Source organism: Lissotriton vulgaris, chromosome 5 (genome assembly GCF_964263255.1).
Source record: "Lissotriton vulgaris chromosome 5, aLisVul1.2, whole genome shotgun sequence".
Taxonomy (NCBI): domain Eukaryota; kingdom Metazoa; phylum Chordata; class Amphibia; order Caudata; family Salamandridae; genus Lissotriton; species Lissotriton vulgaris.
The window spans coordinates 1,583,235,100-1,583,307,188 of record NC_141693.1 but is presented as its reverse complement, the minus strand read 5'-3'; positions in this window follow the sequence as shown (position 1 = coordinate 1,583,307,188).

Here is a 72,089-nt window from a genome sequence, read left to right as displayed (position 1 = left end):
TCACAATCCCAGGGTGACCCTCATGGCAAAGTTCAATGATTCCTTCACGCAAACCACTAGGAGGAACGATCTTCTCACCCCTTAATAAAGTCTCATGAGCAACTGAGAGTTCAGACCTAACTTCCCAAAAAGGTCTTAAAACAACATCCAACACATCTTTTTTATCTGGCCAACCCTCAACTGTGTAGGAAATTACTTTCTGTAAACATTCATCAGCCAAGTACTCACTACTCCATTCTTCCCTGCTGAAGGCTGAAAGACCTTCATCATGAACATAGGCTATTTGTAATTCATTCCAATCGTTATTATCAACTTCCTCTAACATTACAGGCACCCTTGACAGAAAATCGGCAAGAACGTTGCTTTTACATGGCACATAAACAATCTTGTAAATGAAGTTCTGTAACCTCATAGAAATTCTAGCCAGGCGAGCAGAAGCATTGATAACCCCTTCTGTAGTCAAAATCTTAAATGGCTTGTGGTTGCTGCGTAATAAACACATTTTACCCCAAACGAAAGACTTGAAATGATCTAACGCCCAAGCACAAGCTAAAGCCTCCCTTTCTATTATAGGGTACTTTTCTTCACAAGGAGAAAGAGATCTTGAAGCATAGGCTATTACATTTTCCTTCCCTTTCTCATCTATTTGCACCAAAACAGCTCCAAGACCCTTGTTACTAGCATCAGTAGTAATTACGTTCTCCAAGGATGGATCGAAACTGTGTAGAGCAGTGGCCTGAGCAATAGCGTTCTTAATATTCTTGAAATCTTCATTACAAGATTTAGACCATTCAAACTTCACACCCTTCTTTAAAAGTTGTCGAATATTATATGTAACACTCGCAAAATTAGGAACATACTTAGAGCAAAACTCAGCCATTTCTAAGAATGACTTAATGTCGTCTTTACTTGTAGGAACAGGAGCTTTACTTGTAGGAACTGACTCTTACAAAGGATGCACATCAACATGACATGTATAACATTCCACATTCAGTAATGACATAACTAGAATGTGTATGATTAAAGGAACAGTACAATAAGTAAGCAACACAACAGCTGCTAGGTCATAAGATCGATTTATCCCCTACGCTAGTATTAATGGGTACAGATTCAAAATTGGCTCTGGAAGAGGATGAGGAAGCCCTTGTTTTTATGTCAGTAGCTGTGCTGCGAATACTGATTTCAGCCGGTTGGAAAGAAGCAAATGCACCCTCCTTTCAGATGTGGCTCTCGAGACTCCTGGGTATTCATAATATCGAGTCCTGTTTATATGAACTCAAAGGAGTTAAAAAGCGGGAGATGGGAAAACGCCTTTGCGCTCCTGTTTTGAAATGGAGGGAGGCTAGAACCAGATTATGATCTGAAGTCAGTATTTTTTATCTGTATATTATTCTCCTTAAAGAATTTATTCCCACATCATGAATTGTACATCTGCTTATATCTGTTCTTATTTATCTTGAATTATTTTTACCTTTGTCATCATATCTTAGTATCAAATATTATTGCTCTATATGTGTCTATTTAATTGTATAATCCTTGTATTGCACTTTAACCCTCAATAAAAATAAATAACAAAAAAAAGGTCAGTGGGTTACTGCTTTTGTCAGAGAGATTCTTTTGTTAAAGTGCAGTTCATAAGTGACAATCGTAGCACAGTGACCTATAAACTGTCATCAACCAGCTGCTTGCAAACTGCAAGGTACAAGTTTGTGACATGTTTCATTATCCTGATGCTGCTAAAAATGTTTAATTGGGTGGGAATACATTTTTATTGTTAAAGTCAATGCTAACCACATGTTCTGAATCCTGAGTTTGTGCTTCTCCAGACCAAGCACTCTTTAAAAATGCCTACCAGTATGAATGATATGTGAGTTCTACACCTTGTAGTCCCCTTTGCCTTATGTAACATTTTCTATACACTGATTTACACGTATGATTCATTGTCTCTATATGTGTGTGATGTAAATTGCTCTGACATCCTGCAATGGTATGAGAGATGCCATAAAAAATGAAATACACGTGACAGAGGGGCTATGGAGATAAGAAGCACTGTTGGAGGGTGATAGTGGGGAATCATTGAAGAACCCCCAGAAAGATGTTCGTATTCTGGTGCATAGTCAGGTCTTCATTTACTATTCTTTAAAAGCTAATACAATTCATTATATAATGATAAATGTGTTGTAGACTGCACCATTGTTTCCTAAATTTCTTATGGGGAGAGGGTCCCAAAGCCCCCTTTGTAGTGGTCAGGCTCACTCACTGCACTTGGTGTGCACCGTATGGGGACTGGTCTGAAATCATTTGCCAGGGCTGCTTTGGGTTTCCAGTCTGGCCCTGGCAGGAGCCTCATACTGCGAAATTAAACCAACCATTGAAAAGTTAGTCACAGAGATGCAGCACCAACCTTCCCATTACCCTTTTTTGTTTTCTTGCAAATTCTGTCAATATAAAATACAACAGAAGTGGCGGAGAGTGTCGTTAGCCTCCTTGGCTTAACAACATGCTCCGCCACTTCAGAAACGCAGGGCTGCACCATATTTACAAGAATATGGTGCAGCCCTGCATTTCCCCTGCGCTGGCAATACACTTAACAGGGGAAGATTGTTTATGTACAGGAAGGGCCCCCTTCCTGCACATAAACAATCTTGAAATGTCGTTCTGTCACTTCTATGTGTGCTGCTTAATGCAGCACACATGGAAGTTACAAAATGGCTTAAAGTTGCCTTGTAAATAAGGCGAAGCCCCTATCGCCACTGGAATGTCTCAAAAAGTGATGTTCCCATGATGATAGGGGCTTGCAAATAAATCATTAGTAATTTGAGTAATTGTTTTGTGTGCACACGTATGTTAATTTTTTTTTAATTACCGTTTTAATGTTTGAAATTTAAATCCTATAAATTGCTTGGGGGTCCCTGGCTTCAGTGGTGACTCAATGGTGGTCCTCAGGAGTCAAAAGTTTGGGAACCACTGCACTAGGGAACACTATGCATTGGGTTCTCCCTGTGATTAGCATGACCTCCTCTGTAAGCCTCTTGTATATATTAGAGCAGGGGGATTAAAATTACCTCTTAAAATGCACCACAGGGAGTATTTGCACACATCACCTCAGGCCCTGTCCCCTCCCTTTCCCACTGTGTAAACGCGCCCTGTGGCAGTTTTAAGTTGGAAGATTAAGTCCCCTTTAATCCTGGGGGTCCCTAGGGTCCAACTATCCCACTAGGTACCTCCAGTAAGCGCTACATAGCTGCGTTGCAGAGAGGTGTAAAAAGAGGCACGGCCTCTGGCCACCTCTCTTCAATGCAGTACAATGGTGCTTACTGGAAGCTCCTAGTGAGCTAGTTGGCCCCCAGAGCCCTCAGGATTGAAGGGGAATTATTTCCCAAACGTAAAACTCGCCACAGGGCGTCTTTGTACATGTCACCTCAGGCCCCGTCCCCTCCCTTTACCACTGTGTAAAGACGTCCTGTGGCCATTTTAAGTTGGGATATGAGGTTCATTTGAATCCTGAGGGTCCCTAGGGTCCAACTAGCCCACTAGGTACCTCCAATAAGTGCCACAGAGCTGTGTTGCAGAGAGATGTAAAAAGTGGAACGTCCTGGATCAACTCTCTGCAACGCAGCGAAGTGGCGATTACTGGAAGCACCTGGTGGGCTAGTTAACCCCCAGGGTCTCTTTGGATTGAAGGGGAATTATTTCCCCAACTTCAAACACGCCATAGGGCGTGTTTGCACAAGTCACCTCAGAACCCGACCCCTCCCGGCCCCACTGTGTAAACATGCCCTATGGCCGTTTTAAGTTAGGAGGTTAAGTCCTCTTGAATTCTGAGGGTCCCTAGGGGCAAATTAGCCCACTCGGTACATCCAGTAAGCATCATTGCAGAGAGGTGTGAAAAAGGGGCATGGCCTGCACCACCTCCCTGCAACGCAGAGTGCAGTGGCGCTTACTGGAAGCACCTGGTGGGCTAGTTGGCCCCGAGGGTCCCTCAGGATTGAAGTGGAATTATTTCCCCAACTTAAAACGCGCCACAGGGCGTGTTTGCACACGTCACCTCAGGACCCGTCCCCTCCCTTCACCACTGTGTAAACACGTCCTGTGGCCATTTTAAGGTGGGAGATTAAGTTCATTTGAATCCTGACGGTCCCTAGGGTCCTGAACTAGCCCACTAGGTACCTCCAGTAAGGGCCACAGAGCTGCGTTGCAGAGAGGTGTAAAAAGTGGAACGGCTGGACCAGCTCTCTGCAACGCAGCACAGTGGCGCTTACTGGAAGCACCTGGTGGGCTAGTTAGCCCCCAGGGTCCCTCGGGATTGAAGGGGAATTATTTCCCCAACTTAAAACGCGCCATAAGGCGTGTTTGCACACGTCACCTCAGGCCCCTTCCCCACTATGTAAACACGCCCTGTGGCCATTTTAAATTGGGAGGTTAAGTCCCCTTGAATCCTGAGGGTCCCTAGGGGCAAATTAGCCCACTAGATACGTCCAGTAAGCGCCATTGCAGAGAGGTGTAAAAAGGGGCACGGCCTGCAGCACCTCTCTTCAACGCAGCGCAGTGGCGCTTACTGGAAGCGCCTGGTGGGCTAGTTGGCCCCCAGGGTCCCTCAGGTTTGAAGGGGAATTATTTCCCCAACTTAGAACGCGCCACAGGGAGTGTTTGCACACATCACCTCAAGCCCCGTCCCCTCCCTTCACCACTGTGTAAACACGCCCTGTGCCCTTTCTAAGTTGAGAGATTAAGTCCTCTTGAATCCTAAGGGTACCTAGGGTCAAACTAGCCCACTCGGTACCTCCAGTAATCCCCACAGAGCTGCGCTGCAGAGAGGTGTAAAAAGGGCCATGGCCTCTGAACACCTTTCTGCAATGCAGCTCCCTGGTGCATACTGGAGATACCTGTAGGGCAAGTTGGCCCTCAGGGACCCTCAGTATTGAAAGAGAATTAATTCCCCAACTTACAACTCGCCACGGGGCGCATTTGCACAATGGTGAAGGAATGGGGCATGGCCTGAGGTGACATGTCTGCAAACATGCCTTGTGGAGTGTTTTATCCTCCTCAATCCTGAGGGCCCCTGGGGGCCAACTAGCCCACCAGGTACCTCCAATAAGCGCCAGAGAGCTGCGTTGCAGAGATGTGTTCTGAGGCCACGCTTCTTTTTACAACACTCTGCAACGCAGCTCTGTGGTGCTTTCTGGAGGTACCTAGTGGGCTAGTTGGCCCCGGGACCCTCAGGATTGAAGAGGAATTAATTCCCCAACTTAAACCATGCCAAAGGGTGTGGTTGCACACATGCCAACTGAGGCCCGTCCCCTCCCTTCACCACTGTGCAAACGTGCCCAGTGGCGCATTTTGAGTTGGAGGTTTAACTCTACTTGAATACTGAGGGTCCCTGGGGTGCGACTAGCCCACCAGCTACCTCCATTAAGTGCCACAGAGCTCCGTTGCAGAGAGGTGTAAAATGGGGCATGGCCTCAGAACACCTCTCTGCAACGCAGCCCCCTGGGGCATACTGGAGGGTCCTGGTGGGCTAGTTGGCCCCCAGGGACTCCCAGTATTCCAGGGGAATGTGTTCCCCATCTGCAAACGCGCCAGGGGTACTGCAGAGAGGGGGCGTGGCCTCCGGCGCAATGCCAGTATTTTTTTTTTTTTAAGAAGGGGGCCCTCCTTCTTTTCCTAATATTCTTGGCCCTGGGGACCCCATCCCCCAAGGTGTGGCCCCCAAATTTTTTTTCAATCAAAAAATTGGGAAGGGGGCCACAAGGCCCCCGTCCCAAGGCCATAATCTGCCCCGGGGACCCCATCCCCCAGGGCATGGCCATTTTTAAAATTCTTTTTGTTTTTTGGAGGCCATAATCTGCCCCGGGGACCCGTCCCCCAGGGCATGGCCATTTTTTAAATTATTTTTGTTTTTGCCTTGACCCTGCCTCTAGGCTAGGTCGCCCCCACGCGCTGCTGTCTCCCAGCCTGCCTCCTCACTCAGCTGATCCCGACGCGGCTGTCCCCTTGGACGACCCAGCCGCCGCTGAGCCGCCCACCACCTGATTTTTCCGCCGCTGCCTCCCTGCGGCCCGCCCCCCTCTAGCCCATGCGCCGCCCCGCTCCCGTCACCCAGCTGCTCCTCCCTCCCGGCTCCTTACTTATGGAGACCACAAAGCGACCGCGCGCAGCGAGCGCGCCGATTGTGCGCCAAAGGCAAGCCCGTCTGCCCCTGTTCGCGCCTGGCCTGCGCCCTGCGACAGGACCCCTGGCCCTCAACGATGCCAACGCACCCATCGAACTTACGACACCGCCACCCTCAACGCACTCAACGCCAGCCGGAACCCCGCCTGCTACCGAGCCACCCCGAAACGTACCCATGGACCCTTCACCTGCCAAGCCTGCAAATTCACCTGCCTCCAAACCTGCACCGCACCCGCCAAGCCGAGCTCCAGCAACAACCACCTTAAGTGCATCCTGCTCAACACCCGCTCCATCCACAGGCACGCCGTCGAACTCTGGAACCTCCTCGACACAACATCACCAGACGTCGCCTTCCTCACAGAAACATGGATGAACACCTCCTCAGCCCCCGACATCGCCATAGCCATCCCAGATGGCTACAAGATCACCCGGAGGGACCGTGTCAACCAAACCGGAGGAGGCATCGCCATCGTCCACAGAAAAAACATTCGCATCACGACCAACTCTGATGACACCCTCACCGCCGCCGAGCACCTTCACGTCCAGATTCACACCAACCCCAAGACCACCCTCAGAGGCACCCTCATCTACAGACCCCCGGGACCACGCACACAATTCAGCGAAGCCATCGCAGACTTTGTTAGTCCGCATGCCCTCACCTCCACAGACTTCATCCTCCTAGGGGACCTCAACGTCCACCTGGAGAACAACAAGGACTGCAACACCGCCACCCTGCTGGACAACCTCACCAACCTCGGACTCAAGCAACTGGTGAACACTCCCACCCACTACGCCGGCCACAGGCTCGACCCCATCTTCTCCTCCAGCAAGCACATCTCCTTCAGCCACTCAACCGGACTACACTGGACAGACCACAGCTGCGTCCACTTCAACTTCAGGAGAACCACGACCCACCACCACCCGCAACAGGTTCCCCGCAGAAGCTGGAGCAAGATCACTGCCGACCAGCTCACCACCGCCCTAAGCCAGAACGCTCCCACCAACACGACGGACCCCAACGAAGCAGCCCGTAACCTCACACAGTGGCTCACCAACTGCGCCGACGAACTCGCACCACTGAAGAATCCTCCCAGCAGACCTGGCAGCAGGAAAGCCTCGTGGTTTACCAACGACCTCAAAAACTCCAAGAAAACCTGCCGCACCCTCGAGAAAGCCTGGCGCCACAACCAGACATCAGAACACATGACCGCCCTCAAGAACGCCACCCACAAACACCACCAGCTGATCCGCACCACCAAGAAGACAACATTCAAAGAACGACTGGACAACAACATCCACAACAGCAAGGAATTCTTCAGCATCGTTAAAGAGCTCTCCAACCCCAGCGCCTGCAACAACTACATCACACCCTCGCAAGACCTCTGCGACTCACTCGCCTCGTTCTTCCACCGCAAGATCGCAGACATACACAACAGCTTTGGTACGCGGACCACGCACCCAACCACCGAACCAGCGCCCCCCACTACCACCCTTTGCACCTGGACCCCTGTCAGCACCGAAGACACCACCCGCCTGATGAACACCATCCACTCCGGCTCCCCTACCGACCCCTGCCCACACCACATCGTCAACAAAGCCGACTCCATCATCGCACCCCAACTCCAGAACATCATCAACAGCTCCTTCGCATCCACCACCTTCCCGGAGAGTTGGAAACATGCCGAGCTGAGCGCCCTCCTGAAGAAACCCACCGCGGAACCCCACGGACCTGAAGAACTTCCGCCCCATCTTGCTCCTCCCCTTTCCAGCAAAAGTCATCGAATAGACCGTCAACAGACAACTCTCCGCCTTCCTCGAGACCAACGGATCCCTCGACCCCTCACAGTCCGGTTTCCGAGCAAACCACAGCACCGAGACCACCCTCATCGCAGCCACCGACGACATCAGGTCCCTGCTTGACAACGGGAAAACTGCTGCCCTCATCCTCCTGGATCTCTAAGCAGCCTTCGACACCGTATGCCACCGCACCCTGATACAGCGCCTCAGCAACACTGGAATCCAAGGAGCGGCCCTGGAGTGGATCATCTCGTTCCTCGACGGAAGAACCCAAAGAGTCCGCCTCCCCCTGTTCCGATCCGCGGCCACCAAAGTCATCTGCGGCGTTCCGCAAGGATCCTCACTCAGCCCCACCCTCTTCAATGTCTACATGAGCCCTCTGGCAGCCATCGCACGCCAACACAACCTCAACATCATCTCCTACGCCGACAAAACCCAGCTGATCCTCTCCCTCACCAACGACCCCGCCACCGCCAAAGCCAACCTCCAGGAAGGTATGAAAGACGTCGCGGAATGGATGAAGATCAGCCGTCTGAAACTGAACTCAGACAAGACGGAAGTCCTCATCCTTGGACCATCTCCCTCCGCCTGGGATGACTCCTGGTGGCCCCCTGCCCTGGGCACCGAACCCAAGCCAACGGACAACGCACGCAACCTGGGCTTCATCCTGGAATCCACCCTCAGGATGACCAAGCAAGTCAACACCGTCTTGTCATCCTGCTTCAACACCCTGCGCATGCTCCGAAAGATCTTCCGATGGATCCCCACCAAAACCAGGAAGGCGGTCACCCAGGCCCTCGTCACCAGCCGTCTGGACTACGGAAACACCCTTTACGCTGGAACCACAGCCAAACTCCAGAAAAGACTCCAGCTCATTCAGAAGCCCTCAGCACGACTCATCTTGGACATCCCTCACCACAGCCTCATCTCTGCATACCTGAAAGACCTGCACTGGCTCCCCGTCAACAAGAGGATCACGTTCAGACTCCTCACCCACGCACACAAGGCTCTCCACGACACGGGCCCGCAGTACTTCAACAACCGCCTCACATTCTACACACCCACCCACCAGCTCCGATCCGCCAGCCTCGCCTTCGCCTCCGTCCCACGAATCTGCAAATCCACCGTCGGAGGAAGATCCTTCTCCTACCTGGCAGCCAAGACTTGGAACTCCCTCCCCACTCACCAACGGTTGACCCTGGACCATCTTTCCTTCAGGAAACAACTCAAGACCTGGCTGTTCGAGCAGTAACGCCCCCCCCCTCAGCGCCTTGAGACCCCACGGGTGAGAAGCGCGCTATACAAATTCTGTTGATTGATTGATTGATCAAGGGCTCCAGGAGGGGGGCTGCGTGGCCCCCCTCCCAACATTTTCAAAGCCCCGGGGGTGGTGGTCCCCGGGGCTTGGGGGTCCATAACGGACCCCCAACTTAAAAAATGTAGAGCCCCGGGGAGGTAGCAGTCCCCTGGGCGTGTGGGGGGCTCAAGCCCCCCCACAGGTTTATTTATTCATAAAAAAAGCCCCGGGAGTGGCAGTTCCCGGGGCAGCGGAGGGCCTTTTTTTTTTATTAAAGCCCCGGGGGTGGCGGACCCCGGGGCTTAGGGGGGCTTGGAAAATGTAAAGCCCCAGGGGGTGGTGGTCCCTGGGGATGCGGGGGGCTGTTAGCCCCCTGCATATATTGTCTTAAAGCCCCGGGTGGCAGTCCCCGGGGCTTGGGGGGCCTTTGAGCCCCCACCCATGTATTTAGAAGCCCCCGGGGTGGCGGTCGCCGGGGCTGGGGGGGCTGAGAGCCCCCCATAATTAAGAAATGCCCAGTGGGTGTGGCGGTCCCCAGGGCTGGGTGGCCCCACTGGACCCCCCATTACATTAAACACATTGCCCCCTGGACTTGGCTCCCCGGGGGCTAATTAGCAACGAAGCACGGGAGCCTGCGCTTTGTTATTTTTTCCGCGTCTCGATGCGTGGATCCTAAGCGCGTCCCGCACATTTTTTTGTGCTCTAGGTGTCCTTGTGGGACCCCCTAAGTAGGCCTAGAGGGCCAGGGTGTTTTGCGTTTTGCGCACTTTTTTGAGTGATTTCTTGTGTGTCAGTTCTACAGAGGCACAAGATGGGTGCCAACACTTCCTGGTTTGGAGTGTTGACAGCCAATTAGCATAAAGCTTGTGCTCGGGAGGGTCCGCAGATCCACTGCGGCCATAGGTATCACTATCTTTATTCCTTCATTTCACAAAAGCTACTGAACGGATTTGCACCATTTTTAAAAAGTTTACTTTCTGAGCCGAGCAGAAAGTTTATGCCAAATTTGGTGTAATTCCGTTTAGAAGTTTTTGCTATAACACTGTCTAAAGTTTCCTATGAGAAAATGATTTTATCAACGCTATTTTTTTAATTTCTCAGGAACTACTGAACACATTTACACAATTTAAAATAAGGGCACTTTCTGAACCAAGAGCGACCTTTTTGCAAAATTTGGTGTAATTCCATTCAGCAGTTCGGACTGTAGCCGTTTCTAAAATTTCCTTCGGGAAATAACATAGGGAAAACATGTTTTGAGACTCCCCTTATTTCTCAGCCCCCCGCTTGATGAATCACCCCCAAACTTTCAGGATAGGAGCAGACCGGGGGGGCCCCACGAGTTTTGAAAATTTCCCAAAGATTTGTCAATTGGCGCCAAAGATATTGGGAATAGAATGTTGCGGATTTCCTATGGAAAATAGGTCCTAACTATAACTACCTACTGGCGACCTCCAGTAGGTCATATATATATATATATATATATATATATATATAGCAACTGCAGTCCTCCACAACGCCGCCACCAGGAAAGCAGGGACAGGAAAGACCACGCAAATCCAAACGTTATAATCGGCGAAGATTTATTTAAATATATATATATATGATGCACTTTTTTTTTGCACTTGGTGTGTAAATAAAAACCGCGAAGAAATCACCTGTTGCTGTGCCGTGTCTTTGGTCTACTAACCGTAGGAAGAAGAAGCTGTGGCAATATATATATATATATATAGATATACCAAGACCACGGACGTGGTCGAAACGCGTCGTCTTTTCTACCAGGAATAAACGTACCTGCTGCATCTATCTTGTGGGCTTGCCTTTCCTGATCTCTGCTCTGAAAGACATATATATATATATATATATATATATATATATATATATATATATATATATATATATATATGTACCTCAAAAACTCTTGTGCACAAGATCAAAGGTGGGCACTCCAGGCAAGTCAAAAAATCTTTTATTTTCTTAACTCTCACTCTCCTTCACCATGTCCGTCCTTGAGTATTTCGCTGGTCCCAGCCTTTGTTAAAGTCACATTGCATTACAAGTCAATCATTTTTAATGGCACGGTCCTCAGTTACCCTCTATGTCATAATCCTCTAAGACTGTGTTTTATTGGATGGCTATTGCATATTCATACATGTTCCTGTTTTTTTAAATCATTTTTATATCTATACTCTTTTTTTATAACATTTATAAAAATTATTTTATTTAAAAAAGCCAGCTTATTTCATTACATCTTATACATCATGCTTGGACATTGGAATCTTGGAGGTTAGTGAAGTGAACTCTTGGGCCTGTACCCTAATTAATATGAACACATCATATGGTCAAGGAAATCGTGCTGACAGCTTATTCTGGAGAGCCTTGACTAAGACAGAGCATTCAGATCACCCCAAATGCATTTCATATATTATAAATTGTAAAAGCTATTACACAAAAAGGTTATAGTTACTAATTTCCTAATGAATCTGACACACTATAATAAAAGTCAATCCCTATATAATATTTCTTCTAAAATTCATATTTAGGTACGTCCATATCAAATACATAATAAATAATAATCCTTATATATATATAAAATACAACAACTAGCTATATATATTACAAAATACGTGAAACATCTAAGGTGTCTGAGTGCAACAATTCGCCCAGATATAGCAGCTCAGTTTGACATTAGAATCATAACTGCCTAAGGTGCCTAAGTGCACGTGTAGCATTTCATCCTAGACTTGTAAACCCCTTGGGGAAGATCGAACAGCAAAGACCGAGGCGAGGAGAATCAATGATACAAGATCATCCCAAATATACCTCTAACTCCTCATATCGGTTCAACCCATTTGGGAATTTAGTATTTAAATCCAGACTATACCTTGATTCTAGGAGTCTCGGATTCATGGCTCTATTGCCTCTTCTTATATTGGGTGAGATTCTGCCCATGGCAAAGAATATCAACAGCCCAGGATCGTTTTCGTGCTTATCATAGAAGTTTTAAGCTACAGAGTATGTAAAATCATGATTCCTGTTCGCCCGCTGATGTTCCAGTATGCCCTTTTTAAGTGGGAAGATAGTACTCCTCACGTACATAAGGGGACAGGGACAGGGACAGCTGAGTACATAGAAACAATGGTCCATATTGCAATTGTAAAACCCATTCACCTCCCTTTTATGCCCATCCGCGGACTTGAAGGTCGGAATATTTCTCACCATCCTACAGGCTTTACAGGGCTAACATTGGAAAAACCTCTTCATAGTGGAGAAGCGCGTATCAGGTTTGCGGCTCCTTGGAAAATAACTGTGTGTGAGGCTAATCCCCAATGTCCTACCTTTTCTGTATGTTTATGGTGGTGCCATAGGTAAATCTTTTCCACTTATTGTATCATTCCTTACTACCTGACAATGTTTTCTCATAATCTGATTTACTTTAAAGGACATGTGATTGAAACATGTGATGAATCTAGCTAGATTCATGTGATGAATCTAGAAAGAGACCGTCCGCCCCCTGGTACTCCGAATCTCTTAGGCTTCTTAGGCAAGAAGTGAGGAGAAAGGAGAGGTTATGGCACGCTAGTTGGGACTTCAAAAACAAGGAAGCTCATCGACTTCTTGTTAAAAAATACAAGGCTGAAATTTTGCAGGCCAAACAAGAATACTTTGTGACCGCGACTTCCTCGCTCTCCTCCCCGAAGGAACTTTTTAAAACTGTAGACTCCCTGGTCAGATTGCAAGTCCCTGACCCTGTCATCCCTTCGCAGGATCTCTGTAATAAGATCGCCTCCTTTTTCCATTCTAAAATACAGAACATTCACCTAGCCCTTGAGGAACAAAGAGTTGTCCTTAGTGCATCTATACCCAGTGTGGAGACGAGTTTGACCATCAATGAACTCTGCCCTTCTTGCACTCTGGACACCTTTCCCCCGCTGGCCTTGCAAGACCTTGAGCTTTTGTTAGCCAAGACTAAGTCTGGTTCACCTTTGGATACCTGCCCACTGAAGGTCATCAAACTGTGTAGGGAGACCCTTTTACCACCGCTGCTAGAGATAACGAATCTAGCTATTAGAGATGGCGTTTTCCCTGCAGAGTGGAAGAAGGCGGTAGTGAAACCCCTGCTGAAAAAGGCCTCTTTGGATCCGGGGGTCCTAAAAAACTTCCGGCCTATTTCCCTGCTCCCTGCTCCTGCTAAGATGCTTGAAACACATCTTAACAAGCATCTTGCTGCCTTTGTCGAAAGTTCGGGATGCTTAGACTCCTCCCAGCATGGATTCAGAAAAGAATTTAGCACCAAGTCAGCCCTCACCATCGTGCTTGACAAGATCCGCACTTCAGTAGATGAGGGCCAGACCTCTCTCCTGGTCCTGCTAGATCTAACTGCGGCTTTCGACACCCTCTCCCCTTCAGTACTTACATCTCGGCTGAGGGAGGTGGGGGTGAAGAACGCAGCTCTGGATCTCTTGACCTCCTTCCTCACGGGGAGGGAACAAAGAGTCAAGCTTGGGGAGTTTCTATCTCCATCCCATCCTTTGCTATGTGGGGTTCCTCAAGGGTCGGCACTTAGCCCGACCCTCTTTAATATCTATGTTACCCCACTAGCCAAATTAATAAGATCATTCGGGATGGAGGTAGTCTCGTACGCAGACGACACTCAAATCCTCGTCTCTCTTCCCCGTTCAGATGACCTAATCGCCTCCAAGTTTAGATCCTGCATGGAGGCGGTTGGTCAATGGATGATCCGGAACTCTCTGAAACTGAATGGGGAGAAGACAGAGGTGATGGTGTTTGGGGGGAAAGAAAACATCTGGTCAGCCAATTGGTGGCCTGACTCCCTTGGAACTTGCCCTTCCCCCACATCCTCTGCTAAAAATCTCGGGGTGTTAATAGATCCCGCCCTTGACTTAGGCAACCAGGTGAGCAGAACTGTTTCCACCTGTTGGGGCTTGATCCACACTCTGCGCAGGGTCAGGAAATATCTCTCTCTCCAGGCAAGAAAACAAATAGCTGTTGCTCTTATCGGCTCGCGTTTGGACTATTGTAATGCGCTGTATGCTGGACTCAATAAAGGTCAGCTGCAGCGCTTACAGGTAGTCCAAAACGCCATAGCTAGATTTGTCCTGGACTTACCCAGACGCTCTTCGGCCACTGCAGCCAGGAAAACACTGCACTGGCTGCCGATGGAATATCGAATCCGGTTCAAGGTCCTTTGTATGACCTATAGAGCCATTGCTAAAAAGAGTGATACTGGAATAGGATCCATCATCTTCCATTATGTCCCCCGAAGGAACTTGCGCTCCTCTGGTAAACTGCTTCTGACAGTCCCCCGTGTACGAAGAGCCAAGTGGGGAGGCAGAGCCTTCTCCACCCTTGCTCCTAAATGGTGGAACGAACTCCCTTTGGACTTGAGATCCCTCCCGTCCCTTCAGAACTTCCGCACTGCCTTAAAAACCCTTCTCTTCAAGCAAGCCTACGTCTAGGGTCCTAAGCTTTCTTGATCATTCTCTGATCTTCTGTTAGGCGCCTTGATACCTGCGGGTTATTGTTCTGCGCACTATAAATTATTTTTCAATTCAATTCAATTAGCTGGTTTTGTTTCCTTTTGCGTTCTATCATTGGGGTAAAGAAGATGGTTTCTAGTGATGTTTTAGGATTTCAGTTTTGCCGTATTTAATGTTTTTGGTAAATATCCCCGCTTGCAAAATCTCTCATTCATTTTTTGCACTGTCCTTGGAACTCATGTTCCTGCCTGCAAATCGGTTTGCCTAAATGTTTCCCCATAGGGGATGCTTTCTTCCAAATTAGTCGGATGCTGGCTTTTAAAATGCAGAATGCTATTCCCAGCTGTCATCTTGCATAGCACTGTAGTGTTGATTTTACCCTCCTTCACTTGTACCAAAATATCAGAAAGGTTATCTCGCTGGCACTCATGTGTGAAGTGAAATGCATTTTAAAAGAATTCTCATTAAGAATTCTAACACGTTTGTCTGCCTCCGATCTGGACCCGTTCCATAACAAGAATACATTGTCTGCATTCTCATCTGCCTAGGCCACCTGATTTTCCCACCACCCCATAACCGGGTTGGCAAAGCTGGGGCCAAAGCAGGTGCCCATAGCAGGGGCCATCATTTGCCTATAGAGACTCCTGTCATGCATGAATATATTGTCCTTCAAGCAGACACGGATCATCTCCAAAAACATTCAAGTTTGTTCCAGAAAACATGCTGGTCTTTTTTTCAGATAGTACTCACAAGCATGCACCTCAAAATCATGATCAATGGAGGTCGGTGACATCAAGTGTAATTATGATATAGTAATCACTCCGAATGAGATCATTCATTTTAGTGATGAAATCTCCACTGTCTTTGCAATATGAGGGAAGTGTTTTTACAAAAGGGAAAATTAATGAGTATATGGCTGTGCTTTCCAAGAAACTTTCATTTGATGAGACACTAGGTCTCCCAGGGGGTTGTGTAATTTGTTGTGGACCTTTGGCAACATATAAAATGAGGGGATCTTCAGATGTTCAGATCTTAAAAAACTTAAATGCATCTTGATCTAAAATAGAAACATCATACCAATTCCTGAACTGTGTTTGAAATCTATTCACACACGTCCGGTACTCATCATGTGCGATGTCCTCATAGGACCTACCATCCTCCAGTTGCCTCAAACCTTCTTGGTTGTATTTATCTGAGTTCATAATTACAACATTCCCTCCCTGGTCACTATTCTTGATTACAATTGAGGTATCTTCTTTCAGGGATGGCAATGCCTTCCTCAGTTCTGGTGTTAAATTGTTAGTATGCCCCACAGTCTTAGTTCTTAATGTAACTAAATCTTTGAGGACCATTTTGTGGAAAACATCTATATTGTCATGAGCTGTGATGGGGATAGTACGGGACCTAGGTTTAAAGCCACTCAGGCTGTCAGATCTTATATCAATCCCCAGACCCTGCATTAGGTGTTCCATGTCTAAATGGGATTCCATGCCCTCGCTCTCTAGAGCCAGGAGTCCCGCTGCTTCTCCAATAGCTAAATCACATGATGTGTAGCAATAATGAGACATGACTGACGTTTTGATTCATGAATTTTGTTCAATTGTAATTTTCTGATAAACAAAAGCTAATCAATTCTGGCTTGAGCATAATCAACCCCTGAGGTCGGGCAGGAAAAGAGTCCAAACTCCAACAGTGTTGTTTCATCTTTAGTAAATTCCCTTTATGGTAGATTAAGCACAGTCAGTTTTTCTTCTATGTTTTCTTTTTCTGACGTAAGTTGCGTTTGCCCTGTATTCCTTCTCCACTTGCTTCATAGGATTTGTTTGTCGTCGCCTTTTCCTCTTCCTCTTCCTCTCCCCTTCCCTCTTCCCCAGAGGGGTTTGTCCTTTTTTGGTTTTTCCACCTGTCTCATTAGGCGACACACATTGTGAATACCAGAGTCCCCAGCCCTGAATCCAGGGTTATCACCATCATCTATACTGATATCCGAGCTTGACCTAGAGGAAATGATATCCTATTTTCTCTGTGTATCCTCTTGAAGCAATTTCTTTCTATAAGTGTCATATTTTTGGGCAAATGTTAGAATCCGTCCCTCCATGTAAGAATTATATGCGTTCCTGTAGTTTATCCGCGTTTGAATCTTTCCTGTCAATGCTGCTTTAACTCTTTATCTTTTTTTCAAGCCTATACCTTCAGAATTCAAATTGATCTTGTATTGGTACATGTATCAGCCTAGGCCAACAATGTTGATAAATGCATTCAGTCTAATCAAATGGGTCATGATGAATCAACAGGACATTTATGCTGTTAATTAAAATGGTTTTTATGGTCCATGACAGCTGTAATAAGCTTCCACAGCTTAATACCAGGTGTCATTTGAAGCCTCAGAAGAAGGAATCATAAATTAGAGAATAACCATGTATTTGATATGACCATTGATCATTTAAGCAATTGCACTTTAGCAGATACCATCAAGCTTTTTCTGAGGGTGTGTTGAGAAGTCCAAGACTTGCAGGAGTTTGTTAATAATTAATGCATTCAATCAATGAATGAATTTTTCTGTTTTCACCAATGATAAGCATTCAGGGTACAGAAATTGTAAATACGAATAAACTTAAGTAACAGCTTGGAAATCAGTTGAAAATGCCTTTATAATTTCTTTTTTATAAACTTTGAATGTTTATTTAGTCATTGATTTTTTTTATTTGTATTTCAAGCTGAGCTCTATACAATTAATGTCAAAGTACAATGTAAACAGCAGAGTCTTTTGGGCAATGACTTGTAAAGCTATTTAAAATGCCTCTAAAATGCAGCGCGTCGTGTGAGAAAGGTCACTGTGTTGACCGAAACACATAATGGCAGAAATGGCAAAAACAATTCATTTTGAAAGGAGCGTGGTGGTCACCAGTAGGTAGTTATAGTTAGGACCATGTTTCCATAGGAAAAAGTTTTTTTGACTTGTGTACAACTTTGGCGCCATTTGACGAATCTTCATGATTTTTTTTAAGTGTGCCGGTGATTCTTATTGTGCATGGGAAGTTTCGGGGTTATCCATCAAGCGGTGGCCGAGCTTTGAGCTTTGAACATGACTACAGCCCGAACCACTGGACGGAATGATACCGAATTTGGTTACACAGATCACGCTTACACTTATTTGGTGTAAATCCGTTTAGTAGTTCTTGAGAAATTTAAGGAAATCAAAATTAGAATATCTGCGATCACGACAAATTCATGAATAATAAACAGCTTGCACAGAGAACTGCAGAGCTCTGATTGGCTGTCAATACTTCAACCAGGAAGTGTTGGCAGCCATCTTGGGACCCGGCTACAGCCGAGTCCCAAAAAATAAAACATAAAAAAAAGAAAAGGGTGCAGGGTAGGAACACTCTAACCCCCAAGCCTTGGTCTTGTGGTCCCAAATGGATCCCAGCAGGGCAAAAAAGCATATTTAAAAAAAAAAAGTAGCAAATATGTGAACCATATCATGAGTGATGTAATATGTGAGGTCACAATAAGTTATAGTTAGCTCAGGTAACTGTAACTGCTGAATTTCGCTGGTATTGTATTAGTGAAATCTGAGCCTAACTATAATGCCCCTGTAACTGTTGTTATTTTTCAGTGAAAAAAAAAAATAATATATATATATATATATATATATATATTTTTTTTTTTTTTTTGAACAAAGGGGGGGCGGCACAACTGGATACTTAAGTTCAGGTTTTATTCACACAAACACTCCACCAACGCGTTTCAGTGAGAAAAGCCGTGAGGCTGAAACGCGTTGGTGGAGTGTTTGTGTGAATAAAAGCTGAACTTAAGTATCCAGTTGTGCCGCCCCCCTTTGTTCAAAATTAATTCCGGGGCTTGGATCCAGCTCTTGGGTAGTGCACACGCTGTCGAGCGCTCTCTGGCGTTGAAGGATCACTTTGGATTAATATATATATATATATATATATATATATATATATATATATATATATATATATATATATATATATTATATATATATATATCCCAACACTTCAGGTTAGCACAAAAAGGAGAGCCCCAGGAAGCTTCGAATTTCGTTCTTTATTTGTGCGCAGAAGAACTTGCCAGCAGTCTCTACACAAGTCCCAGTCTTCACTTTCAATGCTGTGCTGTATAAGACGCGTTGCCGGATCGAAATCCCTTCTTCAGTGACAGCCCAAACAGGAATGAAGACATCGCATTGAAATTGCACTATTTCAAACACCTGACCAAGTGGCGTGGCATCTTCGCAATGCCTCATGGTGTCTGTAGTCTCATAGAACCCCAGTGGGTGCGATGCTTTATCCTGGTAATTAAAAGCACCAAGTCAGTTTCCAAGTGGGTTGAAGCGCTGGGCTCTGTATGCCGACTGCCCTGCTCTGCAGTTTTCCACGATGAACGTGTGATCTGTAGCCCTGAAAATGCAACTCACACCGCTTCCGTCTCAAGCGCCTTGACTTCAGTCTGGGTCAAGGACCGACCCGCTGCCGCGGTTGGCTCATCCTCGAGGCGTGCAAAGCCCCACATATCCCAACACTTCAGGTTAGCACAAAAAGGAGAGCCCCAGGAAGCTTCGAATTTCGTTCTTTATTTGTGCGCAGAAGAACTTGCCAGCAGTCTCTACACGAGTCCTAGTCTTCACTTTCAATGCTGTGCTGTATCAGACTTGCGTGCGGAAAGCTGATTGACTCTCGGGTGTCTGTAAACATTCCAAACAGTCCGGAGCGGCCGCCATCTTGTGTCTCGGTAGGATCGAGACACAAGAGGTGGCAAAAACAAAGGGGGAATTGACCATAAGGGGGCAGAGTAGAACCCCCCCGACCCCCTAGGTTCAATGTGGGGCCATAAAAGGGCCCGCGGGGCCAAAAGAATTTTTTTTCCTGATTTTCGCGGGGGGAGCGCCCGGTACGTGCAGCGGTGAGCGCACTGGTGAGCGTACCATGGGGAAAAAGAATGACAGTTTTTAAAAAAGTAGCTGTTTCAAAAAAAAATGTTCTTTTTGTTGTTTTTAATTTTATTTAAGTACCTACATGTAGGTACCAATGCAGAGTCTTAAATTTAATGTACACCGTCTCCTCTGTAGATATCTTGCATGTTGTTATAGAAGTTATTGTGGTATATGGAATTCATACCATAGTGTGTCAGGAAAGCAGAAACAGATATTTTAAGCAATCCCTGAGAAGTCCTAGGGGATCATGGGTAATCTGTCCTGTTCCCTTATGATGAAAAAGAGATGTCAAATACACATTGGAGATAATATAGTGGGAGAAAGTAACTATGAGCAAACTTATTATGCAACACAAAAAATTGCACAGTATACTATATGTCTCACTTTATATTATAATCATTTTGGTACTACTTCATGAATTACATATAATAATGAATAATGTCTCAAACAATTTTTAATTATTAAATATACATTTATTGTTGTGATTTTTCAAAATGTAAAAGAACTTCTAACATTAGATCATCTGGAATGTCCTCATTTTGATTCAATGATTCTATTGTTTCAACACTGTCAAGTAATTGTTGGTCCAGAGATTGATCCATAAAGTCCTTGTCATCCACATCTTCCTCAGGATTGTTTTCAACAACAACTTCGAAAGAAATATTAATTTTGTCTTGTTTTCCTTCCATTTTCTAGCTGTAAATTGCATTCAAAATAACTATATCAGTAGAGTTAGGGCACTGTTGGGTTTAAGTTCAGACAGGTACTTTTGAGTTTTTAACAGTGAAGTTATCTTTGGGCAGTGTATGGTTTCAGGCAGGAAGTAGAATTATTAAAAAGTGCATGTGATGAAGCCTAAGTAAATTCATAATTATACCAGAGAAGCCTAACTCAATCCATAACTATAACAGAGAAGCCTATCTCAATCTATACCTATTACAGAGGGACAGTATATAACTATCAGAAAACGTTTTCCCAAATTAACTTAAAGTGCACAACATAGTTCCCCTTCCAAATTAACAACTTACCTTTGTGAAAGCAGTTGAAGTTTTCACTGAAAATCCTTTTAAAATGTACCTCAGGTAGTACTAGTCAAAATGTCAAGTAGTCAAGTAGTCAAGAAAGTAATTTATATAGCGCTCTACATACCCAGAGGGTCTCAATGCGCTTGAGGAAGGGTGGAGAATTACTTGTGGAATATCCAGGTTTTAAGCTGTTTTCTGAAGGCTAGGTGGTTTTGAGTAAGGCGGAGGTGAATGGGAATGGAGTTCCAGGCTTTAGCCGCTAAGTAGGAGAAGCATCTACCCCCCATGGTGGTTTTGTTGATGCGTGGAACAGCAGCGAGGGCTTGGTTGGAAGAACATAGTTGGCGGGAGGGGGTGTAGAAGGATAGTTGCGTGTTGAGGCATTCGGGTCCAAGTTCGTAGAGGGCTTTGTGTGCGTGGGTGAGGAGGCGGAACGTTATCCTCTTATTGACGGGGAGCCAGTGGAGGTCTTTTAGGTGACCGAAAATGTGGTCTTTGCGAGGGATGTCTAGTATGAGTCTGGCTGAAGCGTTTTGGATGCGTTGGAGTTTTTTCTGATGTTTTGCGGTGGTACCGGCGTACAGGGTGTTTCCGTAGTCCAGGCGGCTTGTAACCAGTGCGTGTGTGACCGTTTTTCTAGTTTCGTTGGGTATCCAGCGGAATGTATTTTTGAGCATGTGAAGAATGTTCAAACATGATGATGAAACGGCGTTGACTTGTCTGGTCATCGAGAGTGAGGAGTCCAGGATGGCTGTGTTTCCCTCTCATTTTTCATATATATTCATGTACTTAACCAATCAAATGTCAGCACATAAAAGTACAAAATGTAAGTAACATTTTAATTGGTTGAAAATTCTAACAGTTTCATATGTGTTTTTGTCATGTAATTAATTTACCTCAGGATATTTAGACAGGGCTACAGCCCAAATGGCTCAATGGAATTCCACCAAATTTGGGTAAATGGTAGGGACTGCTATGTAGTAGGGCCTATTCTATATTTGGTGTAAGTGTCTCCAGTGGTTTTTAAGAAAATTACTTTCCCACATTTTTTTAGGGAGCGCTTACCGGTGCGCGCCCCGGTACGCGTACCGGGAGCGCTACGAGAGTCCGCCATTTTGTGTTTCGGTCGAATGGAGACACAAGATGGAGGACAAACAACGTTGGGAATGGGTAAAAAGGGGCACAGTAGACACCCCCTGACCCTCTAGGTTTTCTGAGGGGAGTTTAGGTGGGGCATATATGGCCCAAAATTTTTTTTTTAATTTCGCAGGGGGACCGCCCGGTACGCGCACCGGGGAGTGTACCGGGGAGCGTACTCTGGTGAAAAATAGTGAAAAAAGTTAGAGAAAGATAATCATTTTGAGTGATCAGAGGTAGGGTAGCTCTGAAAAGAGCTTTTGGGTTCTGTGGCTGATTTAGGTACCTACAAGTAGGTTCCAATGCACAGTCTTAAATTCAGGAGGAATATTCTATTCCCCTCATCTGAGAAGTGCACACCATCTCCTCTGTAGATATCTTTCATGTTGAAATGCAAGTTATTGTTGTATATTGAACCCATTCCATAGTCTCTCATTTAAGCAGAAACAGATGTATTCACATGTTTCCGTGCTTTCTCAAATTGTGGACAAAATTGGTTGGACAAGTTCCATTTCTGTCTTTGGCATATATTGGAATATACCAAGGCAGTTTGTGGAAAAAGTGTCATCAATTGATCAAAGGTGTCCTTTAAAAGCATTTCCAGACCAACCCCAGTCATAGTGCCCAAATCATTTCCACCACAGTGCACTATTAAGAGGTCAGGGTTTGGCAGATGCAAAAAGGTTTTCACCAATGGTATCAATTGGTGACATCTCAATCCTCTCTGGCCAATCCACTTGATTTCCACATTTGACAAATCAAGGTTGTGAAAATTTCTGCTAGCTTCATACCTTTGAGCCCAGTGGATGTAGCTATGTCCAATAATCCACACAGAATACACGATGAGAGAAGGTTCTGGTGCAGTCAGATGAAGTGTGGGAATGAAATGGCAGTTGGAATAGTAGGAGTTTACAAAAAAATAATTGTGGAGTTTCACTGCTCTACAAGCAATGATTGGTGGATTCAGATAGTTGAAAACCAAAAGTTAGGGTGCATGGTTGTGTTTTGTGAAAGAAGCAATTTCAATGGTTAAGAAAAAGTCAATTAAAAAAATATTTCATCGGATAAGCTGGTGTATTGAGAGGTCAAACATCCTTGCTTAGTTCATTTGCAACATTGTAGAATAAACTTTTGAACCTGAGAGTTCAGTAAGGAGGGAGTTGCTATGGTAACAGATAGAAAGGGCTGAGGGGGGGAAGGGTGTTGGTTTGAAAATAGTGAGGGAAGAGTTTTGATTGGTTGAAATGAGGCATATCTGTGTAGAATTAGAGATTTTCTGTGCCATTCATGGTTGCAATGTCTGGAGTGCATACCTTTTGCTCTGCTAAAGAAAAATTGGTGTGTGTGTCTGACATTGTTCTCTATCTCCCAAAGCATTTGTAAAGGTAAGAGATGATTCATTTAATTTAGATAGAGACTTGTATGCTCTATGGAGAAGATTTGGAAGCCAACTGTTTTTTTTAATGTTGTTCTGTGTCATGTTTTTTGATAATGCTTGGTTAAAACATTTTAATGCATAGAGGAATTGTATTTTGGGAAATAATGAATTTTCCGTAGTGAAATTGAATGCTTGTACATAGGACCTGTGCTGTGTTTCTAAAATGTTATTTAAAAAACGATTTAGGGGTAAATGCATGCTTTTTATATTTTTGAGAATGACTTATTAGTGCTTGCCTGAATAAATAAATATATTTGAACCTTTTACAATGATGTCACCTGCACTACCTCAGATTAGGATGCAGATTGAGTTTCTTTCTGGTTGGTTTGTGTCATGTTTTTGGATAATGCTTGGTAAATAGGTTTTGCAGCATAGGGGAATTGCATTATGTTAAATTGAGAAGTTTCTCTAGTGACATGGAATGCTTGCACATCGGACCTGCGCTGTGTTTCTAAAATGTTATTCAAAAAACGATTTTGGGGGCAAATCAATGGTAAATAGGTTTTGCAGCATAGGGGAATTGCATTATGTAAAATTGAGAAGTTTCTCTAGTGACATGGAATGCTTGTACATAGGACCTGTGCTGTGTTTCTAAAATGTTATTTTAAAAACGATTTTGGTGTAATTGAATGCCTTTTATATTTTTGAGAAAGAATTATTAGTGTTTGCCTCATTAAATAAATATATTTCAACCTTTTACAATGATGTCACCTGCACTACCTCAGATTAGGATGCAGATTGAGTTTCGTTCTGCTTGGTTTGTGTCATGTTTTTGGATTATGCTTGGTAAATAGGTTTTGCAGCATAGGGGAATTGCATTATGTTAAATTGATAAGTTTCTCTAGTGACATGGAATGCTTGTACATCGGACCTGCGCTGTGTTTCTAAAATGTTATTCAAAAAACGATGTTGGGGGCAAATCAATGGTATTTACATTTGGGCCCTATTTATGATTGCTTTGTGCCGCCGGTGCGTCCCTTTTAACATGGGAAAACAGTGACGCACCGGTGGCGCAAGGCCTTCATAAAAAAGGCCCTGAGTTTCTTTGCTGTTGGTTTGTGTCTTGCTTTTTGATAATGCTTGCTATCAACATTTGCAAGACAGAGGATTTGTATTTTGTGAAACAGTGAGGTTTCAGTAGTGACATGGAATGCTTGTACATAGGACCTGCGCTGTGTTTCTAAAATGTTAATCCAAAAACGATTTTGGGGGCAAATCAATGGTATTTACATTTGGGCCTTATTCATGATTGCCTTTTGCCGCCAGTGCGTCACTTTTAACATGGGAAAAAAGTGACGCACCGGTGGCAAAAGGGCTTCATAAATAAGGCTCTGAGTTTCTTTGCTGTTGGTTTGTGTCTTGCTTTTTGATAATGCTTGCTATCAACATTTGCAAGATAGAGGATTTGTATTTTGTGAAACAGTGAGGTTTCAGTAGTGACATGGAATGCTTGTACATAGGACCTGCGCTGTGTTTCTAAAATGTTAATCCAAAAACGATTTTGGAGGCAAATCAATGGTATTTACATTTGGGCCTTATTTATGATTGCCTTTTGCCGCCGATGCGTCACTTTTAACATGGGAAAAAAGTGACGCACCGGTGGCGCAAGGCCTTCATAAATAAGGCCCTGAGTTTCTTTGCTGTTGGTTTGTGTCTTGCTTTTTGATAATGCTTGCTATCAACATTTGCAAGATAGAGGATTTGTATTTTGTGAAACAGTGAGGTTTCAGTAGTGAAATTGAATGCTTGTACATAGGACCTGCGCTGTGTTTCTAAAATGTTATTCAAAAAACGATTTTGGGGGCAAATCAATGGTATTTACATTTGGGCCTTATTTATGATTGCTTTGTGCCGCCGGTGCGTCACTTTTAACATGGGAAAAAAGTGACGCACCGGTGGCGGAAGGCCTTCATAAATAAGGCCCTGAGTTTCTTTGCTGTAGGTTTGTGTCTTGCTTTTTGATAATGCTTGCTATCAACATTTGCATGATAGAGGATTTTTCAAACACTTCACAGGTCGTATGTACAAGCATTCCAAGTCACTAGTGAAACTTCTCAATTTTACATAATACAATTCCTCTATGCAGCAAAATCTTTTTACCAAGCATTATCAAAAACATGACACAAACCAACAAGAAAGAAGCTCAATCTGTTTCCTAATCTGAGGTAATGCAGATTACATTATTGTAAAAGGTTCAAATATATTTATTTAATGAGGAAGACACTATTAATTCCTTATGAAAAATATAAAAGCCATTCAATTACCCCAAAGTCGTTTTTAAAATTACATTTTAGAAACACAGCACAGGTCCTATGTAAAAGCATTCAATTTCACTACTGAAAATTCACTATTTCACAAAAGGCAATTTCTCTATGCAACAAAATGTTTAAAGCAAGAATTATCCAAAAATATGACTAATCTGAGGAAACATAGATGACATGATTGTGAAATGTGCTAATATATTTTTTGAATCATGCAGATACTATCTAATCAACCTTTTTCTTTGTAATATTCTAGCATTGAGTTACTCCCCATTACACCTTTTGTCTGTTTTATACTGTCTCTCTTTCTCTTTCTGACTTTTTTTTTCTCTCTTCCTGTTACACCCTCTGTCTGACCTACTTCTTGTAACATCCTGTCTCTGATTTACTTCCTCTTACACCCTCTCTCAAACGTACTCTCTGTCTCTTCCTTTACAGGCTTTCTTTGTTTTAGTCTCTTTTACAACCTTTTCTCTTCTAACACCCTCTCTCTTTGTTACTTCCTGTTACATCCTCTCTCTGTTTTACACCCTGTTACATCCTTTTTCTGACTTACTCCCTTTTTTTACTTACTCCCTCTCCCTATTACATCCTTTTTCTATCTTTCAACATATTATACACTCTCTTTGTCTTAGTCCTTTTGTATGTTTTACTTCCTCTACCTGTTTCTTTGTCTGAGTCTCTGTGTTTTCGTGTTACTCCCTCTAGCTGTTTTTCTTTGTCTTACTCCTAGTTATATAGTTGCTGTGGTATAAACTTAGATATGTTGCAAATTAGTGTTTATATCGTTTGCTTATTGTCATTGCTTTGTTGTTTGCTAATAGTGGTCTATAATGTGTTACTTTTTTTCTTTACCACAGATTGAAATCAACATTTGAAAAGTAAGCAAAAATGCCGTCAAGGCAAAGGAGAAGAAAAAATACCATACGGAATACAACAAAATCAGCAACAGAATTAAAGGAATCCTCTACAACCAGTACTTAAAAAAACACCAAAAAAGCTCCTGGTAAGACAACTAAGTCTTTTTTTCGCAACATATGTAGAACAAAAACAAATGTTAACGGTAATGTGAAGATCCAGAAGGAGAGAGCAAATTTGAAAAGGAAGGAGAGGCCCTCAAAAATGTCTCTACTGGAGCAGGAGAGACGAGTATGGATAGCAATAGAAGGCAAAATGTATTTAGGGACATTTGTAGACGAATGTTTCGCAATAGGGTAGTTTTAAATTTGCTAAAAAATGAAAGGAAAGGATAAACAGAGAGCTGCTTTTTACAAGAAAAAGAAAAGTGTAGAGAAGATTGTTGATCAGGCTTTTGAAGTTAAGAAAAATTTATTTATTTTAGTAATTAATAGAATTAGGATACTTAACAAGGCAATTGATGTTTTCAAATCGAACAGTAGATGTAAAAGAATAATCAGACAAATTTTTGTGAAGTATTTTCTGGAGAATGGATGCATAGTTCAAGTTCTGAGCCATTTTTTAATGAGGAGAGTTACTTTCAGGAAAATGATTTGGTGCATGCAGTTGACACCAGTGGTCGAGCATATGAGGTGAAAGATGGTTGTCCGATGGAAAAAGAGAAACTTGTGTCTAAAGATGCAGAAGAGGTGTTAGCAGATGAAGTTTTAGGGAGACGTACTAAGGGTCCAGTGTATACATGGAAGTGCAGTAGTATTTGTAGTGTGCGACAGGATTCAATCGATTTGCTTCGACATTTCTTACGTACATATAGTAAGAAAAGTAGAAAAGTGTAAAGCAGAAAGTGAAGATCTTGCAAGAGTTAGATCCTTGCAGAGTGAGAGAAAACACAGGTTTGCATGGGCATTCACTGACTTGTCTTTCTAGAAAAGTATGTCAGAGTGTTTTTCACCATTTTAGAATGTTAGCAGTGCATCATAATAAGGTGAGGAAATTAGTGAGAAGGTTGTAGTATGCAAAAAGTCCAGCACTTAAGCTTAAACAGTTAATCAGTGCTCTTTTGCATGGATCTGAAGTAGATGTGAAGACTATTTGTGAAGAAATTGAGTTTTGTTATTTTGGGAACAAAGAGGATAGTGTAGAAATGGATATAGTAATGGATGGTAATGTGGAAGACAATGTACAGATTTCAAGTATAGAAAAGTTTGACGAGGAAAGTACCAAGTTTAAGGTGAAATCAAGTGAAAGGCCTAATTTAACTTGTGTGTGTTGTCGACGGACTCATTATAAGATTCAGACTAGGTTAGTTGATTTATATGCAAAATGTGAATTGGAAAATAACAGTGAATGGAAGGATTGTGGAGAATTCTTTCGATTTGAGTTTTGATCAACGTATTTGTACTTATTGTTTGAAAAAATTAAATGAAAATAGAATGCCTGCTAGAGCTATTCATAATAATCTTCAGTTGATAGATATTCCTACTGAATTGATGGATTTAAATACTTATGAATCAATTTTGATTCAATGTGTCCATCCTTTTCAAGCTATTGTTCGCATGGAGCCTAAGATAGGGAAATTACCTCCTACAGATTTACAAAGAGGATTAAAGGGAAGAGTTGTTTATTTGACTCTAGATGTCAAGAAAAATATTGATACAATTGGTGTAGAAAGAGTAGAAGAGGATCCTCTGGTTATTCTAGTTAATGGGGTTCCGACAATGAGTAAGAAAATCTGGCAAGATTTAGTGGATGTTAGGAAAGTCAAAAAGGCAATGTTGTATTTGGTCAAAAACAATGAGTACTATAGAGATGTAAGTGTTGGAGCAGAGGAAACAGCTACAGAAGAAGACAGTGATTGTTGTTCAGTTGGCCAAATTGAAAAAGTTGATGTGTTTAGAAGTGAATAAATATATGAACATTATACTGTTCATCCTTTGCATTCCAAAGAAGTAATGGGGAATGCAATTGATTTGTTTCAAATGAAAGCAGCAAAAGGAAGTCCTATTAGTGTATGGGAAGAAAGTTTGGAAGCTCGTTGTTTTCCACAGTTATTTCCAACAGGTCGAGGTGGACGATATGATGATCGACCAGTTCAAATTCCTGCAGCTGAATACCGGACTTTAAGATTATATGCTGAAGATCCAAGGTTTCGTCAATGCATTCCGTATTTGTTTCATCTACTGTATGAAAGTGATTTGTCTGGGCTTTCTTATGCAGTTAATCATATACTGAAAAGTGGAGCTCATCTGCAAAATGTTTCGGCGAGGGACTTTATGGAGAAAGTCAATCTGCAAGACAGTATTTTGGAATCTCAGCTAATCAATCTCATGGCATGTCAGCGTGGAACAAACGAGTATTGGTTCCGTCGTCATGGGGAATTGAAATGTATGCTAAGAAACTTAGGAACTCCTACATGGTTCCTCACTCTTAGCTGTGCTGAGTATGCATGGGATGACTTACTTCAATTTCAACGAGAGGCAAATGGAAACATACAAAATATAGAATTGAAAACACCTGGAGAACTGTGTTCTTTGGATCCAGTGAATGTTTGCAGATATTTTAATCATAGATTTGAAGCTATGATGTCTTTTATTACCAACAAAAAAAATCCTCCCCTTGGAGAGTTTTGGGATTTCTTTTGGAGGAAGGAATATCAAGCGAGAGGTGCTCCTCACATACATATGTTGTTATTGAATAAAGATGCACCCAAATTTGGAACTGATTCGGATGACACAGTGATGAGTTTCATTGAAGAATATTCAACATGTGCTGTTCCAAAAACTAATGAAGAAAACAGTTTAAGGCAACAAGTTTTACGTTTTCAATCTCATCGTTGTGGAAAGTACTGTCATCGAAAATTTAAAAACAAGAAGAAATTCTACACGAAATGTCGTTTCGTGTTTCCACGACCAGTGATTTCTAAAGGAAGAGTAAATAATTTGATGTCTTCTCTGCGACATACTGTGACAAGGAAATCACCAAAAAATACATACAATTTAAAAAGAAACGAAGAGTCCAAGTACATCAACGACTACAACCCAGTGATTTTATCCTTGTGGAATGCTAACATGGATATTCAGTTTGTTGCTGACAACTCTATTGCTGTGGCTCGATATGTGACGTCTTACATCACAAAAAAAGAAAAGACTGAACTGAAGGAAATGTGGGAAGACATTTCACATGAAAAGAGTATAAGTAAAAAAGTATACAGTTTCAGTCTGAAGATGTTGTCGCATCGAGAAATTGGAGCATATGAATGTTCTGATCGGTTATCATCAGCAAGTCTCTATGCCAAATCAAGAACAATCATTTGGGTGAGTCTAGGTCTTGCTTCAACACGAAACCGAGTTTTGAAATCTGTACAAGAAATTGAATATTTGGCGGAAAAAGAACCAAACAGTGCAGATATTTTGAAGACAAACATGTTGGATACATACTATCCAAATAGAAGTACTCACCTTGAGAACACTTGTTTGTATGAAGTTCTGCAAAACTACAGTTATTAGAGGAACATCACAGAAGATATCAATAATGGAAAATATGCTGTCATTGGGTATGAAGGATGTCTAGTGAAGCAGAGAAAAGGCCATTTGATTAATCATCGAAAATTGAGTTGCGAATCTCCAGACAAAAGAGAATTTTACTATTTAGCTCTTTTGCAACTCTTTAAGCCATGGCGTACAGAGGAGGAACTACTTGAAGATTTTCTCTGTTATGAAGACTCTTTTAATGCAACCAAGGATACCATAGAATGTCCTGTTTCTCCAAATTATCTGCAAATGTTGAACGAAGAAATAGAGCAAGAAACCACAATTGCTGAAGAGATTGCTAGAGACAGTTCTCAAGACAATCAGAGTTCTACTTCATTGAGTCAGGATCCACTAGGAGGACCAATTATTCAAAATGAAACTGCAACTGCCATGGATGAGGTGGAAAGAGCTATGGAACAAGCTCAAGAGGATGTAGTTAACTTAGAAGATTTGGTAAAGCAACTAAACGTTGAGCAGCAAATGATATATGACGAAGTCACAGAACAGATAGAACATGGATTCAGACATGAGAAAAAAGAGTGCTCATGTACATCATTTAAGCCTGTCCGACTGTTTGTAAGTGGAGAAGTGGGAACAGGAAAAAGTTTTCTGATTAAAGCCATTGCAACTTATTTGCAGAAAAGGACTGAATCACCGCTGTCTTGTGTTGTAACCGCTCCAACTGGACTGGCAGCACATAATATTAAAGGGTTTACTCTACATCGTTTACTGATGCTGCCAGTTGAGCATGATAATAAATTGCATTACAACAAGCTATCTGGAGATGCGTGTTCTGAAGTTTCCAGAGTCCTGAAGAAAATGAAACTTCTTATCATTGATGAAGTAAGCATGGTCTCAAATCTAATGCTTGCTTTTGTGCATTTGAGAATGCAAGAAATTCTTAGAACAGAGTATGATGTGTTATTTGGAGGAAAACACATTATTGGTTTTTTTGGAGATCTACTGCAGTTGACTCCAGTAAAAGGACAACCAGTGTTTAAAATACTCACGCATGAAGATACCAGGAAGCTGTTTGGAAGCATTGGAAACGTTAATATATGGTTAAATTTTAAATATGCAGAACTGCTTCAAAATATGCGACAGGCAAAGGATGAAGATTATAAAAATATTCTACAAGATGTAAGAATCGGAAAAGTAAGTGAGCTTGGGAAAGAAGCTTTACATGCTCGATTAATTTCAAATTTGTATCCAAATGAAAAAATTCTTCCAGAGAATATTTTTAAAAAAATTACTGAGAAGAAATCTGGAATATGTTTGATGCCAACTCTGCAAGAATGTTCCATCTTCAACAACAAAATGTTAAAGTTAGAAAATGAAGAGATTGTGAAACTGGAAGCAATAGATAAAATAGAGCATATGGGTGCAACAATTGTTTTGTCAGAAAATTTGAAAACAAAATTGGATTCATTAGAGAAGATTATATCTAAAACAGCTGGTTTTGAAAAGACTCTCAATGTGTTTTTAAATTGTCGTATCATTTTGAGAAGGAATTTAAATGTTGAAAGAGGTCTGCTAAATGGAGCAATGGGTCATGTTGTTGATTTTGTGAATTATAGAAGTAGAAATGGAATTGAATTTTTATAAACAAAATTTGATGGCATTGAGCAAGTACAACAAATCAGTCGTTGTTCTGCTAGATTTTTGCTTGTAAAAGACGTATATGTTCGCCGAAAACAGTTTCCTGTTTGTTTGGCGTATGCGGTGACAATTCATAAATCTCAAGGTTTAAGTGTAGATAGTGCTTTGGTGAACATTGGAAGTTCTGTGTTTAAAGAGGGTATGGCATATGTGGCATTATCACGAGTCAGAACTTTATCAGGATTGTACTTGATTGAGTGTGATGAGACAAAGATTTGTGCAGATCTAGATTGTGTTAAAGAATACAATAGGTTAAGAAGAGAGTATGCTCCACATTTGCCTCAATATCCTCTGTTTGAAAAACGTGTGGTAGGCCGAAAAAGAAGAAATGAAAATAATTGCAGTGAGGTAGTAGCAAAAAGACAAAAAGTAGATGAAACTGTAATTGTAAGCAGAAAGAAAAAGCATTCTGTTCAAGATGTTGTTGGATTCCAATTTGAAAACAGTTCTGGTGTCAACTGCTATGCTAATGTAGTGGTTAATGTTGTTTTTTTTCTTAAAACTTTACAAGAACAGATTGTTGAAAATCGGGATCAAAGATTCTGCGGGTTATTGAATTCTGTGTTTCAGAAATGTAGTAGTGATAGAGCAAAAATAGAAACTGTAACAGAAATTCTAAATATTTTAGACATGTGTTCTGGTCAAGATATATTTTCACAGAACATTCAGCAGGATTGTCAGGAATTTTTAATGTATATGTTTGGTGTTTTGGAAGATGAAGGAGTAGATGTAGAAAATCTTTTTAGCCTTTCTTATCAATGGCAGCATGATTGCCCCAATTGTAGTTTATCAAGTACTACAAGAATAGACACTAAAAGATTTATATATTTGACTTTACCAGACTGCAAATCAGTGTCATTTAATAGTCTAGTTAAAGCAGCTGATCATAATATGGTGTGTACCCAATGTAAGTGTCCAATGCTGTCCACATTGTTTATACAAACTTAAGGTCAGTATGTCATTTTAGTTTTCCAACGATGTAGACCTGATGGAACTAAATTGACAACTTGTATCAAAAATGTTGGGGCTTCTCAGTTATCAATTTCAGGAAGAACATTTAGAACTGTAGCTATTATTTATCATGACGGTCCTTCGACAACATCAGGACATTATACATGCTACTTAAAATGTCAAAAAGGTTGGAGTTACTGCAATGATTCTTATTTGACTTATAAAGAACGTTTGCCTTGTGACTTAAAAAATTCTTACCTAGTGTTTTTAGAACCAAAGTTTTAGTAAAGGTAATTGGCCTTTGAAGACGGGAGCAGTTAATAAAAGGTAATTAGTTAATTAGTCTAATGTTTAAAATGATTTATCTCATATAGGTACTGTAAGTGGATCTCATAGTAAGTGATATCAGTTTTATAGGAAATGTTGAACATGAGTGATCAAAAAAGAGAATATGAATTTTTAAACATTGTGAAAATGTCATATGAGCTTTTCTTTGAAAACTTCGGGTAAACGGTAATTTCAGAGTTTAATTAGAGAAAATTCAAAATATACTCATATATCTGACACTATTTGGCCGTAAGGAAAGTTCAAGGTATGAGTAATAAGTCATAACTTAACACAAGGAGGAAAATGAAAACGTTGAGAATTATTTCAGATGTTCTTAGATCTTTTTTCATAGAAAGTCGATGAAATGGAAGTTTTAGAGAACAGCAGAGTATTTTCCTACGAAAAGGACCTTCACTATCTACTATTTGGCCTCAAGGAAAAGTAAGTGAGTCAAAGATTAGTGTACATATATGATTTGTAAGTTTATATGGTTTTTTTAAACACAATCTTTTAGATTGTGTTTTTTTTCCAGCTGTTATATGATGAAGAGTTTGAACTCACTGTTTTAAGTGAAATTCAATATATTCTGAGAACAGCAAAAATAAACAATGTAACATATTGTATGTCATTCTATAGTTTGCATTGTGTAATTTATATTGTATTACCATTGTCTCACACTCATTTTCCTTTTCCACCCTTATTCAGCTCTCTTTACTCACTTACACTGTCTTTCTTTCACTTTGTTTGATCGCTGTTCCTTTACTCCACTTTTTCACAACTCCTCAATCCAATTTCAACTGTCTGCATTTCCTCTCTCCCTTGCACCACTTTTCAGCTTTCTCACATTCTCTCAGTACCACTGCTTTAGTTCTCTTCCCCTCTCTTTCCTTCTTTTGCTCCTTTACTCTTTTTCCTTTCTTCACTCATTGTACTGCACTTTACTCAGTCCTTCTCTTTGTCTTTCTGTGTACTTACTTCCTCACTCATTTTTCCTCTATCGTTCTATATCACCCTCATTCCTTTCATCCCTTCACTCTGTGACTCCCCTTCACTCACTCTCAGTCATCTTCAATTCCTCTTTCTTGTAAATAGATCCTCATTTAGACTCCTTTCCCTTTCACTCATTTTCCTTTTGCTTACTTCTCTTTCCTGATTTCGTTTTGGTATGTCACATTCTTTTAGTATCTTACTTACCTTCAGTAATTTGTTCTCCTTCTATTTCTTTTTCCCTCTTTTTTGTCTTTCAACATTACTTTATTTACGTTTCTGTATCCTTCACTCTTGCTTTATTTCTTAGTACAATGTTTTTGATTTTTTACCTCTTGACCTGTTTCTTCTATTTTAAAATATATATTTTACTAATTATAATGTTTTTTTCTTTTGTCTTTAACAGATATAAAGTGTAGGTTAAACATGCAAGTAAGTTTTCATTAAATATATGGTAAGTGTGAGTACAAAATGTAGTTTGTCTTCACCCTTTGCTTTAACCTCACTACTTTTCTCATACCCTACCTCACCTCTGTTTCCTTAATCTGCTTCCCTCACTTATTCTTATCCTCCATGTTTATTTCCCTTTTCCTTACTTTCCTAACACATTCAACTTCTTTCAGTCTTCCTGCTCACCCAATCTCCCTAACTTTCCTTTCTTTTTTGGTTCACTCAGTCCCTTTCTATCCGCCCTTCCTTTACTCTCTCTGTTCTTTCTCTCTGTCATTCCCCATATCTTACCCTTATTCACTTTTATCCACTCTCTTTCACTTCTCTTTACTTACACTCACTGCTCTTTTCTTTCCCTCCATTACCGCTGTTCCTTTTCTCTGGTTCCGTCACTAGCCGTCATTCCCCATCCTTTACTTTCCTTCCTTTTACTTTCATCACCCATTCACATTCTCCCAGAACCTCTGCTTTAGTCTTCTTCTTCTTTCTTCTCTTTTTTTTGCTCCCTTATTCATTTTCCTTTTCTCAGTTACTTCCACTTATACCTTTTCTCTGTTTTACTATCTATTACACAGTCCCTCTGTGTTCTTCCTTCTAGCTCTCTTTCTCTTTACACCACTATCTCTGTCCCCTTTGCTCATGCTCACTCCTTCATTACTTTTTTTTTTCTTTTTTTTTTGGTACGCTCCCGGGACGCGCCCCGGTACGCGCACCGGGCTGCGCACCGGGAGCGCTCCAGGATGAAACATAAAAAAAATGAATATACTTTAAAAAAAAGGTATTATATTAATATACATATATATTCACTGAAAAAACATAGGTTTCGCACTAGTTATAGTGAGGGATTAGCATTTAAAAAACCTTTGAAATTCACTGAAAAAACCATAGGTTTCACACCAGTTATAGTTAGGAATTAGCATTTAAAAAACCTATTAAATTCACTGAAAAAACCATAGGTTTGACACCAGTTATAGTTAGCTGGAAATTTTACTGACATAAAACCATTGAAATTCCACGTTATAGTTAGTTGGACTCACTATAACTTGTGCGTGTAATACACTGCTGATGACGTCACATATTACATCACTCATGACATGGTCAGTGACATCACTCATGACATCACTGATGACACCATCCTTGTGACAGAGTGACAGACCTCCTTTCACTGTAACCCTTGAAACACATATTCAAAAATAGAAACTAAAATTTTCAAAAAAGTGGAGATACCCATACCAGTTACAACAACCAATTCAGTAATTCCACCATTTATATACACATCCACTAATTCACCAACAGTTCTATATAGTCACTCATACATATACTCACTCATCATATGTAGTGATACACCTATACATCCTGTAACACACCGACAGTCATCCAAAAGTTACTCACACACATAATCACCCATGCAAATAAACTATTGATCATCCATGTATTTGCATATACAGCTATACACACACTACCACCTCACTTCTAAGGAAACTTACACATACTTACTCTCTTAAACAATCACTTATAGAAACACATACTAATTTAAACAAGAACTCTTTCAATCTCTCACTCTCACATATACTCACTTATATACATCAATACTCACATATACTAGATTAAAACATATGTAGTTACTGATAAAGACACTAGTGAGACAGTCATTCACTCACTAACACACACATATACACACTCATCCACCCATACAGTCTTGAATATATGCTGTCTTCAAAACACATACAAACAGTGAGTCAGTCATTGATGCATCTATGTGCTAAGTAACACCCCCCACCAAACCATACAGACACTCATACTGATACTAAAAAAATCTAATAACCCATATACACAAACATGTAGCTACTCACCAACCCATGCAGCCACTTATACACAAAGTGAAACACTGATACAAACATTTAAATATTTAAACAATACTCGGTAATATATGGATTCCCTAAGATACACTTAATAAGCCAGTTAACCAATCAATTTATTTTTTTTAAAACATCCATTAAGACACTTATTTAAACATTTATTCTTCCATCGACTTTTACATATACATATATAAAACATATTTATTTTTCAGAAAGGCACACATTCACTGGATGGTGTCATCAGTGATGGTATGAGTGATGTCACAGACCATGTCATGAGTGATGTAATATGTGACGTCATCAGCAGTGCATTACATGCGCAAGTTATAGTGAGTCCAACTAACTATAACGTGGAATTTCAATGGTTTTATGTCAGTAAAATTTCCAGCTAACTATAACTGGTGTCAAACCTATGGTTTTTTTCAGTGAATATATATATATATATATATATATATATATATATATATATATATATATATATATATATATATATATTCCACAGATCAGCAAATAATAGTGCGCTCTCAGATAAAGTTTGGAAAGCAGTGTTGACTAATTACCTCAAAATGTTACAGGTTTCGAAAGTTACACTTCCTTGATCACACACTGAGCGTTGTTACGAGGTGCTATACATACATGCTAAAGGTACTTGGCATAGAAATGGGACTTGGAGTGAAAGTCACCCTGGGCTGCAATCCAACTTTGGCGGCCATATTGGAACATTTTACATATACATTTATACATATTTACATTTTCGGCAATGTTAATGTCACATGTATCTGCTTGAAAAAGGAGCGTGTTTCAAGTCTTGTTTTTACATGAACAAATATATTTGCATTTCCATAGGAAAGCCATAAAGGAAAAGAAACAAAAACAGAAAAGGAAAGCTAAATACAGGTTCCTTCGGGTTACACCACTCGCCACTCACAAATACAGTGGTGCCATCTGATACCATGGTTACAGCATCTTCCACGACATCGACTTGACATGAATCTGTATGAACTATGACAGAAACTGGTATTATGAAAGTAGTTGAGTAACACTTTCTTTTTTTTATTTCAAACGATTTTATGAGAAGAATTTTGTAAATACACTACAGATATAGTGAAGGCAATACTGGTGTCAGTGTACGCCTGTGAGGTTACAGTAGGCGTCTCAATGGCATGATTAGTCACATGAACATTAGCGAGACAATCACGAGCTTGGCGTATTCTGCCATTGATGGTCTTGTATATTGCCCTCGAAGGGGGGGGGACGCAAGTGGAGAAAGAGAGAAGGAATAGAGGACAGGATGGATAGCACTGTAGTTAGATGCCATACATCCAGAGTCTGCTATGTGGGGAGGCTGTGTGTGAGGTTTGCGTCACCCTCCGACTTTGTTTCCGGTCCGCTTAAGACTAATAATCACAATACTAGTGCCAAGTGGCTACTTGCTACATAGGGAACTGGGATTTGCCTCCCTTGAGGGTGTATCCCTGCTAACAGGAAGGCTGATACTCCAGTCTATGTAGAGGTTCAGAGGTGCGTACTGAACATCTGCATTGTGGCAAAACTTTATATATAACTATCAAATTCTGGGTCATTACTCACTTGCTACTGGCCTACATTGTATTAAGTGCAGTAACCAAACACTGGCGTCATGTGGCATAGAATCAATTCCTTCTATACTACACAAGTACTGCATGTAACAGTGAATAACAAAGTGCGAAGAGTGAATATAAGTGAAATGTTCTTATTTATCCATCCAATGGTGCACTCCCTGAAGAGGGAAAGAAAATGGTCGGTGGCCCATGAAATGCCTGTGATGATACACTGGGTCCCTTCCTTTCCTCCTGTAAAAAAACCAAGAAATGTATAAATTAAAATAGAGTATGAATATACCCTGTATAAAATTACAAATGTAGTCAAGTCAAGTCAAGTCAGAGAATTTATATAGCGCACTACCTACCCAGAGGGTCTCAAGGCGCTTAGAAATGGGAGGAGGATTACTTGTCAAATATCCATGTTTTAAGTTGCTTTCTGAATGCTAGGTGGTTCTGGGTGAGGCGAAGGTAAGCGGGGAGTGAGTTCCATGTTTTAGCAGCCAGGTAGGAGAATGATCTGCCTCCCATGGTGGTCTTGTTGATGCGAGGTACAGTGGCGAGGGCTTGGCTGGAAGAGCGAAGTTGGCGGGAGGGGGTGTAGAAGGATAGTCGTGAGTTGAGGCATTCTGGTCCGATATCGTAGAGTGATTTGTGTGCGTGGGTTAGCAGTCGGAAGGTGATTCTCTTATTGACGGGTAGCCAGTGGAGGTCTTTCAGGTGACCAGAGATGTGTTCGTTGCGCGGGATGTCTAATATGATCCTGGCTGAGGCGTTTTGGATTCGTTGGAGTTTCTTCTGGAGTTTAGCGGTAGTACCGGCGTAGAGGGTGTTTCCGTAGTCCAGACGGCTCGTGACTAGAGCATGGGTGACTGTTTTCCTTGTTTCGTTGGGGATCCAGCGAAATGTTTTTCTGAGCATGCGAAGAATGTTGAAGCAGGATGAGGTAACGGCGCTGACTTGTCTGTTCATTGAGAGTGAAGAATCCAGGATGATGCCTAGGTTCCGTGCGTGGTCTGTCGGGATGGGTGCTTTTCCAAGGGCTTCCGGCCACCAAGAGTCATCCCATGCAGAGGGGGATGTACCTAAGATGAGGACTTCTGTTTTGTCTGAGTTCAGTTTCAGACGGCTTTGTTTCATCCATTCGGCAACTTCTTTCATTCCTTCGTGTAGGTTAGTTTTGGCGGTGCTGGGGTCATTGGTGAGAGAAAGGATTAGTTGAGTGTCATCCGCGTAAGAGATGATGTTGAGGTTGTGTTGGCGGGCGATGGCCGCGAGGGGGCTCATGTAGATGTTGAAGAGGGTGGGGCTGAGTGAGGATCCTTGAGGTACGCCGCAGATGACTTCAGTGGCCTCGGACTTGAATGGTGGGAGGCGGACTCTCTGGGTTCTTCCGGTGAGGAACGAGGTGATCCATTCAAGTGCTTTTCCTTGTATTCCGATGTTATTGAGGCGTTGTAACAGGGTGCTGTGACAAACTGTGTCGAATGCTGCCGAGAGGTCGAGGAGGATGAGGGCGACTGTGTCTCCATTGTCCAATAGAGTTCGAATGTCGTCTGTTGCTGCGATGAGGGCGGTCTCAGTGCTGTGTTTTGCTCGGAAGCCAGATTGTGAGGAGTCGAGGGATTTGTTGGCTTCGAGGAAAGCGGTGAGCTGGTTGTTGACGGCTTTCTCGATGACTTTGGCCGGGAATGGAAGGAGCGAAATGGGGCGGTAGTTTTTGAGTTCGGTGGGGTCCGCTGTGGGTTTCTTCAGAAGGGCGGTGAGTTCAGCGTGTTTCCAGCTTTCCGGGAAGGTGGCGGAGTTGAAGGAGCAGTTGATGACGTCTCGTAGGTGCGGTGCTATGACGGAGTCTGCTTTGTTGAAGATGTGATGAGGACATGGGTCTGTGGGGGAGCCTGAGTGGATGGAATTCATCAGGCGGATTAAATAAAATAAATGGATCTTACAACATCATGGAGAAAAACACAAGCAGCAGGACAAAATTATTTGCATCTAATTACTCTTCAATTATATGTGTTGCTAATACTTTGTCCTGATTGTGTCCCTTCGGGTACTTTGTCTCGAGATCGAGAATCCACTGCAATTCTCGTTTTCTGAGGTTCAATTCTCTATTTTCTCCTCTCTGACCCATCTGTACTTGTTCTATGGCAAAGTAGCACAATAATGATCTGTTGGACAGATGGTAGTCGGCAAAGTGCTGTGCTACTATCTTTGTTGGTAATTGCTCTGAGATGTTCAAGAACCCTCTTTAGGGTTCCTAAACCCTCTTAGAGTTGTATTCCCCACATACCTTTTTTTACACAGGCACTCTAAAACATAGATGACATATGTAGAACTGCACGTGAGAAATTGAGTTATGATTCTGTTTCTGGTGTTATTCGGTGTGCAAAATTCCTTTACCATCTTGCTATTCTTGCATGCTTTGCAGTGGCCACAGGGATAAAATCCTTTGAGATTATGTTGACCACGATCTGCTAGCTCTGTAATGTCCCCATGCACTAGTATGTCTCTGATTCTACTACCTTTACGGTACGTGATTTTTGGTCTGTCCCCAATAGTGGGGCCTATTATGGTGTCACTCTTCGGGATATTCCAGTTATTCAAAATTTTCTGTACCTTGTGTGAATTTCTATTGAAAGTAAGACTCACTCTGGTTTCAGGGAAATCATTAGAGTTTACATTCTCTTTGGGTTCTAGGGTTTTCTCTCTGATGATGTTTTTAATTTTTGATACTGCCCTGTTTAGAACCCACTCTGGATATCCACGGTCCCTGAACCTGGAAAGCATAATCTTGTCCTCCACAAAGTACACCTCATTGTTGCTGCAGTTTCTTCTCGCTCTCAGTAACTACCTATACGGGATAGTCCACTTAAGGGTATCTGGGTGGCCACTGAGAGCATGAAGAAGACTGTTGCCTGCTGTGTCTTTTCTGAACAGTTTGTTTGTACTGTGTACAGGACTTAGTGGTTCAAACAAGACCATGCAAACAAATATCACACACAATATCTACGATGTTCTTACACCCACTCAAAGGACATCTTGTTCTTGTTAGGTGGCACACGCTGCACTGTTTCACAGGGGTGATGTCCTTTGAGTGGGCGTAGGAGCGTTGTAGATACTGTGTGTGCTATTTGTTTGCGTGGTCTTGTGTGAACCACTAAGTCCCGTGCGCTTTTCCCAGAACAAGCAAAAACATTACCTTTAACAACAACACCATTTGGGAGCAACGGAGGTTCACGACATGCAACAGCAAAAATGTGATCTACATGATCACTTACCCATGCGGTCTCCATTACATTGGGATGACCAAACGCCCTGTAAAAGTACACATCTGCAAACACAGGAGCACTGTTAAATGCAGAAAAGCTACAACCAAGATGTTCACGCATTACATTGAATCCAATCACACCATATTGGATCTGAACAGGACAGTAATCAAACAATTGGATACAGAAGGACCTCTGTTTGAGAAGAAACATTGATGGGTTTTTTGCTTGGGCACCCACATTGGGGGCCTCAATGATGAGATACCTTGGGGACAAATGAGATGATTCTCTTATAACCTGTACCAAGTAATGTATACTAGGTCCACCACTAAAGTCACATATAGTAAGCAGATGGCGCCTTTAGGCACACGTTTGGCTACTACATCTCATAGCACCAGCCTGCTTTAATATTGATAATGTGCAACTATGTCTCGGTTTAGATGAATGAAGCACCATTTATTATCAAAGGTTGCACTCACGAACTGATATATATACCCCATTGTTTCACCATGCTACCCTATCACCCTTGGCATACGTTTCCCCTTTTTTTCCCCTTTTTAAATATTTAACATTTTCGGGAGCACAGATGTAGCAACAATACTATCTACTAGTATTCAGGGACAACTTATTCCATACACAATACTCTGGCGAAAAATTACGGGTAAATAAGTAATGCACAAGGTTAGGGTTTTGCCTTAATCAGCAAAACCCTGTCCTTTCTCTGTTAGCAATAATAACTGTCTACTAAAAAGAATGAGCAGGGGATGACAGGGAGCAAGACATATTGGGTAACAACCTGATTTCCCTATGAACGACAAAACGTTTTTGAACACAAATCATGACAGGTTAATCACAATAATACATCGTTTTTATTTCATGTAGAAATACACAGCTACATTTATTTTATGAAATATAAAAGGAAGGCACAATAATGTTCCGACAGCAGCCGCTAACATTCTTTCCACAATATATTCCAACCAGGAAATGGGTCCATTTGAAGGCGGCCATCTTGGGGAGGTTTACGTTCTAGTAGATAACAGCACCCTGAAGCATGGCTCTCACACAGCTGTACAGAGTTGACTGTCACTGATTGCAGCTTCCTCCGGATACAAATACCGGTTCTCTGCGAGCATTCACTGTTCAACAGAGCCACGGGCAGGCATTGTTCTATGAGTGAGAGAGATGCTTTGACGAAGTAAGTACGGCACAGCCGATAGTTTAGGCCACCATACGATTGGCTTCTACTGACCTCAACACTAGGACAGATAATCATTACGCTGTACCTAGTTTCTAAATCAAATCTTTTTCATTTAAACCAACAGTGTTTAACTACATGCGCTCCTCCCCTCCTGTGATGATGCTCATGGGGTCCAATTAGGAAACCTATAATGTAGCTTTCTCTACCATGTTCTTTCATCAATATTGATGAGTGAAAAATCACCTTCACTACCTTAACATTTTTAGGCTGTAGGGTATTTTAAAAAAGGCCAAGGTCTCTGCACAACTTATAAAAATGTGAGAGTGTGTGTTTGCTTAATGCTATATGTATTATTATGTCTTGTATGTAGGTTTTTTAAACAGAGGGCAGCACAAATCACATGATTTATGCGATATCATGCATGAAGTGAAAAATACATCACAGAGAAAAAATATGTCTCAATTTTTCCTCACACAATTAGGGTGAAGATATGTATTGATAATATCAAAGAGCACCTAGACTCCTATTCTTTTTTTTTCTAACCTTCCAGCTTGTCAAAATTAAGAAATTGTATATTCGCTCCATTAAAGAATATTACCAAGTAGGTATCTTTTTTTTTGTAAACATATTTTTATTGGTTTCTTCACAGTAAACACTTAGTCATCCTTCCATGTATCAATCCATCCTCCCCCTCTACCACGACAATCCTTTAATACAAATACACAGTCATATCGCACTGGTTCACATTCTTATCCATTTTCGTATTGCATTAAAATAGTGTGATACTATGCGTCTCTAATTCCCACTCATTATTGTACATCACCAATGCTTACATATTATTGGAGTAAACTAATCAACTAAAAACTCCCCCCTTGCCCCCCTCCCTCCGTCCTCCCCACCGGTGTGTTCTGCTGCATAACTCTACCATGTATAATGGTGTGTAGATAACAAGCTAGGGTGTTCGTACTGGGTTATTATCATCCCTGTGTACCTGTTCAGCTTCTTCCTCTTACCCTTCGCCCAGTTGGTGTGTTAGTGTCTGAACCAGCTCCTCCCATGCTCTCGCTGCATCTAGCGTTTTTTCGTTATTCTGCCTTCGCGCCTGCTGAAGGCGAACTGCCCCCTCACTACCAGCCCACTTATGCAATTCAGCCTTCCATCTCTTAGCACTAGGGCATTCTTTTGCTTTCCAGCGCATCGTAATTTGCCTTTTCGCTAGTACTAAACCCAAATCTATGAACTTGCTAGTTATCTTTGTCTTGGAGGTGTGAAGAAACCAGTGCAGCACACATGCTGACATATCGAAATCTAAGTGGCGCTCTGTAACTAAATTCAATAGGTCTCCCACCTCTGTCCAATACCTTCCCAGGCTCGGGCATCCCCACAACATATGCTCTAAGTTTGCTCCCACTGTTGTACATCTAGGACACATCGCATTACTAGCACTATAAAATTCCAAGATCTTACAAGGTGTCAGATATTCTCTATGTACAATAAAGAAGTGCACCAGCTAGAATCGTGCATTTCTAGATCCCTTCCAGGCCCTACGCAGGATGTGCCCCCATGTGGTTTCCGGTATGGTCTTCCCTATACTTCCCTCCAATTTCAGGCGCAGCGTGTCCAGTGGAGCTAACCCTTCGTTCAGCATTCTCGAATATAAACATGTAACTGCCTTAAACGTGCCACCAGCCATTACCACGTATTGACATGTCATTGTTGTTTTAGGTTCTATCAAACGCCTCTTCCAATGCTTCTGAAGTGCCCGCACTCGGGTCGTATGTACCAGGAAGCCTCCTCTGGGGAGATCAAACCTTTCCTGCAGCACTTGGTAAGGCAACAGGGCCCCATCCTCGTATAAATCTCATACTACTTGGATCACCGCCTGCTCCCAGTCCCATAACGAGGTCCGGTCACCTCCATGAGGTAACGCCGTAAGCATCCCCAGAGGTAAACCTGGTGCATAAGGATGCTGCACGCCTGCCCTCCTCTGGCTCCTGTTCCAGCAATGCCTCAGTGTCTTCTCTTCCAATGAAAGATCGCTAAGGTCTAAACGATGCTGCATCACCATCAAAGATAGAACGTGCCTCGGGATCCCCATACCCCTTGCTGCGTCAGGGCCCCTGAACTCCATAGCCACCGCCTGTGTAAGAACCTGTAGTTGCGCCGCTATATAATGCAGTTCCAAATCAGGAACCGCCAGTCCACCTTCCGCTTTTGGCCTCATCAATGTCTTGAGGGCCACTCTGCACCTTCCTGTCCCCCAAATAAATCCCACTATCATAGACTTCAGGCTTGCGAACACTGAGCAAGGCACCCAAATGGGCAATGTTCTGAAAAAATATAGTAACCGCGACAGTGCCACCATCTTCAATAATGCGATCCTCCCAATCACTGAGAGTGGAAGGGTACTCCAAAAGGTCATACTTCCCTTTAAGGCTCGTGCGTACTTCCCTATATTCCCTTCCAGGATATCGCTACTTTACCAAGTAGGTATCGAACGAATGTCTTGCACAGAAGTATATCAATCCGAAACAACCAATAGGCTAACAGCACTAGGCATTAGTCAGAGTTGTAACAGGGATCATTGTATTTGGTCCTGAAGAAGAAGCTTTGGGGTAGGCTTCAAAACATGTCGACCAGCGAGGGAGCTTCTCATTAAAGCTTTTTTCCCTCTTTCTTGCCCCGTTTTTTATCAATACCAGCTATAGGGAGCATTACAGTTTCGTTTTTCCATAAAGATAGGTATTTTTTAAACTCACTCATTCCTGACCCTTCCACTCTTACACCAATACACATAGTTTACTCACTCCAAAGTGCTCCCACGTATTCGTTAGTCGTAGCACGACCCATCCCCCAGTGGCCTGTAAGAACCCGATGATGAAGTATGCCACCAAGGGACCTTTAGGTGCATAAGGGTTATTTAAAAAAAACGTTATTGCTTTCCCATGCTTGGAAACCAAATGGTTCACTTGGGTTTAGTCACTTTTTGGAAGGTTAGCACTTTATTTTCTAAATTCTGAGTGGACTCTTTTTGTTTTTTCATAATTTACAGAGGAGATTGAGTCCATGGCTGATATATCTCTTCACTCCCTTCTTTGTTTTTTTGACACCAGGTTGGTATCCAGAAAGAGGTATCATTGCACAGGAGGAGAACCTCAGTTTTCCCAGAGTTTAATTTGAGACAGTTTATTTGTATCCAGATGTCTATTTGCCTCATGCAGCGGTTGAATCTGACCGCAGTGTTGTCTAGATTACTGGATACTGAGACCACAATTTGTATATCGTCAGCAGAACTCAAATGATTTGATGAGCCTGGCCAGTTGGGTGACATATAGATTAAAAAGAGTGGAACTCAGAGAGGGACCCTGGGCACCCCACATAGCAGGTGACATGTGTCAGAAACAAATTTGTTAATATCAACACATTGTTCCCTCTCAGAAAGGAAATATTTCAGAGGAGTAGGAGCACATCCCCTAATGCTTAATTTGAAAAGACGGTCAATGAATAGGCCATGATTGACTGTTTTGAATGCCGCTGAGCGATCCAAGAAGATGAGAGCGGCATTACCTCCCTTGTCAAGAGTAGCTCTCAGTTCTTCTGAGGTGACAATCTGTGCCGGTTCAGTGCTGTGACCATTTCTCAATCCAAATTGTGTGGAGTTCAACAACATGGTGTGCTGTTTTCTTTGTTAGATTCAGCAACAGCTCCTAACGTTTTAGACATAACATGGTAGCACAGCTGCAGCTTTCCAACAAAGTAGTTTTGTACCATGCAAATTGTGTCAAGTCTCCTTGGGGGCAGAGAGGAGAATTCTGGCAGAGGGACCTGTCCTGGAACAAATGTATGCAGAGCCTGACATGCAGCCTTGCGTAAACTGAGTTCATACTCACTAATGCGCACCACCTAACTATATACTCCAGGTATGGGGTCTGTTGCCAATCAAAGAATTCACCTGTATAACCCTGTTTCCTCACAGTAAGGGTAGGCCTAGACAGATAAATAAGTTTCCATGGTAGGGAAGTTTATTTTATACAGTCGGATAGTAATGATAATTACTTTGTTTAGTTTTATCTGCCTAGTGATCGCAGCACATTTGCTTAATAATAGACTATGATAGTTGCAACAAATGTATTGTAAACATTCTTTGTGTCTTTCTCATGTTTACTAAGGGCATGCAAGAGCGACTGATGAAAGGTGAGGATCTGTTTCCACGGTTCCCTTGGGGACTAGAGGGTCATGTTTTAGGTTGCCAAAATAACTTGCTACTCTGGGAATGTTAGAAGTTAAGTACCGAGAACTAGCTGGATTTGGGCCAACATAAATCTGATGTTGTAGAGAGACTCAGTCCCTACACTCTGACATCCTGCAATCCCAAGCCACAGTTCTGCTCTATCCGCAGAATTGCTGCGACAATGGAAAAAGTGCCTGAGGACATCAAAGGATTAGACAAGCACAAAACCCCTGGATCTGATGGCTGAATTATACAATGCTTCAATGAGACCCTCTATTCGCACCTACTCGAGGTATACAACGACGTGATAACAAATATTTGCATTCCGCCTTCGATGAGGATAGCCATTTTTATTACTCCTTTAAAGCCAGATAGAGACCAACTATCTAGAAAGTCTTATCACCCTCTCTCCCTCCTTAATCATTACCAGTTAAATATTTGGTAAAATCTTTGCTAAACAACTAGGGTAATCAAGGGCTTGGTCCTGCCAGACCAGACAGGGTTTGAACCAGCTAGATTCACTGCACATAATCGCCATTTAGTTTTTGCTGTGGTGCATCAGGTGAGGTTGGACCATCCTGCTGCATTACGCGAGGTTCCTGTTTCAGGAGTGCTTTTAACTGCTGAAAAGGCTTTGACTGAATGGAGTGGTCCTATTTACTCACAGTTCTATATCGGATGGGAGTAGGCAAAACTATATTATGCACGATGCCCCCCATTATACACATCCCTAAGGCTAGAATCCTGATTACCAATACAATGCTCCAGCATTTTATGCACTATACTAATACCACCCACAATCGTTGCTACCCCATAAGATAGTTGAAATGGAGACAACCGCTCCAGAGGCGCAGAATGCCTGTCTGTTTACGAAACTCACAAGCCCTTTGGGCACTGTACATATGGAGGTTACTACAAACCATGCCTGGCATAAACTATGTAACATGGCAGACTATTAGATCCTATGCTCTACTAGTAGCCCCCTAGGCAATAACCCAGCATTGCCAATAACAGTGGAGTCAATGAAGAAATCCTTTCTGGCTAAGCATGGCATGACTGAGATGGGACATTTACATCAGGAAAAACAGCTTAGATTACCACAGTAATTCTGGGACAAAGGTACAACAACCACAGGAACCAATGGAAGGTACATCCCTAACCAAGCTGCTCACAATGGTATATGACAGTGGGTGGGTCTCACACATATTTAACCTAACATTGCCGAAGCACCCGACAGAGAACATTCTGACTGTGCAGCTGTGGTACAGAGATTTGAGTGATCTATGGACCATTCATAAATGTGAATACTGCTGCGCACAACTGTTAGTAATCTCTATGATTACAAACATAAGCTAATACACTGTCAATTTCGACATAGACTGTACTCTTCGCCTACTAAGCTCCACAAACTCGACAGCACTAGGCAACAAAAGTATATTCACTATCATCAACCGCAGGCAGATTTCTTACACTTGTCATGGGGCTGCCACTATATAGCATCCTTTTTAGAGAGAGTTCCTCACCACGATATCGCACATTGCTGACCACAAGATTCCAAGAACACCAGATATTGTGGTCAGGTGAAATGTAGAAAAGCTACTGAAATCAACACAATGTCTAAAGGTGCTCTTACTGTTGGTTGCTAAGAAGGAGATACCCTTAAGATGGATGAAGGGGGCCTTTCCTACATGAGATAGCTGGCTCAGAAGTGTCACTACCTGTAATGCTACATCTGAACTGTTTATAAATATGCAAACCGGGATTTGTGCCTTAGTGGACTAATGCATCCTCTGGATGGACCTGTTTTTGACCTCATGGTCACAGGTTCAAATCCCAGCGGATCCACTCAGCCTTTCATCCTTTTGAGGTTGAATGAGTACCATTGAGTTGGGTAACAATAAACATCTGTTGTCCAGTGTTACCATAACCTTATTTGTGAATGTATGCTTTACAAATACTTATGTTATGTACCCACCCCACTCAAGGCCTTAAGACATATGGGCCCCCTTAAGGGTCTGTGTGGCCCAGATACAAAATCAGTGGTTGAATACTACCAACACCCCTCCTCCTGCTCAGTAATTATGACTATGTTATACCTATGACAATATGTGTCCACAACAGAACTGGACCCTTGTAGGATGGTTCTTGAGACATGCCTGTCGTACTGGATAAAATGGCTGATTGATGCATTTATTCTCTGCACTGCTTTAGTGACGTTCACCTATTATTTCCTTTTCCTCCTTGCTGTACCATGATTGAGTCCCTGTTAATGTCTGTTTTCCTCTGCAAGATGAGAAATAAAAAAAATTAAAAAAGTTTACTGAGCTACCTATAAATTGGTCTTCCGCCATGCATAACTCATGACTATACATAGAATATCACTGTATGAAATAGGATTATTATTTTGGGGTGGGTGCCTTCCCACTTCAAGGAATATTCACAACTCTTGCCAGGGTAATCCCTCAAAGTGACTAAATTAACTTAAGGTCAACCCCCTGGTAGTTATGGCACAGAGAAGACCGGCAATGTGTACATTATTTATGCAGTACCAAAACAGTTATAAGGTAAAAACACCAAGAATAAAAATCCTAAAGCAAAAAAGAAAAATAGAGTAAAAACAAATTAACAAAAATGAAAAAAACTCCAAATAGAAGAAACCAGAGATATACATTTATATAATTTTGAATAAATATGCAAAAAGCGCAAATAGCCAATGGTGCACTGGGACCTTGGCATGATTTGAGGCTGATTGTGATTGTTGCCTTGTCTAATACTACAAGCAGATTGGTCTTGCTCATACCTGGAGTTTGTAAAGTTTGAAAAAGTTTCAGAATTCAATTTGCCACTTTTTTTGTTGAAAATCCCCTCTATGCTAATTAAAGCTGAAGCTGTAGTTGCAGGTCCACACACGCAGATCAGATACTTGAACCAAATAGTCCCACTGAAGCTCTGGGGCTTTTCTAGCTCTAGTTAAAAAATCCTCTGAGCCCCAGATGCAGAGATTTCCATGTGGTACTAATCTGAAATTCAATCTGAAGCCATGGAACTTCCAGTCGGATACTCTTCTCAGTGGGTCAGCTGATGCTGTGGAGCAAAAGTTTTTCAAAGTTTCCAAATTTCCTTCTGGGGTCCAAACAACCACAGGAATGCATTTCTAAGGGGAGGGCCCTAGAGACTCAGTAAAGCACAGCCTCTGCAACGACCAGTCGAAGTCCAATTGGCACTGGTCAGCTGGGCACTTTAGGAAACAGGCCTCATGAAGCTTGTTGTGTCCCTGTAGCCACACACGAGGTCAGCCAAGTGACACTTGGAGTCCGCTTCCTACAGTTCTTCAGCACTCACAGACAGAAGGTCCATTCTTTTTTGATCTTCTGAAGGTCCAGAAAGAAAGTTCTGATGTCGGTGCCTTGGAATGCTACATTTATGGTTGGCATCAACTTGTAGGTGGGGTTGACATTTAGGCACTCCCTAATCAATGGGATAAAGATTCAAGGATTAACCCTTCTCACTTTTTCAGTAGTTCCTGTTGGTCTTATTGCAAACAAGCTCAAATGCTCAAAAACAGAGTCCAACCATAAATGTGGCATCCCAAGTCATTTTAAAGAATTGGAAAGCCTTTGGCCACACTAAACTTGGATTATGAGGGCTTGGTGTGTGTTTGGGAGTTTTATGGGAACATCACCAGTTTCCTACCAGATCTATATTAAAATCGAGTTTGAAGCAGTCCCTGGACCCTCAACAAACCAGGAGGCAGGTGTCTAGTGAAACAAAGCCGGGTGTCTAATTGCACAGACTGAAGACACACAATAATTGTTCTCTTGTCCTGTTTGATCACTTTCAGGGCACCGATATTTTCTATATGCTTCAGACAGACCTATCAAGAATGATGTAACCCCTTGTGCCTACAGGGCACCCACATCCCTTACCCTGAAGGTTCAACTGAACTCAGAGGAGTCATCCCTGCCTTTTCAGGTCGACTTATTGTGTTGGTTCTGTGAGGAATTTCACACCTCGTTCAGGCCAAGTACATGCTGATAGTTGCTGAGAGTTGCTGCAAATTAACCTCCAGGAGCTTCAGGCAGAATGGAGGTAATTTCCTAAAAGTTACATTCCCGTAATATTTATTAAAAATAAAACTGCGCCATTGAATTGGATTTTCAAAAAAAATGTAAAATGTTGGTTTCATTATTTTTTAGCTGGTCCATTCCCAAGATACAACATAGGACAGTTAGGCGTGCTACAGTAAAAATTGTTTTTTGAGCCATGTTACTGAAGGAACTTGGTAATATTACTTTTGGACATGCCTGTTGTTTAAATACCATGCATACTTGCTTGTCGTTTACAAGGTCTACATCGAGTAGGCTTATTTATATTTAAATGGGAGGTCTTTAACTGTCAAGAAGAGATGTTGTGACAGGTTGCACTTCAGGTTTTGTAGTGTAGCAGTCAGGCTGCATAGGGTAGGCTTGCTGCTATGTTTGCGCTGCCACTGTAGTGAATGGCATAATAGGTGCTGTAGTCCACATGTGACATTTAACTTCCATTCGCCTGGGTCTACACCATTCATTAGGGACTCGCAGGCAAGTTAAAAGTGGATCAGGAAGAGGCCAATTTAACAATGTTTAGAGGGGGATCCCAGGCAGTCTACTCCATGTTAACCTGGGTAAAGTGCACAGAGTTCTAAAGCCAGCAAAGCAGATAGGGCAAAATTCTGGGGGAACATCATGCAAAGGATGCTAATTTCCAAGAATCACTTATGATATGTTAATTGACAGCATTGATTACATCGTTGATGAAATCTCTGATACCACCACAGTCACATACAGCTTAGGGTTACTGAGTGTACAAATGTGGGTCTAGAGCATAGAAATAGAGTTACCCTTGTAGGTAAGTGTCATTGAGCATTTTAAAAGTTACAAGGGGCACCATTTACAAATCAATAAAGCTTGGATTGCAAGTATTACTCAATGATACAGAAGGTAATGGCTGAGTGCACCTGATATGGGTTGCAGAGGTATATTTTAAAGTAGGTGCCAAAGCGGGTTCTATAAAATCAGTGAGAAATGTCAAAGCATCTGTTGGCAAAAGATTATACACCAGTGAAAATGTGTGCATATACCCATGTTAAATAGTTGTAATACAGTGTTATAGACAAAATGTATGTAGCAAGGACATGTATAAGATGTGGATGTTTATTTCCAGAACCTCGGTGAAGGTTTTGATGCATTACAGATGCCTGAAAATGTAGACTGTAGGTGTGTCCCACTTAGAGAGGATTTATCTCAAGCTGGTGTTGTAAGGTGGCCCTAAGGTTTTATGCCATTTTACCAATCTCAAGAATGTGTGTAGAGCATTTTTCGAAACTACGGAGGGTTGTCCATAAGTATGGCTGGAGGTGTCCTTTCTTTTTTTTTTATTTCAAATGATTTTATTAGAAGAAGTATGATATATACAGACAGGTGAAGGCATAACAGGGTTACAGTCGTTATCGCAAATTGCATGCCTCATGAATATTAATGAGTCTGTCGCAATTTTCGACCGCATTGGGAATGTATGGCACTCCCAGGGATGGTGGCCTGCTGGGGTCCGCAGACCTCCATGTCTGGGACTGCTTTTAAATAAAGCTGTTTTTCTTCTTTAAATGCAGTCCGTTTTCCTTAAAAGAAAACAGGATGCATTTAAAAAATAAAAAGTTAACTTATAATTTTCATTTTTTAAGGGCAGGCGGTGGTCCCTGGGACCACTGCCGGCCCTTAAATAATGTTGTGCAAAATTCCCAAAGGGTAAGGGGTCCCCTGGGGACCCCTTCCCCTTTGCAAGTGCTTTACCACCCTTCTGAGAAGGGGGGTAAACTGTGAGTGTTTTGCAACCTCAATTGCAGTCGCAAAACATTCTTACATTACCTTTGAGGTCACGATTAGGAAGGCAATGCCCCTTCCTAATAGCGAATTGCTAAACACTATTTTGTGAGTTGCAAAATAGGGTTAGGACATGACCCACAGAATTTGTGCATGCGCAAATGGGTTTTGGGTCTAAAACCCATTTGTGCATGCAAAAATCTGTCATACATCTGGCCCGTAGTCTTTAAGTTGATCCTATTAAGGTGAATAGAAAATTGCCCTAAGGTGTAGCGTATTACATTCATTTAAGTTCACAAGCCCTATTGGACAGTGTCACAATGATTGCATGATGTTATCAGTATGTCATCAATGACATTATTTGAGATGTCATCAGTTATGTCAGGAATGATTAAATTTAATATGTCATCAGTGATGTTGTATCTGAGGTCATATGTGAGGTCATAAGAAGTGCAAGGCGAGGGTGCAAGCTACAGTTAGCTCAGTAAACTATAACTGGTAAATGTTTTTTATGTTATTTTAACACCTGCCTGTAACAGGCCCATGACCTTTAGTTTTTTCAGTTAATACATAAATATAAATGATATTATCGTTTTTGGCCACCACAAGTGTGGCAGGGTATACTCAGACATGAGTCCCTTGCTCACTGCACCACCAGGATTCAAGCAAGCCGGGCCGACGACGGCTGAAATGCCAGAAACCGATCCCCGGAAGCTTGTCTCCTTTCCGGTGAAGAATTGGCTTGGTAGTTTGGTCTGCCCTGTTCCCATGAGGCACTGGGTCAGACTAATTTGCATATAGCCAGGTTCCGAACTGGGGTGATGCAGTGAGCTAAATAACGGTGATGGATCAAGCCCTGATCTCTTGACTGGGTAAGAGTGGACTGCTTAATTCAGACACTCTGTTCATCACCACCCCCTTTTTGAATTGCTTTTAAATAAAGCAGTTTTTCTTCTTTAAATGCAGCCCGTTTTCCTTAAAAGAAAACAGGATGCATTTAAAAAATAAAAAGTTAACTCATAATTTTCATTTTTTAAGGGCAGGCGGTGGTCCCTGGGACCACTGCCGGCCCTTAAATAATGTTGTGCAAAATTCCCAAAGGGTAAGGGGTCCCCTGGGAACCCCTTCCCCTTTGCAAGTGCTTTACCACCCTTCTGAGAAGGGGGGTAAACTGTGAGTGTTTTGCAACCTCAATTGCAGTCGCAAAACATTCTTACATTACCTTTGAGGTCGCGATTAGGAAGGCAATGCCCCTTCCTAATAGCGAATTGCTAAACACTATTTTGTGAGTTGCAAAATAGGGTTAGGACATGACCTACAGAATTTGTGCATGCGCAAATGGGTTTTGGGTCTAAAACCCATTTGCGCATGCAAAAATCTGTCATACATCTGGCCCGTAGTCTTTAAGTTGATCCTATTAAGGTGAATAGAAAATTGCCCTAAGGTGTAGCGTATTACATTCATTTAAGTTCACAAGCCCTATTGGACAGTGTCACAATGATTGCATGATGTTATCAGTATGTCATCAATGACATTATTTGAGATGTCATCAGTTATGTCAGAAATGATTAAATTTAATATGTCATCAGTGATGTTGTATCTGAGGTCATATGTGAGGTCATAAGAAGTGCAAGGCGAGGGTGCAAGCTACAGTTAGCTCAGTAAACTATAACTGGTAAATGTTAGTCGTTTTTTGTTTTTAAACCTTAGTTTTTTATGTTATTTTAACACCTACCTGTAACAGGCCCATGACCTTTAGTTTTTTCAGTTAATACATAAATATAAATGATATATTGTTTCATAACAACAGATAATGTCAGTTGAACAACGTTTTCCTTCAAAGAAATATACAAATAAACACCCCTTCCTGCAGTTTATGCTACAAAACAAATAAAGTGTGTCGTCCATGGAAGTTAAAAATAAGGGGAACAGCCTCAGCACCATGATAAGCAGATCAGCACTAAGGTCCCGGATTCAGTTTTCAATAGAGGTCAGTGAAATCTGTTTTTACACAAGATAAACCAAGAAACGTGCACTTGTGTGCAGACATGATTCTCATACAACAGTGATAAGCTGGAAAGCAAACTACTCTTTCGCGTCCGCCCTCAAATACGTGCTGTATTCATCTTGTGAGGCTTAAACACCAAACTGCGTCAATGTACTTCCTGTTTACAGCAGGGGATCAATGTCATCCCTGTTGAGATTAGCAGCGGTCTCATCCTATGACAGTGCCACTATGTCCAGCATCACTGGCTTCCCTTTTGCCTGTGCAATGAGTGCTGATAAAGACGTATGTGACTGCTGGAGTGTATTGTTAGGGTAAATATCATGGGAAAGCGGAAATTTCCTTGTGCACTAGAGACCTTCTGTGATGTTCCCATCAGCAGAACCTTTGTGTGTGCTCCGGTCCTTGCAGAACGTATCCTGCCAGGCAAGAAATGCATATTGCAAGACTCTTTCATTGCATTTCAGAAGGCCTTGTGATGAGCCAGAACCAATATGTGGGCAGGGGAAAGCGATTCCGTTCCGAAGTGCAGAGATAGTGTTTGCCCATGGATTGCCCTTTTGTTGAACATGAGGTGTGACCCCCATCCTCAAGTTCATAAGTGTATTTATATCGGAAAAAACGGAAGAAAACAAATTCCACCAAAAGAATTTAGATTCCACCAGTGATTTGACCTCTTCGTCAAACCAATCTGCTTCTCCCTGTTCTGCCCCCTTGGGGACAGAAACCTATCGAGGCATGTAAGCCTTTTCTGATGCTTCTTGAGTGATGCATAGATTGAGGCCTTTGCCATTTTCTGCTGGCAGACAGTCCCCTTCTGCTGTCTCTACCAAAAACATCTCATTCAAAAACTCTTCGCATGTTGTTTGAGCTTTATCTAGTGCTGTGAATGCTGAACCATAACCTCCAAGTCTCTACACACGACCCTCCCAAAAAAGCAGGCACTTAGCACCCTCATTAGCCCCTTTTCTAGCTACATCTCCCATTTTGCGATTTATTTTCATTAAGATTGCTTTCCTCCTCACCACAATGTAAGGAGGAAAAAATATAATCCTCTGGCTCCAACCTCTCAATAGTTATATCTCCACTTGTAGACCCTTCAAGCATGTCTTTTAAGCCATGTCGAAAATACGAGTTAGTAGGTTCTAGAATATTTACAAGCATTATTGCTATTGCTTCAAAGATCTTTCTAGAACTTTACAGGGCTCTCTAAATTAAACAAAATGAGATCAACTCCAGGTACAAATTTGGAGCCTTACAAACTTTTTCCTCCATCATGGGTCGCGAGCACTCTGCTTTCATTACACGCCCTGCTTCTTTCTTAAATGTTTGTTAATGCATTCCTTTATAAACTTTGCAACATGGTCCAACGGCAACTCATCATCAATCACAGAGTTTCTCAGACTATGTGGGGAAAGCAATTTCTTCTACCAATAGACTCCTTATCAAGGACTTGGATGAGGATGGTCTAGCAATACCATCATCCAGGGATTGTATCTGATTCACATTCTGACTGAGATCTAAAATGTACCCATCCTGAATATTTTGACCTCCTTTCCCCTGACACCAGCAAAACTCATACTGTTCATTTGCATTCTCTCAATTTCCCTGTGTGTCACGAGGGGAACCTTTCTCATGTGTGCCGCTTAGGACACCGCCCTTTGTGCTTGGTTAAAGACCTTCTTGCCCTATGGCTTCATCTTCATGTGCTATACTTTACGTAAATGCTTTTTTTTTCTAAATTCCTCATCTTCTGACAATGTCCAGTATTCCTCATCGGAATTTTCATCCTTTCTTCTCTTACCCAGGACACAGTGTATTGCTTACTTCATTGAAGCTTTTAACTATCTAAACCATGCTTCTTAAAATCTCCAGGCTGATTACCCCATCAGTAATCCCCACAAAATAGTCCTCAAACACCTCTGACATAATGAGTAGAAATGAACTAAGGGGCATATCATCAAGGGATTTATCTCCGCTTTTTTGGCTTTAAAAGCCAAGAAAGCGGAGATAAAATTATCTCCCTATCAGCAGCAGGGTGCTAACGCGCAAATTCGCATGTTAGCACCCTTTTTCTCTACGCTTCCCCTTGCATCTCTAATGGGATGCAAAGGGGGCGTTCCAGAGAAAAATAATAGGAGAAATGTTGTTAAGCGACATTTCTCCTATTATCAAGGATTTCGCTAAGCCTGTTAGTGATAAAAAAGCAGCGCTAACCGCGGTTAGCACTGCTTTTTTTACACCTGGTATTTTCCTGACTTAACCATGATATCCTATGGAAGGTGGATATCATGGCTAAGTTTGTGAGCCACTATCATCAAGCTAACGCCAAACTTCGCGAGATTATCGTTGGTTTTCCAGCGATAATCTCTCAATTGGCAGTTAGCGCGAGGATTTTTATCACTTCTGAGATAAACCTTGCTAATAGCAAGTTATCTCTGCGATAATTTCAGGCGATGCTTAGCGTTAAAAAAATTGTTTCTAAGCATCGTTAGCGATAAATATCGCTAAACGTTGGTAATATGCCCATAAATACCTAAATAAATGCCTAAAATAAGCAGCAAGTATTCAAGCGTATTTTTTTCTCAAATATAAATCCTCCCTAGAAATAAATTTGTTTACAACTGCAGCCTTCACTTGCCAAGCGTCCAACGGGAACTTCATTCTGAACGTTCTCAAATCGGTCAACTAGTGGCCGAGGCATGCTAACGTGTTTACATTACTTTCAATGAGTTTTATGTCCGAAGAAAAATGGCTGACTAAATCTTGTGTTTATATGTGCTGACACTCTCCATCTTGCATCTTCACCAATTTCAAATGCGGCCATATGTGGTTCGAATCGTCCGCGTGCTTAGTTATACTTTGCATCACTCAGCTTGCACAATAATAGGATACCACCTTGCAGGTGAAACAACACCTGCTAATGCTGCAAGCGCAATTTAAGAGCCAAAACCGAAGGTAAGTGGTGCTGCAACCACAAACCAAATGAAATATAGACAAACCAATAATTCCCCTGTACATCATAGTGCTTTAACATGCAACAACTAAGATCCCACCAATCCATACATCTCACATCTGCAACTTCTAAAAATTTTAATTTTTCCCTACCATTAATCAAACTCACAAGATCTACATTAAAATAAAGGTGTACTTGCAGGAGCAGCATCTGAAAGAGAATGAGGATTCTATGCAAAGGGATTATAAAGTGGCTGTATGAATTCTAAATCTGTAATTTGTTTGTTTTATGATATAACAATAATACCTGTGCTGCAGGAGTGGCATTAAAGGAATTAATTTATAACGCTTGCCTCTGGTCTTGTGATGAAATCTACAAACACCGTCTGGAACCATTGAACAAAAGTGGGTCTGAATCCGCAAGAAGGCGTCCCCAGGATTTCTAACTGACCCCTGCTCAGGAAACCCCCTATGCAGGATGTTGGAGAAACTTCTGTGATCCAGGCCGGGTGGCTCTAACAGCCAGCTTCCTGCCAGGTGAGGAACCATCACCTGGAGTCCAGGGATTACTGCTGGAAGCTATAAGGTTCTGCCTCGTGAAGAGAAGCCTGCTCTTGCTGTCAGCAAACCATTAAAAAGTAGTTTTTTTGCAAGCTTAGTCAGTCAAGGGCGTAGCCTATGTGAGGGCCTCCTCTCACTGTAAATGCACTGCTATTGTCACACAGAGCCATCAACATATACAAAGTCACCAAAGCATAAAGTGACTCCAGGCAAAGGCAGAGTGGCGCCGTACAGAAACAGGATCGCTTAACATTATAATAAAGGGATCAATGAAATGGGTATTGTGTTGTAGGTGCATTTATATAGCACTTTATACCCTGGATGAGGCGCTGAAGCGCATTAGGATGCAGGTAGCATGCTAAGCCATGGGGGAGCATGGCCTTAGTCAAGTTACAGTAGCATAGACAAATCAGTATTTGTGTTTTTAATGCATGTTATATTTTCTGTTTTATTGCCTATATGTACATGGATATATTTTCTCCTCACTATTTCACGCTTCAAGCCTTGTTTTTACTGTGCGTGTTGGGCTAGTATTTGCCTTTTTGTGGTTAGATTTAGGGTTATATTCACAAGAACGTGTGCTAAACATCACCAAAAAAAGCTAACGCATCTGTACACTTTGCAGCCGATCGCGGTAAAATAACCCTGTGTTAACGTGGAATTCACAACAAGGCGATAGCATGCGATAGTCGCCTGAAACCGTGGCAAATGTCCTCAATACAACCACCTCGACGGAGATAAAAACACATACTTCAACGCGAACAAAAAATGCGATGGGCAAAAGCAGAATGAGGAAATCAGCGATAAGCAGTGCCAGGCCTGCAATACACACATGGCAGGCGGGAAAAATCACTATAAAAGTAAGAAAAACACCCAAACACAAACTGACCAACACCCAAGCACCATGGAGGCAGCCGGAACAGGCGCAGAAGATGAGCGCAACCCCACAAGCACCCACGGACGACCAGCTTGGGACTTCGGGGATAGGGAAGGGCAAGGACAAGAAGAAAAGGAAGACAAAGTTCAGGCTGCAGGAAAACCGGATCCTGATTATGGAGGTGGTGGAATACCATCAACAACTGTTCGTCACCTCCAACATGTCATTGGGAACCAAAAATGGGATATGGCGGAACATCGTGGTCATTGGACGAGGCCAAGAGGCGATGGATTGACATCAAGCGAAAGACCAAGGAGAAACTTGCAGCCAACCAGAAAGCAGCAATGCAGACTGGAGGTGGGGGCTCAGCGCCATAGCCCGTGCTGGATGACATGGAGGAGCTGGTGTCGACAGTCATCAATGTGGAGACTATGGCCGGAGTCGGGGCAACGGACACTGCTGACAGGACACAACACAACCACAAGGTGAGTGACCACCAGGTAGTGGGGGGACAGGTGGAGAGGGCCACAATGGCACACATGCGCAATTAAGCAGAGCACAGTGCACACCTTCAATGACTATTATAATACACCATCTCACCTTCACATTGCAGGGGCACCGTCAACACCCCCTGCAGAGTTGTCCCAGCCACTCTTCACTGATGATGAGGAGGACAACACCAGCATCGACACCCAAACCCTCCAAAACATCATGGACATCATCCGCAACTCACCTCCAGGATCAGGGCAGCCCAGCTACATCAAGGAGACCCCACCCACTACAAAATGCACCCAGCAGGATGCACCCACAGCCCCGGCACTCTCCCAAGACCCCCAGGAACAAACCATTGCCTTCCAACGCCGTGTGCTGGAGGGCCAGAGGGAGATGGTTGAGCAGGTGCGGGCGGGGTTTGACCTCCTGGCTGACAAATGGATGCCATCCATGGATGTCTAGATCCCTTCAGGGACTAGATCCAGTCCCTAACGGACATACACGGCCCGCTCCATGGTCTACATCGCTGAAGTCATGACACGGAGAGAAAAACACCTGTCCGCTTCGACTGGCTCTAGGGATTCTAGCCGTGAGCTGGCACACATGCAGAGGCTCTTGGAGGACATGGTGCGGATGGAGGTGGAAAGGATGGCAGCCACCACTGCACATCAGCGAAATGTAGCTGGGATCTACCATGCCCTGCAGATCCTCATTCATGACCAAAAAAACAAAACGAGCACCAGTATTGCCACCAAATTTCTACAAGGGTCTGAAATGACCACTCAAGCTACTGAACTAAACAGTAAATCTCAGGACACATTTTTCAGTCCAGAATAAATCAATTGATTTTAATCTCAAATTTTATCAGAACATATTTAGAAAAAATTCACATAATTGAAAACATTGCTTACTTCACTCCGCATTTACTCACAACAACAATTCTTACATTCAAAACTATCACTCACTCAACCATACAATCTATACAATACATAAATAAACTTTACATCAGTTGATACAAAAATGATTTACAACTCTAATTACACAAAAACCAGCATAGGAAATACTTTTTGTTTTTTCAGCAATTTTTTGTTTATGCACACCAATCCTAATGCTGTATGAAAAAGGTCTACGCGTTTCGATAACCCTTTGTTTAAGGGAAATCTCGTCAGGACCACGTAGCTGTGAATGGAAAAACAGGCATAAGTCAATCTGATAGAAGCCCGACCCTGTATCACTTCTAAGTAAAGGAAGGGAAGCCTAATCCTACCTCAAAGGTGCTCGATTTATTTGAGTTTGGGCTCTGAAACACAAAGACAGACTCCACTTAGTGTCAATAATCAAAGAAAAACTCTCTTCTATTTACAAATCTATCTCCAAAACAAATTCTCACAAACCACTTACAACCCGCCGATTGAAGTGACCGGTCTAAAGAAGAAGTCATCATTTTGTCCACCGGCAAATAAAGTAGCTAAAGAAATTCTTACATTTGAAAAAACAATTCTTTCAGCCATCACCCAGATGGAACAAAAAAGAAAATGGACTAAATTTACCATCTCACAGTCAGAAAGGAGTGCACTGGAAAACCTCTAAAAAGATACATCAGTCACAATAAAACAGGCTGACAAAGGTGGATCGACTGTTATTTGGGACGCAGAAAAATACATTCTAGAAGTGATGAACCAACTGAATAACACCAGATGCTACAGAAAAATTCCAAAAGATCCCATTATGGATTTACAACACCAATTGAACCCGATCCTTGGCAAATGATTGGAAGATGGAGTCATTGGAAAAAAAGAACATGAATATCTCAAATGTAAAAATCCACGGACGCCACTCTTTTATGTCCTGCCGAAAATTCATAAGGACACAAATACACCACCCGGGAGACCAATTGTCTCCGGGTGTGAGTCATTACTGGAACCGGTATCGAAATTTGTGGATTTCTTTTTGAAACCATTTCTTCCTAAAGTGAGATCATTTTTAAGAGACACGTCGGATTTTATTAACAAACTTCCGACCATTCCCTTTGAGGAAAATCAAGATCTATTAGTCACCTTGGACGTGACGTAGTTGTATACCCAGATTCCCCAAAATGATGGACTAGTTGCCATTCAATACTTCCTTGAAGAAAGAGAAAGACCAACCACAGTTCCAACAGAATTTATAATGCAGCTAGCATCATTCGCATTAAAGAAAACTTATTTCAATTTTAACTGAGAATTTTTCTTCCAAACGAGTGGAGTAGCCATGGGGTGTCCGTTCGCACCAGAATTGGCGGTTCTTTTTATGGCACTCTATGAGGAGAGATTTGTCTATCAGAATAATCCATTTGTAGAGCAAATCTCAAGTTGGAGTCGATATATTGACAACATTTTTATGACATGGAAAGGGAATGAGGAAGATCTCAAAAAATTCCACGAATGGCTTAATTCAAGAACACAAGACATAAAATTTAGCCTGAACTACTCTAAAATAAAAATGGCATTCTTGGACGTAGAAGTATATCCAACGGAAGAGGGTCTAGTGACTACCCTATATAAGAAGAAAACTGACCGGAATAAAGCACTTCACTTTCAAAGTAATCATCCGCGTAACCTAAGAGAAAACTTGCCGTTTGGGCAATATCTCCGGATCAAAAGAAACTGCCACTCCAAAGACGAGTACGTGTTTCATGTGAACAACCTCACTGAGAATTTACTAGCCAGAGGTTATCCGAAAAAACTCCTCAAAAGAACAATGAAGAGAGCCTGGTGGGTTCTCAGAGACACGCTCTTAGAAAAAAGAGAAAAACCATCACTCAAAAGAGTGGTATGTGTCTCAACATTTTGCTCTAATTCAAATCAGTTGAAGAAAACTATACTACAGAACTGGCATCTAGTTGAAAACGTTGACGAATCCCTCAAAGAAAAACCATTGTTCGCCTTCAAAAACGATCAAAGTGTGTCAAACCATTTAGTACGAGCAGCAATAAAGAAAAAACATCCAACAGTGTGCTCACTTTTGGGTTTGCCACCTATACAAGGGCACCATATGTGTGGTTCATGCATTTGCTGCTCGAGTACAGAATAAGGTGCACTCTTCCAACACAAACAGGTGTTTTGGAAACATGAGAAGTTTTCCAATTGCAGATCACGATACGTCATCTATGCCCATGCAAAAAATGGTATATTGGGAAGACTAACCAAGAGGTTAGATGCCGAATCATTCAGCATAAATCGCGAATTACAAAACAATGTGATTACTGCACCGTTGGTAAATCATTGGCGGACTAACAATCATACTTTGAATGATTTCAAATGGTCTGTAATTGCAAAAATTGAGAAGGACCCCCGAGGCGGTGACATCAAAGAAAAACTATCACGGAATGAAGCAATGCTAATCGTTAAATTTATTACAGCCATTGACGGCTTAAACGAAATTTCAGAAATATATCGGTTATAAATACACCCACTGATGTATCTTTGATCTGCAAACTGTTGAACAGCAATACGATCAATGTTAGCTCAAGTCCCACCCCTTAGGCCGAGGCTTCGGTCTATGCCGGAGCCCCCGTGCTAGCGACACCCAGAGTATATCAGCTATATCCCAAAACCAATAGTCTTTATGCAATCCAAATAAGATACTGAACACGTACGCAAAACGCTTCTTCACATCTAACTATTCGGTTTGAATATATTGTCAGCGATGGCAGCTGCCATTAAATTACATTTCCCAGAACCTCCTCAACAATTCCACTCACGGAGTTTTGTTTTGATTATATTGTCAGCGATTCAGCCGCCGTTAAACTACAACTCCCAGAACCTCCTCAACCAGGAAGGAACAGGATGTATAGATGTAAGAAACAGCATCATGGATACGACGGCGCTAGTCTTCTGAAAAGAGTCACAGAGGCAGATGGCGTGAACAAACGAAGTGCTACATTGATTGAGCAAAGCAGGTAATAACACCTATGAACGAGGCGATTTATAGCTTTGTACGAAATGCCAATTGCGAACTGAGAGCTAACATTAGTGCCCTTGGTTTCAACAGGCACTAAACTTCGCCCGCCTTCCCTCATCCAAACGTTGGATTATGGAACACACCATATCACAAGTAAGAGGCCACCCCCCCCCCTCCCCTTTCTTTGAATGGACTATTAACACAATAGCGATTTAGCGCTTCTATTGACATATAATCTTTTATCACACAGAATTCACTCCCCATGAGCTATAGGCTGTTTGAAAGCGACGTATGTGAGTATATTCGACTTTGGTTTTATTCAGAGAATTTGTTTTGGAGATAGATTTGTAAATAGAAGAGAGTTTTTCTTTGATTATTGACACTAAGTGGAGTCTGTCTTTGTGTTTGTTTCAGAGCCCAAACTCAAATAAATCGAGCACCTTTGAGTTAGGGTTAGGCTTCCCTTCCTTTACTTAGAAGTGATACAGGGTCGGTCTTCTATCAGATTGACTTATGCCTGTTTTTCCATTCACAGCTACGTGGTCCTGACGAGATTTCCCTTAAACAAAGGGTTATCAAAACGCGTTTACCTTTTTCATACAGCATTAGGAGTGTTGTGCATAAACAAAAAATTGCTGAAAAATCGAAAAGTATTTCCTATGCTGGTTTTTGTGTAATTAGAGTTGTAAATCATTTTTGTATCAACTGATGTAAAGTTTATTTATGTATTGTATAGATTGTATGGTTGAGTGAGTGATAGTTTTGAATGTAAGAATTGTTGTTGTGAGTAAATGCGGAGTGAAGTAGGCAATGTTTTCAATTATGTGAATTTTTTCTAAATATGTTCTGCTAAAATTTGAGATTAAAATTAATTGATTTTCACTGGACTGAAAAATGTGTCCTGAGATTTACTGTTTCGTTCAGTAGGTTGAGTGGTCATTTTAGACCCTTGTAGAAATTAGGTGACAATATTGGTGCTCGTTTTGGTTTTTTGGTCATTAGTGAGGCTTGTCGTTATTGCCCGTGAGTCCGGACCTAGTTTTGGTTACGGATCCTCATTCATGGCATTGCTGCCACAAGGCGTGGTGCTCATGAATGGTGCTGCCCCCACACCATCCACATCTCCGCCCCCTGGTGTGTCTGTGCCTCACAGTGCGGCAGGCGTATCCACTCCGGCACCTGATGTGCCACTGCCACACAGTGCGGCCGACAACCCACCTCTGGCCACCTCTGGCCCCTGATGTGTCAGTGGCACACAGTGCTGCATCCGGTACTGCAACACCCACAGGTGGGGCAGAGCACACGTACGGGGACGAGGGCGTGGATGGGATTGTTGTCAGAAGGAGGCAGTAGCATTCATCTCAGCCACATGGCCTGTTTCTGCTTGCTGTCGCACATGGCATCATGACCTCCCACTGACCCCCGATACACTCCGCTGCACTCACCTTGGACCGCAACATGGACTGCCATGTCCTGTTTGATGACCAGCGACCAGACTGCGGACTGTTACCTTCCTCTTCCGCAGTAGCTGTCATCCCCGGATGGACTCTGGCTGGCCCTCCACAGGCCCATATTGTGTGGTGTGCTTGGCATGGCCCTGTACTGCTCCAGCTGTAACACTCCACTGGATGTGAAATAAACATCCAGTAACGCACTGCTGTGCCATGTCTTTCATCATTCCTGCATGAATGTGTGGATGGAAGTGTTGTGTGTCGATTTAGATATCGTATATAGATTTCCCGATTTATGACCTTATACAGGCACAATTCACATTGCCCATAATTAGGCATAGAAATCCTATCCTTATTTAGGCATTATCCATGCTAACCAAATACAGGCATGGCCACCTACATCGGTCCATCTACGTCACAACGCCTGCTCAGACCAGTTCTTAGCCATGTTATCCAATGGGAGGTGGATAACATGGCTAAGAGCATTTTTAGGCATATGCATCAAAGAAAATACCGGGAGCAAACGGGCAGATTCTCAGAATCTGGCCGTTTGCTCCCGGTATTTCAGCATTTGGGATGCATCATCCCAAATGCTGAAATCGCAATTTAAGGAATCTCTAAATAGCGATTCCTTAAATTGCTCTTGCATTTAAGGAATCCCAAAATGAGATTCCTTAAATGCAATGCATGAAACCCAAAAAAATAGCGATTTTGCTAATAGGGGGAGCAAATTACCATGAAGTTGAACTTCGTGGTAATTTGCTAAAACTTTGAAAAATGCACTTTTGTGCATTTTTCAAAGTTACATGTTGCGCACACACATGCCCTTAGGGCATGTGTGTGTGTAACATTTGTGCACAGGTCCATTTCAGGGGTGCAACAGGGTGTCCTTTGGACACCCTGGCACCCTTGAAATAGCGGAACATTACCGATTCGGTAATAGCTAATCGCTAATAAGGAATGGCTTTCCCATTCATTCCTATGGGCCTAAAGGAATGGGAAAGCCATTCCTTATTAGCGATTAGCTATTACCGAATCGGTAATAAGGAATATGTAGGAATCGCTAATAACATTGCGATTCCTACATGCATCCCGTTTTGCGAGTCTTTAATAGCGATTCCTTAAAATTCGCTATTAAGGACTCGCAAAACATTACTTTGATGCATCTGCCAGTTTGTCGCTAATGCGTGTATATCGCTGTATTCTCAGAGATATTCACGCTATCGCCGGAAAAATGATTGCTTTGGAGATAAACGTTGCTAATAGCACGTTATCTCAGCGATAATTTTCGACGATGCTTAGCGATAAAAAAATCGTTGCTAAGCCTAGTTAGTGATAAATATCACTACTCGTTGGTAATATGCCCCAAAGATCCTAGTGCCTTTGTCTCCTCTCTTCCCCACAGGAGCCTACACAGCCCAGCTTTCTTATCCACAGCCAGAAGCAATATAGCTGTTTTTACTATTAATTCTTATTTTATTGACATGAGTTTTTGATAAATTTCTCTACCTTGACACACCACCCAAATAACTTCATCCTATAGGTGCCCACTCCCCTACCTTCACCTCGGTCCTGATGAAAACCCCACCCACAATGCAAAAAATATACGGTTCCGTTTAGGGGTCGAAACGTTGACACTTCTTTCCTTTATTGTCAGACATATATGACAGAGAATATATATATATATCTGTAATTATGTTATGATTTGACATTTAATGTATTTGGCAGTAAACTGTCGGGATAGTTTGTTATTAATTTACTGATGTGTATATATATGCGCACTACTGTCCTTTCTCACAATCCCTCCCATGCACTTATCACCTCACCCTTTTGTGCATCTGTTGTTCTAAAAATATCCATTTAGGAATTGTTTTATACTTTATAATGTGATTCATTTCAATGTGGTGATGCAATTAAATCACATCCATTGGTGGAAAAACTGTATGGTGGTGTCTGACTTTGATTAGATACAATAGATTAACACTTTGGCTGCAGCACAAATTCCGCCGCGGTGCTGGACATTCCATTCTTGGGTGTGGTTCGGACGGCCCTCGGCCATCCTGCGCACACCCCCACCGTTACTCAAGACGGCCGGGGGGGTGGGGGTGGGGGGGTCATGAGCATGGAAGGGTTAACTCTTGCACGTGTTTATCTGTTTTAATTGCTCTCCTCCGGGACATTATATTACTGCACCACTATTTACCCAGGTCCAATGGCCATTTGGGTTGCCCCATTGTTCCATAACTCCTAACACCAGCAGTAGGCAGGTGTTAATTCCCTGCTGCTACTGTAGCTTATCGCCTGTTTTTGTTTCGCTTCCCAGATCTGGCGGTTCGTTGTGAATGTGGTGTGTTTTTTTTTTGGTGTGTTTTTGCACCGGAACACCCACTCTGCATCTCATTAGGGTTAGTTGGTGGTGTCCACTGTGGGGATACATTTTGGGGCAGTTATTGCGGGATTACTAGCGATGTCTGCAGTTTGCACCAGCTTGTGAATGGAGTTTTAAATCTATCTCCGCTTTTGTTGCCTTATGGCAGGAATAATTCGGAGATGTGTCCTTGTGAATATCCCCCTTGGACCTTTCGCAAGGTCCTGAGGGCTTGTGCTGGATTTCAGAGCTGGTAACAACGCTCAGCATTTTTTTCAACTTAGGGGCATATTCACAAGGATTTATCTCCGAATTATCCCCATATCAAAAGTGGTGATAGAATAAACACCCCATTCACAAGCAGGTGCAAACTGCAGATATCAACAGAATTCCCACAATAACATCCCCAAAACCTAACACCACGGCGGACACCACCAACTAACGCTAATGAGATGCAGAGTAGGCGCTCCTGTGAAGAAACAAACAAAAAAACAGCAACACCACTTTCACAAAGAACTGACAGATCCGCAAAGCGAACCTTAAACACGCGATAAGCCGCGTTAGCCGCAGGTATTTAACACTTGCCTCAAGCATGTGTAAATACAGATGACTACCTGCAGTAGGCAACGTAGCCCCGCACATAGTCACATCTGAAGAACGAACAACGCCATGGAGCTACTCATCATGCAGCTCAGAGCCCCAACAGGGCCACAACACCCACCGCCACCACCCCAGGGACTGCCGCCACCCCCTGGACCCGGACCCGGCCCCCGGGACCATCACAGAGGCAGCACAGAGTAAGACTGTCGGACCTACCGAAAGCACACCACACTCACAGACCTAACGCCCAAGGAAGTCATTGCCCACTACAGGCGCAAAAGGACAACCCTTCACCGCATCATGACCCACAGGCTGACAGTCCTAACACAGCGGAGAACCAACATCCCTCCGCAGACAAAGCTGCTGGCTGTGCTGCACCTGTTGGCCTCTGGTACCTTCCAACCAACAACTGCCAGAGTCAGAGGGGTCTCAAAGCCAGCCCTATCAAAGTTTATCACACCTGTCCTGGATGCCATCCTCAGCTTCATACTCCAGGACTTCACTTCCCCAACAGTGTGCAGGAACAGCTGGAGACCAAGCAAGGCTTCTACACCATAGCCGGATTCCCGGCTGTGTTGGGGGCAATCAACTGCACACATGTCCCACTTGTGCCCCCTGCAGATACTGCACACCACTACTGCAACAGAAAGCACACGCATTCCATCAATGTGCAGGCAATAGTGGACCACCGGGCACTCTTCACTTGCATTGGCACCAACTACCCCAGCATTGTTTATGATTCCTTCATCTTCCGACAGTCCATCATCAACCAGCGCTTTCTGGATGGCACATATGGAACGGGACTGCTCGTTGGAAAGTACCAAATAAACACACCACACATCACAAGGCCTCAACAGCACAATGCACAACTGTGTGGATGCCACCATGACCAAATCATATTCTACATGTCAAACTAAACATCCACATACCAGACACGACCACAACACTCCACGGCCATCCTGGCCTACCCCTGCACCCTGTACAGACTGCTGGTGTAGTTGCCAGCATCAGCTCATCCCTGTGGGCTGGCGAACATTCACCCCACACACAGCCAGCACAGGCACCAGTGGAATGGTGGACCTGCCATCACATTCTGCCGAACCAAGTATTGACTCTTTTCTCCCTGCACTGTCACAGGTGATCAAAGATATGCACTCTGCCCTTAGATGATGACATCCCTCCGAGATCCGAACACACCCGCCCAGAGGCTGTACAATGCGGCCCACATACGTTCTAGGGGCATCGTTGAACGCACATTTTGCGTGCTGAAGTCACGTTTCAGTTGCTTGGACGACACAGGTGGGAAGCTCCTGTACAGCCCGGATATTGTGTGCAAGCTGATCATTGCATGTTGTGTGTTGCACAACATCTGTGTTCACACCAGGGCCCCATGGATCCCAATTCTGGAGGTACCGGCTGATGATGGTGGTGATGAGGCAGGTTGGCCACATCCCACTGCAGCAGCATTGTGACCGTCATGGCAATCATGCGACTGTAGAGAATGTCCAAATGCACTGCATGTGTGAATAAACATTTTTCCAGGTCTCAGCTTGTACTTGTACATTTTGTTGTTACGTTTCCCTGTGTTCCAGATGTGATTTGGCAGGTTTTGCACATTTCCTGAACCAGTTGTGTCCTGTGTTGAAATGTGGTGGGGGTGCTGTTTTACCCGGGATGTTGTCACTGCCGGATTTCACTTCTGATTGTGTGCGTATGCTGCACGGTGTGTCACTCCTGTGGCTCTGCTCTGTCTGCCACTGGTCTCTTTCGTGCGGTGTGCCTGTTTGTTTTGTTCTTCTACGGTGCTTGGATGTTGTGGTGTACATGTTGTCCTCTGCATTTGGCCAGGGTGCATTCGTCTTACTCCGTTGTTGATGATTTTTGTTCAGTCGCATTTTCAGTGTGCTGGTCTTGTACCATTTTCCCACATTGCGCATGAGTATTGCTGGTTATCACTGTTTTATCCTTGCGCTTGTGTCCATCGCAGGTTTTGTTGTGTTGGGGAATGTGTTTTTATCTCCATTGCTGTGGTTGTTTTGCTGACATTGTCCGTGGTGTTGGCAGACTATCTCATGCTTCCGCCGTGTTGTGAATTCCATGTTGTCACTGGGTTATTTTCCCGCCATGGGCTGCGATGCTGAAAGTTGCGTTACGCTACTCTTGCTGCAGTTATCACATGTTCTTGTGAATATACCCCTTAATTTTATGTTCAATCAAATAGCAAACAAAGATGTATGTCTTTCCAAAATACAAAATGTTAAAAAGGTATATAGTCCTTAAAAGAGTACATAATGTGCCTCTCGCTCAGCATTGATGGGAAAGGGTCAGAGTACGCTAAGCTCTGGGGTCCATTCCTGCAGCTCCTCTCCAAGGAAATGAGGGAAGTAACGTTCCCAAAATACTTACAAATTCTACAGCTCATTCCTTTGGAACCAGTGGGGGCCACAAAGGTAGTCTGAACTATCCTGAGCTGTGACAGATGGCCATGGGAGGCTAGGTTTGGGAGCCAGAGACTGATGCTGAGGGGGCAGGTGTGGGGGGAATTTAAGGGGTGGAGGGGTTGAGTGTTTGTCTATTTTCTTGTTCCTTTTCTTTGATAAAAGTGGTATCTGAGCAGTTGCCTTGTATGTATGCTATGAGCTGAAGCGTCTCTTCGCGGGGTCGCCCTCCAGGTTGTAGACCTGTACGCCGTGTACTGACCATAACGTTATGCTCTGCCGGCCAATGGATGTAGGCAGTTGAGCTGTGTACTCTGATCTTACACCATGCAATAAAAGATGATTGATTCTAAAAGAGTGCATAACATAGATAGGCTATCTGGTCTGCTGTATTACAAGTGCATTATAATCTATGGCAGCAGTTCTTAACCTTTTGACTTCTGTGAACTCCCAATCAGTACTGGAATTCAGAGACCCCCCACTGATTAATTATTGGAATCCAAGGATTCCCAGTTAGTCATTACTGAAAACTGGGGATGCAGGTCTAAACAATTTGGATAATTTGAACCACAAAACAGTACAAAATGATTACATATTTTATTTAATTTGCAAAAAAATATAAAAAAGCATATAATTTTAATGGGAAAGTTGGCGGTTTTCTGAATTCAATTAAGGCAATCTGCCGTCCATTCTATACTCTGTTTGGTGCACATTGACTCTCCCACTAATCATTCTGTAACAACTTAGTTTTTAGCCTCCAATCCAAATTCCTTCACATTCAAAAAATGTCAATTTTCAGTCTTGCTTCTTTATTTATACACACTTTATTAATCTGTTATTATTATTATTTCATCTTCTGAGGAGTTGGCGGACCCCCTGAGTAGGCTTAGCGGACCCCAGTGGTCCCCAAACAAAAGGTTAAGAACCACTGGTCTATGAAACTTGTAATACAGGAGACAAGATATCCACCACATTTTGAGAGCATATCTCACCTGTCAAACACTAAATAAACCCCATGCTTTGTTCAACATGTTAGGTTTATCCACACTTTTGTTTTAATATCAAGTGATACATACAGACTACCAGTGTCAGAAACTAATTCAATGCAAGCTAAGGCAGATCATTTTTTGAGAGGGTATAAAATACCAAACATTGCTTGAAGAGAATTGAGATGCCTACATTTAAAATGCAGATCACAGCACCTGACATTTAGCGCTATTACCGACCTTTGATAATTACCAGTGCACTGGAATTGCTATGTGATAACCTAGCTAGGGCCACGCTACCCCTGCGGCATGATGAGCTACTATTTCCATTTGGTGGTAAGGCTTCACTATTTAAGTTCTGAACTTTCTTTTTGGAAAAAAACAATACGCTTTGAACAGTTATCATTTTATTATTGGGGTTTGTACCAAATAAGTAATAAATGTATGTTTTCCAAATGCTGATATTTAATTTCACTTTGTGATAATCCCAACTTCCAGGTTTTGGAATTTACTTATCATAGATGGTTTTTTCAATCACCCCTTTACCTCCCACATGCTGCCTCTGAATGACATTATATTATGTTATTCAATTGTTGATACTGGGTTTGACCTCATCTGAGTCTTTTTCCCTTTTTCCAGGACTTATTTTCTTTCACACACTCTTTGTTCCTTGTTCTCATACTCTTTTTCTCCTTACACTCTAACTTTTTTTAAGAGCGGGCAACATCCATATTGTCATGCATTTTGAAATGTTATTTTATTTATTCCTTCGACCCAGGCCCCTCCTTTTTCCCCCTTTTTAGGTTTTGCCTGGCGTCCGCTGCGCAGCAGCGTTCGTGCAGGCGAAATCTTATGTTACAACAGAACGGGGGCTTTGTCCCGCCTGCTCTTCCATTGGCTAGCTCCATAAATGGAGGCTAGCCATTGGAAGATAGATCTGTCCATCATTGCCGGAGCAGATTCGTGGGCGTTCCGGCGATTTTTTCGCTCTCCGCCCCTCTGTGAACTTCATTGCG